We start from the raw sequence: 72,089 nt of genomic DNA, 5'->3' as shown, positions 1-72,089 counted from the left end.
GAAAATAACACTTTATAATTTTATGCGTCTGAAACTTTTTTCTTGTTTATCTTCAACAGGAACGCTCAAACAACATTTTTGTAAACAAGGAATATTACGTTAAAAAAACGTTAGGAGCTAAATTACGAAAAGAGATATATATTAATTACATGGCATCTTTAACTGAGGAGGTTGACTCTCTAGATTCATCAAAATCTAGTTTCATAAAAATTATCAACGGGACACAGAAGCATTGACTACTAATGTGATGGAGTCCATTTAATGTTTACCACATGTACACTGAGACACACTGTATGTTTCATCTATCAAGAAAAAAATGTTCTGTTAACCACAACTAATCCTATAGATTCATCTTTTTTCTAAAAGGAGTTACCATGCGTTATTTATTAAAACAAAACAGTACGAAATCATATAATATTTTTATGTCTACCATATGTGTTGTTAATTGCAGATGGATGGGTAGCAACTATCTTACAGTGCTTGATGGGCAGACGTTTGAGGGATTGACGTCATTATATCACTTGTGAGTAATTCGCAGTAACGAAAATAATTAAACCGTTTCAATTTAGGAGTCAAAAGGTGGAAGCAACCTAGATAGTATCTAAACAAATATTGCCTTCCGATTGATGACAGTTTAAAAATATTTCTAAATAATTATAAATTTGCCTTGTTTTATTATTTATCATCTGTTTATATGGTAAATCGTTTTACGTCAGTTTATTAACCAAAAACCAGTAAACGAGTAAGGCGGCAGTAATTTACCGATGTTCAAATCGTTCATGTTTAACTCCATATTGCCAAATAGTTTGATTAAAATATGTTAAATTTAGGTTATAAGTAATAATTCGCATAATGGGTTCCTATTGAAGATGAAATACTAAATAATACAAAAGATTATAGAGAGAAATATATTGCCTTTAGGTGTAAAACCACTAATTCAGAGAGCACATACCAGAAAGTAGTACATATTTTACAAAAAATAGTTCCTACGCATGAGTGTAACTCCAAGTTCTGTTTTTTGCATCATTTTTGATTGAAATCAATAAACCATGTATATTATGACTTGTGTATGGTAGAAAATAGCTCTTGGTCAAATAATCTGATAAATTTTCAAGTTTTATTGTTTTTGTTATGGTAGCCTTTCCCTCGGTTTTAGTTTTGTTACTCTGATTTTGTTTTTTGTCCATGGATTTATGAATTTTGAACAGCGGTATACTACTGTTGCCTTTATTAACAATCCAGGCAAATGGTATATACTCATATAAGAATTCCAAAATTTCACTGTACATGCAATTTTGAACCATCTTAGCAAGATATCTAGCTGAGGGATATATAAATTGCTCTTAATAATGTATGATTTACCACAGAAGTATGGTTTATACAAAATAAAGGCTCTTTACCAATCTGAAGAAACAAGGGGGGACAATATTTTCAATTATGTCTTAAGTTTGGACTAATATATTTTTATTTAATGAAGAACCTCTGATAAAAACATGACTATTGGTAAGCACATAGCTTTCCTAATAGAAATTAATAAATAAAACAATGATATAGAGAATACAAAAAAAGTATATTTGCCTTTGGTAATATCCATATGCAGTTTTCTTTGAATAACCCATATGTTACTACCAGTCCAATATGAGCTTAACATTAGTAAAATAGCATTTGGACTAAAGCTTTATATGTTTTTATTTATTGCTTGAAATAGATCATAGAATGAAAATAAGTAATGCTGAAGTCAATATAGCAAGTTTGGTTCTGTTATAGGTGTAACACCACTAATTCGGGCCCGGCCAGAAAGCACATTCCAGAAAGTAGTACATATTTAACACAAAATATATCTACGCATGAGTGTAACTTTCAAAATATGTAGAATATTTGGGTATTTTTGGTATCAAATAAAAGCTGAAGGACTGTTGATCATCGTAGAACACTTTTTGACTTATAATTTGGAATATTAAAATAACTGCACTAAATTTTAAAAAGAGGGTATATTTTGTCTGTTTGTCAGATCTGAAGTACTTGTTTTGGTACATCCGAAGTTCCGGTGACCAGTTCTTTCTTATATGTCATAAAGGTATGCTGATTTTTTTCAGTACAAGACACCATAAAGTGTTGCTTTGACCTGCAATGATTGCCACTTTATTTGAACTTAAAACAAAAGAGGTGTGCCTGCTTTAAATGGAGGAATTTAACATAGAAAACAATGGGGCCATGAATTAGTGGTGTACTTCCTTTACAGATATTTTCCTTGATAAATGCACAGCAAACATAAAATACGATCAACTCTACTCCTTCACATGTCGCATTTGAATAGCAATATTGTATTTCATTGTTCAGATTATTTGTAAATGCCATGTTGGCTTATATGATTTTACAGTCAGCGAAGTGGCCATATGTCTTTTAATAATGAGGAAAATCAATACCGTGTGGTCAGTTTAAAGCGGCTCAGTACGACAAAAATTTCAACAAATCACTTATAAAAATATGCTTAAAAGGCAATATCGATTTAAACCTTATCTGAAAAGTCTAAAACTAAAAGCGGACCGGAAGTCTTGTTAAAAGTTAGCGTTATTTTTCAGATATGTTTATGTAATAAATTCAGTTTGTACTGTTTAGACATTTGGCTAGAATTCAATCCAGGCCAGTGCAATTGTTTTCCATACTATTAAGTTTTTTTAACAGTCTTAACAGAGACCAAACTGATCTAAATTGACTTCAAAAGAACTGTGTGAACAGTGTTGAATTTACCACAGTAGATTAGCTTGATAATTGAAAGACTGAAGCTGACTTAATAACCCACTATGTTACCTTAAGAGCTTGCGACTGCTACTCAGGCTTTGTAAAACGCCAATGGTTTCTGAGCTAAAATATGATGAGCCAGGTTTTTGTCAAAGACTGACTCGTCTTTTAAAAAAAAAGAACAGTTGGAGGTAGTAAGAAACAATAGATAGCTATTCAGGGTAAAAATATAGATTTTAAGTGCTAAAGATATGTGTTACCGTTTTCCCTTTATTTGTCAATGTATTGTTATGACTCTTGAAGTGGCACGGTATTTGTGCATCTAGCTCTCAGATTTTGGTTTTTGCTGTTCTTGATGCGGATCCAGCGGCGCGATTCGGACGAATGCAATTTTTACAGTGTTGTTTTTATTTTGTATACCATCGTATCTATATTCTACATAATTTGTACTTTATCGGAAAGTGTGCAGCGTCATTTTGTTTTACTTTACTGTACTATCAAGTGCAAAACCTTTTATGTTGGCATCTTTGTTAGATTCAATTGAATTTTTTTTGCATTATTTGATTTAGGTGTGTAGTATATCTTTAATGTATGTTTTAAAATATTAGCTGCTGGATCCCAATTTATTCACGTAAACCAATTATGTCTTTTTGGGCTGTTCACACAATTTTGTCAATATAAAGGAAATATAAACAACTAGCATACACTTGTGTGAGGTTTTACTAACTTTAACATCAGGTTTCATTCATCATTTTCGTCGAAAACTGTCTGTACCAATTCAGAAATATGACAGTTTTATTTCTTTTTAAGTCGTTCCGTTGATTAATGTAGTCGAGCGATTGTTTTTTTTTTCCAGATTTTATGGATTTCTCTTAATACAAATTTCCCTGGTAGTTCGGTGTTCTTTGTTAATGATTTTTTTAACAATGTATTGCATAGTCTTTGTAATAGCTGTTTAGGTCAAAATGGTTTTTCACAAAATTAGTTTACTACTTTTTTTTAACTAAAACAATGAAAGGAAAACAAATATGATAGACAACAACTAACGACAGCCACTTAAATACAATTCCTGAATTAGGACAGGCATAAAAACAATGTAGCGGAGTTTCACATGTTTGTTTGTGGTCAATTCTCCATTTTTTCGACTTATTAGTTTGAATGTCCCTTTGGTATTTTTCGCCTCTCTTTTACATGGGACAGCGGTGTAGCAACACAACATGAGAACAAACTATCACTATCAGTAGGAAGAATTACAAAAAAGAAGACCATTTTATAGAAAAAACGTTCGAACAGTTCGAGGCCGCAATCTTGTTTCCTTTCGGGTGTCCCATACTACCATTGTCTTTATTTAGGATGCAATTATACCCGACACCTTTTTTCATACTGTATAACATGTTTACGATTTATTTTTATTAGTTTGTTTTATGTAAAAATAATAGCATATTGATTATGATATTAATCAAAGAGAATAAAAACTGCCTTGCTATTGTTTGTTTTCACAGAAAATTAGACAACAATTCACTGACCTGCTCAAATTGCCGCATGAAAGGTTTTAGAGATTTTCTACGAAACCATACATATTTGGGAAATCAACCTACAAAGTGTGGTGACATTAAGATACTAAATCATAATTTTACCGATTGCACAGGTAGGGACAATATTTTAAAAAAGAGAATGATGCCATTGTAGTATATTATGTTAATATATGCGGCATACTGAAGTTTATGCTAGGAAAATTTGCAATGATACATGGCATATACTACTACTATATTTGAATGTTCATGGGCTAGATACTAACTCTGTTAACCAACAGCAAAATGCAGGTAAAAATTAAGCTCACTATAAAAACGATTTAATGTGGTATGATTTACTATTTGTTTATTACTTTTATTGCAACATTGAAAGTTAAAATAAGATTTGAAAATTGATCAGTCCATTGAGCGCTCTTAGTTGGCAGCCTCACACTATCATTAATTCATATTTGAGCGAAACAAACAGTTAAACTTACTATAAATTCTTCCGTCAAAACATCTAGAATATCTTATGTATCTTTTCATTCACCTACACCCCTTTAGCCCCGTGATTCACACTTGAACACACAATTATAATTAGATTATAACTATGAATTGAAAATATTAAGATACAAAACAATACTTTTTATTCACGGCATAAGTGTTTTCTGTGATAGGTGATTAAATTTATAAAATGACTCGTCCTGCTGGTGAATTTTTTTTTACTAAGCGATTATCAAGCATGAAATTTGAAACCTGAAACAAGACACTTCTAACAGATTTGCAAACAATCATTTCGGTTTTTATATAAACATCATACAGATCACAATATTTGGATGACGTTCTATTTTCAATATATTATCATGATTTTTATACGCCCGTCAAAATTCTGACTGGACGTATTATGGTTTACAAATGTCCGGTGTCCGTCCGTCCGTCCGTCTGTCCGTCCGTCTGTCCGTCCGTCTGTCTGTCCGGCGTAAACATGTCGCACCGTAACTTAAGAACGACTTATCCAAATTTCATGAAACTCAACATAGTTGTTTCTTATGATGGTCAAATGATCTGTATACTTTTTGGTGAAAATAAGATTAAAACTTTTTGAGTTACGGCACTTTGTAATTAAAACTGGGGTGTGTTTTTTTCACATGTCGCACCGTATCTCAAAAACGATTCTTGCTTATGGCTTAAAACTTTAAACACTTCTTAGTTATATTAATCTTAATATCTGTATACTTTTTGGTGATGATTCAAAATTTTATTTTTGAGTTATTGAATATTTTGTAAAAAAGGGGGAGGGTTTTTTTACATGTCGCACCATATCTTAAAAACGATTTATGATTATTGCTTAAAACTTTACACATGTCTTTGTTATATTAATCTAAAGATCTGTATACTTTTTGGTGATGATTCAAAATTTCATTTTTGAATTATTGAGTATTTTGTAAAAAAAGGGGGAGGGTTTTTTTACATGTTGTGCCGTATCTCAAAAACAATTTATGATTATTGCTTAAAACTTTACACTCTTCTTTGTTATATTAATCTAAAGATCATTATACTTTTTGGTTTTGATTCAAAATTTTATTTTAGTGATATTTAGTTTTTTGTAAAAAAAAAACGGTTGGGGGTTTCACATGTCCCGCCGTGTCTCAAAAACAATATATGGTTATTGCTTAAAACTTTCTCAGAAACTATTTATGATTATTGCATAAAACTTCCACACAAGACGTCGGGCGTATCATGCGCTCATGGCGCAGCTGTTTATTTATATATAATGTTAAACTGGTTTTTGTAATTTTGGGCATCGAGGAAATCACGGCTATCCCGAAATTGTTTGAAAAATATTATTTTTTCAAGACTTCAAATATGAATATATTTCAGATTCAAAGTCGACGACAAATTCGCCCTCAGTCATGCTGTTAGTGGTGTCGCTTTATCTGTCATTGTCATCATTAATAGTTTTCAATTGTCCAGTTATCAAAATAGGTAAGAGGTCATTTGAGCTTTTATTATACCACTTGAAATATTAAACGTAGATAATTAACACTCATCATATGTGATTTTACAGTTACACAATAAGTATAAACCCCCAAAACAGAATGGTATGAGTACTATGCCCTGTATTTTGTTAAACTTACTATGTTACTAGTTCAGTTTTATTTTATGGTGAATTCTATTTTTTGAACGTATTGATAAAAGCGTACACTTAATAATCAGTGTATCGATACCAATAATTGAAATAAGTTAAATCATTTAAAAATTTTAAAAATGCATGCTTTGCACAATGGTCAGTATGGTAAATCAGAAAACTTGTTCATGTAAAAAATAACAATTGAAAGTGAATAAAATCTATAATGTCCTAAGTAGTCACAAGGGTATTTTACGTGTAAAAGAGATGAATAATTTCACTATAAACACAATATAGATTATGAGATACTAATGGCATTTAAACGTATAATAATAATAAAAAAAAGGACTTTACAGTAGTCAACACTTTCAAAGCTTCGCAACACAATTTTAAACACCTACTGAAACAATTTTTGAGAATACAGTTATCAGCATTCATCACATAGCCGTTGCGCAGTACAAAACTATAAAACAGTCTTTAGAAAATACTTAATGTGTTCGTTATTAATTAAAAGCGTATTTTACTGACTATAACTATTTATATAATATATTCCAGTTGAGGTGAAATTTTCTATTCGAAAATAATAATATTTTTTTTTATTTAACAGAATAGATATCGTCAGTAATCATGTCAATGCCAATGTCGCATAAAACAGACTCATGGAATAGTTTCATAGAAATATGTTCGCTAACATAAAGATTGGCAAAGCTTCCAAAGAAATAAAGACATCAAATATTAGCAACTTATACTCGTTATCCTTTAAATTTACTGTTTAAATATGTCTTTTAATTATAAACGTATATGTTATGTATATATATATATCAGCATATTACCAAGTACATAAACTAACATTTACTTCATCAATTGAACAATGTTCTATTTCTGAACAACCATTTTTTTCGAATTCTAACATGTTGTGGTACGGTCTATTTAACCAAAAATTGATTTTAGTATTATAACGTTCACTTATATAAGTCATTATAGGAATTAACATCATTAATTGCCTCATATCTTATTTTTCATAATTGTAAACACAAATTTCTTGGTGTTATTGTGCATTTCTACGTTATGGAGGAGTTCTGTTCGTGTGTCCAATGGGCCTACACTTACTCCTACATTTGACAATTACTAAATTTATAGTTTTAAGATAACTAGAGGCTCTAAAGGCCCGGTGTCGCTCACCTGTATTTACTGATGCTTTTGAAATCATGTAAAATAAGGTTAAAATCATAATTTATAGTATAAGATATCATTAGATTCTTTAATAATACAAATGTATCTAAGATAATAGCGAAAAACTGCAAAATTTCCATAAAATTACTTTCTGAGGGGCAGCAACCCTACAACTGGTTGTCGGATTTGTCTGAAAATTCAGGGCAGATATATCTAAATTTGATGAGCATTTTTGCCACCAGTCAGATTTGCTCTAAATGTTTAAGTTTCAGATATATAAACCAAAAACTGCATTTTACCCTATAAACTATTTTAAGCCATGTCTACCATCTCAACTTGGTTCCCGGGCAGAGTCATCGGACACATTTCTTAAACAAGATACTCTTGTGATGATTGTGGACAAGTTTGGTTACATTTTGTCATATTAGTTTCAGAGGAGAAGAATTTTGTAAAAGATAAAAAAAAATGAAGAAAAGATGGTAAAAATTTACTATAAAGGGCAATAACTCCTGAAGGGGTCAACTGATCATTTTGGTCATTTAACTTATTTGTAAATCTTACTTTGCTGAACATTATTGATGTTTACAATTTATCTCTATCTATAATAATATATCAAGATGTGACCAAAAACGGCAAAATTTCCTTTAAATTATCAATTAAAGTGTAGCAACCCAACAATCGGTTGTCCGATTCATCTGAAAATTTCAGGGCAGATAAATTTTGACTTGATCAACAATTTCAACCCTTTCAGATTTGCTCTAAATCTGTTGGTTTCCGAGTTATAAGCCAAAATCTATATTTTACCCATATATTCTATTTTTAGCCATGGCGGTCATCTTGATTGGCTAGTCGGGTCAACGGACACGTTTTTTAAACTACATACCCTAATGATGATTGTGGACAAATTTGGTTAAATTTGTAATAGTAGTTTCAGAGGAGAAGAATTTTTTTAAAAGATTACAAAAATTTACAAAAATTTGTTAAAAAATGACTATAAAGGGCAATAACTCCTAAAGAGGTCAATTGACCATTTTGATCATCTTTGACTTAATTGTAGATCCTAGTTTGCTGAACATTATTGCTGTTCACAGTTTACCTCTATCTATAATAATATTCAAAATAATAACCAACAACGGCAAAATTTCCTTAAAATTACCAATTTAGGTGCAGCAACCCAACGACGGGTTCTCCGATTCATCTGAACAATTTTAGAGCAGATAGTGCTTGACCTGATAAACAAGTTTACCTCACGTCAGATTTGCGCTAAATGCTTTGGTTTCAGAGATATAAGTCAAAATCTACATTTTACCTCTGTGTTCTATTTTTAGCCATGGCGGCCATCTTGGTTAGTTGGCCGGGTCACTGGACACATTTTTTAAACAAGATACCCCAATGATGATTGTGGCTAAGTTTGGTTTAATTTGCTCCCTTGGTTTCAGAGGAGAAGATTTTTCAACGACGGACGCAAAGTGATGAAAAAAGCTTACTTGGCCCTTCGGTCCAGTTGAGCTAAAAATTATAGTTTCAGAATTCGAAAAGTTTAAATTACTGTTCGAATGATAGTTATCCACAGAATTTTAAAAAAAACTGTTTTAGGTTGCATTTCTGTAAATATTGACAATGCAATTTCCCATAGGAACTCCTTTTATGGCAAAAACTGTACCACTTTTACTACATGTACTATGAAGTTTTGAAAACAAATCTTATCCTAGAATTAAAAGCTCATATGCACCCCAATTTTTTTCAAAGGTAAAAAAATAGGTCTGTGCGGCATATTTTCAATGTGTTTATGCCCTGCACTTCTCAGAGTTTAAACTATCACTAATTTTCTAAGGTTACCACAGCTTTCAATGTAAACAATATGCACATGTATATTTACTGGTAACATTCCCAAGTTATGTCTCTGTGAGATGGAACACAGAGAGCATAACTGGGAACCAGTATGTAAACAAAATTTTTTTTTATGAATATTTAAGATCTCCCCAAAAGAGGCGTGTTATGAGAAACAGCTGTATTTACAAAGTGCAACCTTTAGAACTTTTTTAACATCAACAAACTGTAACTTTATAAGAACAACACAACAAATTTTAGCTGCATGATTATTCGATACGATTGAACAAACCCTTAGCACTTACTTATTCTTTGCTTCTGTACTCCCTTTTTTAGGATTTTTTTTTCAGTGCACATAAGAGCAACCCTAACTTTTGATTGGGTGTCTGTTTCACGGTCTTAATTAATATTGTATTGAGGTTTTTTTTTGTATACTTGTGTGGGTGTTTTGTGGGTCTATATTTTTCGTTAGACGGTTTTCACCGTGGCGTTGTCATTCATATGGTATCTTTTTCTGTGTGCAAAAACTATTGCAGAAACATTTGGACAATTTAATATTAACACAATACTTCCTATTGTCATTTATTCTTTAATAAATCATTTTTTTTTATTTGTTGCTGTTTGTGTTTTTTTGTTTTTATTCATGTTTATATATTTATGTATTTATTCCATATAAAAAATAAGTCCAACATGTATATTACCGAAAGCTTACAAAAAGAACATTTGGAATAAAATCAATTTGAAAATGATTTCATGACTTAAACACATGTATTGCTCGTTTATACAATAAACCTATTCGCTATTGCCGGTCTCAAATTTTCTCTTCGCATTATGCAATCAATTGAGACTTGATCATCAGTGATACATGGTATTTTTTATATGAATATAGTTTTTACTTGATACAATACTACGATTTAAGTTGAAGCTGTTCGGGTGATTTATATGAAAACTCGTCTTTTCTTTCTTTTTGTAAAGTACTCTTGGTACAGTTTTAAAACATAACATATCATGTATTCGTTTATTTCTGTACTTCCCTAAAAAAATCAAGACGTCTTCTAACACCGGTTTGGACCTAATATTTTCTTTGATGTCATGTTGTATATCAGATATTTAAGAGCACGACTGCAGGATGAAATCATCAAGGTATAAACTACAACGAGCAGTATTCAGACATAATCTATCAAATGCTGTCATACATTATTCGACAATCACACAGCAAAGGAAAGAAATAGTGCAAAATTTCAACAGACAATTTACACATAATTATTTTTTATTTCAATTTGTTAAAAAAAAATACAGTTGACTAAGAAAAGGATTAACAATTATAGTCCAGTCATGTCAGTATTGCAGTAATAATCTTTTTTTAGAAACATAAATGGTTTGATTTTGGTTTAATTACAGACAAAGGGCTGGTAAAAAAAAATGGTCCCCCATAAAATATGAAATATTAATACATGTCTGACCATAGAGTATGGAACTTACTTGTGGTCTATATTAATCAAATACATCTATAAAAGCTTTCATAATTGAGTATTTTTGTGTTGTGATCAGCTAAGTCACTTTATTTCTTTATAAACTACTAGAACACACCCGTGATATTGCGGGTCCGTGACTGAATTAAAGTACATAACTATGCGTAAGCCTTATTTTAGTATTGTATTGGTATTGTCATCTGATAAAGTCATGCCGATTATAAGATACACAGTTTTCTCTGATTTCAAAATCTTTCTGTTTGAACCCGTCGACCTGGAACTTATCAATTATTGGTAATATTAATTATTTGGAAAACAAAGGGCCTAGAATGGAGTATTTTTTAATCAACAGCATTGTAAATAAAGTTGAATTCTTTTATTCTTTTATATCTCAGAAAGTCTTACTGATTAAAATACTACAATATGGAACAATTTGACAATGATTGAATTTAGTAGTGTCAACCCTGTGATTATGACCCGTGTATATAGCAAAATCCTAAATACACCGTTTGGTGGTGCGCCTGTCAGATACGTAACAGATGGATATACTATTGGTATCGGTATCGGATTCAACCCGGAACTTGTTAATTATTGGCAATATTAATTATGGGAAAAACAAAAGGGTCTGGAGTGGTGTAATTTTTAATCTACACCATTGTCCTATATTAGTTATATATAAAGTCGAATTCTTTGATTTGTCGTTTTTACCCGATGACGGCTGACAAATTGGACCTCGTTATTTTAGTATTATAGATAGGCTGCATTTCAATTTTAGTGAATTGTGCTGTTTAACAGCATACTGAACATGCTGAGTGAAAAACATAAAACAGAAACCACAGCCCTTCAGATTAGTGTTTCACAGGACAGCATTCGCTAACCGTTGTTTGTTTATTGAAATTATGTTTGTTTTTATCCCTTCATAAATGTAAGAGGGCATATTTTACTTTAATTATTTTTCTTCACAAATACAAAAAATAATAATTGATTGTAAGAAATTCATTATTTATTCTAACTTACACACTTTTTTCGACAGAATTATTATTTAATATTCTTAGAACTCTTCATTTAAATGTTTTTATAAAATCGTATCATCAATACAAATTATGTAATGCCTTTCTATAGACAAATGAGAGATGATATGAATATGTCAATATAAAACCATCAGGTTATTCGTATGTTTCAAGTGATGACAATAGGAATGTTATCCTTTAATATGTCACATTTGGAAGTTTTATTTATTGTACACAAACAGAAATATCGATTGATGAATACAAATCTTAATGAATGTATTGTGTTAAACATTAGATAACTTAAATGTGTTGACCATAGTCATCCATGTGAAATCGTAATATTGATTTTGAGAATATACTTTAGACCATAATGAATAATACTACTGAAAAAAACATGTATTGCATGTGTTTTGTATACGTGTAAAGAACTGCTCACAGCTAGTCGACAAAATCTATCAATGTGTGAGCAAGAGTTATTGTTTGTGAATACCTATAAGTATATACTATAATATTTACTGATTTGACCTTTCTGATACATAAGACAAAACGACTGTATTGCAATGTAGTTCAACTGAGCGCAAAATTTCATAATTCCGGAAACGTATATGTTGATGTCGGCAAGAAAAAAAGGCAACAGTAGTATACCGTTGTTCGAAAGTCGTAATTTGATTGAGAGAAAACAAATCCGGGTCACAAACTAAAATTGAGGGAAACGCATCGAATTTAAGAGGAAAACAACGAAGCAACAGAAACAAAAAACCCAACGACAATGCAACACACACAGAAACGAGCTATAAGATGACAAATGTCATCTTCCTAACTTGGTACAGGACATTTAAAAAAACATGTTCGGTTGAATCTGGTTTTGTGGTTAGCCAAATCTCCCGCTTTTATGGCATCGTTAATTATAAAACTAAAGTGACAAAATTACACGACAGGACTACAATTCAAATAATTGGAAGAACATTCAGGACAGAGAAATATACAAATAAACATAACAATAGAACATTACAGTATGCATATAGCTATTAAAGTTACCAGGCTTATAATTTAATACTCTAGACGCACGTTTCGTTTACATAATACTCATTGAGTGACGCTCAGCATAATCCGATTGACAGAAAACAAATCTAGGCTACAAACATTAATAATTTCAAGTCATATAACTATTTGCATATCAAAATAGTACTTATCAATATTGGCTGTTTGTCAAATTTTCAATGTATGTCAATGCAATACCTAGTATCGATTACGCCTAAAACATAATAATGATAACAGCAAATTTTCAGAATTTGATTTATATCTAATCTTAAAGAATTATTGAAAAAGAAGTATTTTTTTTTATTCATTGATGATATAGCGACCCAATGAAGAATATCGATATTGGACTTCGTCCTAAGTCAATATTTTTTCATTAAATGTATTTATTTTGCTATTATTATTTTTATATAGTATGGCTTTCATTTCAGGTTTTAGAGTTTGTGTCTTGTCATTCCTTTATCATGTATATGTCTACATGCTTTAATTGAACAGAATGTTGTCTTGCAGTAGACTTTTTTCTATATTAATAAAAAAAAAAAACAGATTTTTACTTGATTTACATGTATATCAAAAATATAAATATATCTAATCATATTAGCTACATTTTTTAGCATTGGGAATATTTAATTGTTTCCGTGAGATCATATTTGTGATCAAGATCTATACGAGAAAATATTACCATGAACAATCAGTTGTATACACAGAATAATAAGGAATAGACTAAAGCAAATTGAATCTATAAATTTCAAACAGTATTGATGGATGTCCGTTGTAAATTTACTTTCATTCTTATTATCTTCATGTCGCTGCTGCTCCTTTTGCAACTGAGCGCTTTTGTCTAAACATGTGTCATTGCCATGTTCTTCTGTGAACCCTCGAGAAGGCAGGATGCGTTTGTTGTCGACTTTACATTGTTTATTCAGAACATAGATAACGGTACGCATAACTCATTTGCAGTACGAATCTAGGAAATATTTCTTGTGTATCATTTTCCAGAAATTTATGGTGCAAAGAGATGATCCATACTGCACAAAATGTTATTTAAACGCTGCAAAAGAGTTGAACTTCAAGAAAGATATTGAAATATGAAATTGGTTTGCATGCTGGAAGTATGTCCGTAACTAGAGTTATGAAAACAACGAAGGTGAGTAGAATAGTAAACGCCAATGAACCACGTTCACCAGACGCAGCAGGAATACAAAACACAAGCAAAACTCAGGAGAACAATAGGGACAACTAAGTTCAAGAATAGAAAACTCGGATTTCTTGATAGTGTAATGTTAAAGCTTACTTTAGATGAATGGACATACACATTGCTTTGTACAACATTTTCTGTTATGCTCCATTTCGGATTCGGCACACCGTTTGTCAAGTCAATGGTTTTTATTGCTGATGTAATAACAACGTTGTCTAATACGTGCGTTGTAACGAGTTCAATAGAGCATGCGTGTGAATCAAACGGAAAATACTTCACATCAGAAGAACATGAAAGTTCTTGCGCACCACCTAATAAAAAAACTGCGGAGCCGTCTGATTTGTAGTTGACATATGCTTTTCTTATTTCCATATCATTATGATATATTAATATTGTTTTTTGACTGATCATGTTTCTCACGCTTATTTCTGGAATCCAAGTGCTTGTTATCGGTAAATTTATTGAACTAACATTCCCATATGCAGAGCTATTCCATCTTCTCATTTCCTCTGTCCAGGTCAAAAAGTAAGTCACGACTGCTTGCAGTGTTCCGGAGACTTCGTTATAGTCCAATATTGAAGCAATAAACGCCGTTGTTGAAACATTAACGAATTCGTTTTGGTTTAATCTCGGTAGAACGTCAGAAGGAATCTCTTTCAGTTGTCTCGCAAGATGTGAAGTGTCATTAAATGTTTTACAATAGATCAGGGATATCAATGTTGCGCAGTAGAATAAAATGACAGCAATTTTAATGATATCCATTCTAAAACCATCTACAGTTGAGTTTTTTTGTGTTTTGATCTGATAAACTGGCATCACTTATTTAAAATAGTCGTCGTTAAGCTGATTGGTTTGTTTTTCAATATATTTTTATTACATCACAAACAAAGCCAAAACATCATTCTATACAAAAATCAAATATGTTTTAAAATTTGCATTGCTTTTAAGTACATATACTGAATAACAAACTAAACGCGACACATGTAATATGCAATGTAAATTGTTATGAGGGGTTTTTGTGTCGAAAAATAGACTATCATTCTTTCATTCCATCATTGAATATAAAGTTTGTAGACCCTCTGTATGAAAAAAAAATATTACTTCCGGTATTTGTGTCATTGTTTTTTATTTATTATTTTAATATTTGAATTTCAAGAGTTTAATATATGTAGGGTAAAGCAGTTGATGAGTTAAATTGACATATCACGAAAGATAAATGTGAAAAGGGTGATAACTTTTTTCGGTTAAAATTTGTGTAAACATGTGATTTACGTTTTACAGTTATAAATGAATAACTGCAAGAAAAAGGTGTACGGGGATATAACTCATATTGTCGCTGGGCTTCCAAAAATGTCGTATCTGACTTTTTTTTTATACAATTACTTTTTCACACAAATTATCTTGGCGGAAGGCAATCATTGATACTCCACAAGAGCATACAGTTGGAGCAGTTAAAACATAAGAAAAGGGTCAGAATATCAATTGCTTGTAAAGTGAACGTTAGCTCCCAAAATGTTATATGTAAATTTAAAAGGTGTTTTGTATTAGATTCGGGAATCAAGTAATGTTTATTTTTTTTTTTCTGTTAAAATAAGTTTAGTTTTTTACGTACTTCACAGACATCATAATTTTTATTTCACTGCTACTTACAAATATATTACGGTTCACTTACTACATTTTGGAAGCATGAATTTCAACAAAAAAAATAAATCCTGGGGTTTTTTTTTAAGATAAAATTGGCAATTTACAACATTTTGGTAGCCCATCGACGATATGATATAGAATTAACAGTTTGATTACACAGGATAAATTGTAGTACCGTAACTTTTTGTGCTAAAAATCTAATCGCTGTAACGCAAAACAAACTTTAATTTGAAAAAAAAAATCAAGTTAGACAGAGACTTTCAATCGAAAACTGAAAAGATCTATATGTAAGTACATGAAGTATGTTTTGCCTTTATCTGGATGGTATGCATATGTCAATAAATTGCCATTAAGTACTCCATATGGTTTTAATGTTGACAGTGGTAATACTGTCCTTAAGTAAATATCCTTTAACAGGCTTTTGTTCACCGTAGGATTAAAAACAGAAAAGAAATTGATGCATATGAAGCTTTTAAATGTGTCAGATCAACATGAAAATACTAATAGGAATGAGCGAATAATTGTAATATTGAGAGTGAGGATTTAATTGGAATTACACCACTTGAAAACATCTGATGAATTTTTGTCATTTGTAAGCGACAGTGTACAAGTACATAAAATAGGCATAAATTGAATAATACACTGCATTCGTTTTTCGGTCTTGGGGGTAAAAGAGATATAAAAAGAATAATGTGGTGTGACTGCCAATGAGAGAACTCTCCATCAAAGTCACAATTTGTACAAACAGTTAGACAAGTGGGTCTTGTCGGAAATCGTTTTGTTATATTTTTAACTTTTTAATGTTTTAATGTTTCGATACCAATTCAAAAAATGGTAAGCTTATCTTAATAGTCCTAACTACAAAGCTTTACTCTAATTACCACATACACTGAACTTGCTCCACAAAAATAAGGTCAATGTCAGATAGACCAAACAAGAAATGCATGTACACCTGAAAATCATTCAATAAACTGAAAACAGTAGACCTATTGTTGATAGTATCTAAGAAACAGACAAGATTGTGAAAACTAAAGATTCGCCAATAAACCCTGAAAACGAGGTTAAAGACAAATGATACCTTCGAGACAGAAAAATATGTATATACAAAACAGTCCTTTTTTTTTGGATTTAGCAAAAACAAATCCAAGTAACAAACTAAAACCCAGGAAAGAAAATATCAACCATAAAATGTATAAAAGAGGAACATTGGACTAACAGAAGAAACACTGAAATGTCACAATGGTAAACGCCAACATACATATAAACAGACTGTCTTATAACAACTGCAATATTCCTGACTTGGGTTCGAAATTTTTAAGAAAAGATGGTGGGTTGAAGCTGATTTTATGGCTAGTTAAACCTATTATTTTATCATGTGTATATGTCAACGTTTAAAATTACAACACTTCGTGACAGGAGTACAGTACTAACAAACGCAAGAACAAGCCAAATTGTTATATTTTGATGTAAATCGGGATCTTCAATCCATCCATGTCTGTAAAGAGTTGCATAACTTTCCCTTTACATTTCATATTTAACATTTTCACTATATAACATGTATAATGTTCATGTTATATTCTTTCTTTTCCGTGTTGTTCTTGTTTGTGAAAAAAATGCAAACCAAGTATAAATAACTTTCTTATACATACATAACAAGAAGATAGTATCAAAAGGCAATGAACAAAGAGTGAAATAGACAACAGACGTCTTTTTATTTTCTTGATTATAGTACTCCTTGTATTCGCTAAAAACATGTATAAGTGAAATTACCAGCATGACATTTTCTGGTGTAAAATTACTGATTGAATTCAGCAACTATTATTAATATGCATGGAGTAGTACGACCTAGCTCTTCCATAAAAGAGTAACGAACGATACCAGAGGGACAGTCAAATTCATTAATTGAAAATAAACTGACAACACCATGGCTAAAAATGAAAAAGACAAACAGACAAACAATAGTACACATGACACAATATAGAAAACTAAAGAATAAGCAACACGAACCCCATAAAAGTGGAATTACATGATTTTGAATTTACCCTTAGAATGAATATAAGAACTTTAAATTCATAGTTTTCGATATAAAATTTAATTTTGTTTTTCTAATTTCAAAAGACTGTCTGTTTGACATTTAAAAGAATTTTAAAGATCAAATTCTTCAATCTTCAGAGGTATGAAAACATTCAACAATAATTGAGATGTTTTCACTAAACGTATTTTAATCTCCTTTGATACTAATCATAATTTGATATTGAGCGGTAGAGAATCGGGCGCATTGCATTTACGCTAACGTTTCAAAGTCCAAATACTACGTTTCCACAAAAAATACACTTTTCCGCAATATGTAAGGAGGAACAAATCCTAATTTGTAAAAGATCACTCTAATTTAAACAAAAAATTCTCTAAAACAGGCATTATCAAGATGCTTGATTTCTTGATTGACAACCTATTTGTTACGTTCGGATGACGTGTTTTTCAACAGACAGTCGACATTCAAAGGGAAACCAATTGTGCCCCTCTTCTTGTCGACTTGTTTCTTTATTATCATGAGGCTGAACTTATATAGGAACTTCTTAGGAAGAAAGATAAGAAGTTAGCAATATCCTTGAACTCTACTTTACGTTATATATATGATGTTTTATCACTTAATAATTCAAAAGCATCTATCCCATCGAACTAGTTATATTACCTAATAATAATAATAATAAACCTAAGAACGTTTAAACGACCCAATTTGATTGGACAACATGAGTTTTCAGATTAAGAGGTCATAACAGGTCAGTGCAATAGACTGCACACAGGTGCAATAGAACGATAACTTCCAGTGCAATAGATCATGGAATAAAAAATGGCAGAAAAATAGCAAATAATATAGAAATATTAATAAAACAGTAAAATACTCTTTATTAGGTAATAATGACCATTATTGTTTCTCGTACTTTAATATTGATGAAATATTTCCCATTGTTTTTGGTCTAATAATATTTATGAAAGAGTTGTCACTGTTCCTAAATCCTTCATATGGATAAAATATTTGCCACTGTTTCTCGTCCTTTAATATTGATGAAACAGTTTCCACTTCTTCTCGTCCTTAAATTATGATGCAATAGTTCCCATTTTTTTCGATTTTCAATATATGAATGTTATAACTTGCAGAATAACTATACAGTAGCGAGTATGTATCAGGATAACTCCAACTGTGTTAAATACTGCTGTCATGAATATGTATAGTATACTTTATAAGTTGTTCTCGGTCTAGAACAGTCTTAACTTGGACACCATAATGGGGGGGTTAAAAGATCACTCTGGGATATCATGTAAATATAGAAATGATCCTTTATAAATACAAAGTGGGATGTGTCTGTCAATGTGAAAATTAGATAACGGAGAAGGAACGAATATATGTTTTTAATTTAGTTTAGAGTTAATAAATTTTTTATGTTCATTGAAGACTTTGAAACAGAAGGATAACATAATGGTGCGTTCTAGACGCTTTTCCGTGATGACATTTACTTTCATCAGGAACAGCCAAACTGAAATACAATTTAGCATATGAATATACATGGTAGATGTACTGATTGTTCACGACAGTAATGCGCAATGTTAAAATACGCGTCCTTTTGTCATTCTTGAAAAATATGTTACAAACGATTAATTTACCACGATAACAGAAAAAAACGCCAGATAATTTTAAATCATAAGTACTTGAAAACTCACTTTAGCTACAAATATATGCTAATTGTGTTTTTTTTCAAGACTGACATTGATGTGAATATAACTGAGCGCTTATCATTCGAATGAAATAGAGACAAAAACGATGTTATTTTCAAGTTAGTTTTATAAAAGAAAGTATGTATAGCTGACACCACTTATGATGAGTTCCACATTTTCCCGATTTTGTAATAGCCCACCCCCTTTTTGCAGGAAATTTTACGGTGATTATTTAAGGAATCATTGGTGCTGGAGTTTTCTTATGGCAATCAGCTGATTTCAGGTTCCACCACTGACATATATATGACATCGACTGATGCTGATGTTTAACGGGTTTGATTATTTTACTAAGACCCCGCTCGGTCATATTTGAGACTTTTGTTCTTAACTGTCTATTTATAGTTTTTTTTTAAATCAATATATAAAATTATTTTTAATTATCGAAGCTCTTTTTTTAATACCACTAACAGTCTAAACTCATCATTTTCCATCTGGGACATATACTTTATTTATGAAAAGAATGCAACAGTCAATTTTGGTATATGTGCTGTGTTTCTTTTGGTGAAAAGTATACATGCATTACGTATATTGTGACATTTAAACATCCGGGTTGATTTATTGACCTTGTGAGAAGACATGAAATGTTTTGATAAGAATTTTGGATGAAATAAACATTTAAGGTAAAACTACTAATATTTTTTTATATCATCTACTTATCAATTTATTAGCAAATGTCTTTAATTTTAGATTTGCAGAGTTAACCAAAAGTACTTTCAGTTCTTTGTGATGACCACAGATTAACATATAGCTTCTATAGAAACACCATGATCAATGGCGGATCCAGAAATTTTCATAAGTGGGGGACCACTGACTGCCTGAGAGGGGCCCCGCTCCAGTCATGATTCAGTGATTCCCTTTATAATCAACTAAATTTTCCCAAGACAAGGTTGAAGTTCGGGCCCCCTAAAAAACCTCTAAATCCGCCTCTGATGAAATACATTTTTGTAATGTCGAGAATAGTTTGTATATTCAAAGGTAAAAGAAAATCAAATGAAGTATATTTAGACATATCCGTTCAAGTAAATAGAGTCATCTTTCTCGATGTTAATTTTGTTTATGTTATTAACAACAATACAAACAGAATATACTGAGCCAAAAAAGTTTAGCAACATAAATATAAAATTTAATTTTATTAAAAAATCATAACAACATATAATTTTGATAATAAAAAAATGGAATTATGACATGTCAGAAGCAACATGAATGTTAAACACTCATATTCATTAGGATATTTGTTTGTATGGAGCGCGGGAGGGTCAAAAAGCTGAAATGAGTATAGTGTTATTCAAAATCAATTTCTCGGCCATGCTTTAAGGGCATCAATTAAGGATTGGCAGGCACACCAGCAGCTGCCCTTAGTCAATGCACTACTCTTGTGGCCACAAAAAAACTTGTCCCGTGTTGACGTAAAGCGAAGGTAGCGCTCCTCTCTTGACGATGGTTGTTTTTGTTCTACGACATATCGACCTATCCTGTGCTGTTGCAATTTGTTGATATCTGTTTTTTAGTCCCTAAACTGTTGACTTATGCACATTAAATCGAGCCAAGACGTCAGCAACACTCATGCCGGTATCAACCATTCCAAGAGCCATCTGACGGTCATTTTCGGAGAGGCCTGATTGACGCCCCATGCAATTTTTTCAAACGTTTATGTGTTTTTCTTACCAATGGTGTGTTTCTGAACGCTAGTGCAAAAAAAAATTGAAATTCGTTTTAAAAGTACAGGTACAGAAGGTAAAACATCAATTACACGCGCAAAGCTGAAATGGCGCGAAATCAATCACCTGGAAAAAAGTACGACTGTTTAAAAATCCAGGTAAAACTAAGGATTATATCAATGATGTTTGATAAAAAAAAAATCCAGAAACAACCTAAAAAACTTTAAAAAAAAAAGTGTTGCTAAACTTTTTAGGCTCAGTATATTATCATTATATACAATGTAGTATCAAAACATTTTGGGAATTAAATTTTTTTTTATCCCTGCAATTTTTTGTGGACATGCACACCTATAACATGTATAATTCTGACTTTCGTTTTTTATTTTTCTATTATCTTGCCTGCATGTTAGCTGTTGTCATTACTTGGCGTAGGTAGTCCTTCTTCTTCTGTCGTCATTCGTCTTCCTTTCCATTGACGTCATCATCGTCCTCTTAGTTAGGTCTTCTTCTGTCGTATTCATCCTTGTAAGATTTTAAAAATGCTCCTTTTCTGAAACCGTTTAAACTGCGCCAAACGCACCAGGGAAATCGGTACTATTTATTCTGCCATAGGCGACAATACTAAAATTTTCTAAATTTACCACTTTTTATAATAAAAACATGGATAGAACATTTATATGTGGTATTAGTACTTTATAATTTTTTTTCAAAATTGAAGCCAAAAAGTACCATGACCAAGTTCAAACGAAGCTCCTTTGGGTTAATATCCTTGCCTCCCATCATTTAACACTAAATTTTTGAAACTTTTGAAGTCTTTTCGAATAATTCTCTAGAAAATATTTCAATGGGTTTCAAAATTTATATTGTAGTTATTTATAGAGGAATGAAACATTAAATTGTACTCTTACATCCAATCACAGCACTCCTAAGTTGACTTCCTTCACCTGCCATGGGTTTACAAAAGGCCAACCTAATGCTGGGAAAATGTAATAGCGCCGTCTTGTTACTAGATAAAAAATGTGAAAAGGAATTTGATCTATGAAAAGACCTTGGTTGCTGGAATTTCTTTTAACAATTGTTATCATCTTTCATGCATACAAACCTTTGAATGTTAAAATGGTGTAAATGTCAAAATGGTTGGATTTATAGCATATACTACTAGTATCAGTGGAAATACTACATTGGAATAATAGAGTGTACTTGGTTTTCCAATTAGTTGATGCATTTACGACATCGGTTTAACCACATCAAAAATTAATACAAAAATAAATACTGACATCTGATTACTTTCAGATACTTATTCAGATTTAATCAAGCCCCGAGTATTGCCCCGAGGGGTGATGTTGCAAAAAATTGAACAGTAAGGTTAAATACCATTTATGATTTAAACACCTCAAAACCTAATCGAAGAATTAGTGAAATGGTTCAAATTATCAAAGGTCAAGGTTTGTCTATTATGGAATATTCAGAAAGATTGGACAACAATTCTTTTTAACCTTATGTGCGATTTAGCAGAAACCCTAATAGAGGGAAACTGTGTTTAGCAACAATACTAGTATTCAAAATCAGATCAACTAATTAAGTCAACATGAATGATCACTTACAAGAGTTACCGCCATTGTAAGGGTTCTTTTTACTAATTTTTGAAGAAAAACATTATAAATGGAAACTGTAATTAGAAATGAAATGATAAGCAAAAACATAAGTCAAAATGGCTGCAATTGGCAATGACATCTGATATGAGTTATTGCCCCTGAAAGATAGTCTGAACTATGTTTTGCATTTTCCCAGAACCAATAATAATACAGTAAAACCTGTATAAACCGGCCAGCTACGGGACTATGAAAAAGGGCCGGTTTGGACAGTGAGCCGGTTTATTCAGGTTTCCGTATCGACCGGAAGTTAATGACTTATGACGTCCGATAGTTTGCATATAAAAGTTCTCTTTAATGTTAAAGAATATCTGATCAATTAAAATACCTTTACTTCGTTTTCCATTGTTTACATTTACATCCTAATGCTCGCGTTGTTTGCAATGTGAGACGAGAGTTTCGATTTACTTCCATGATCATTTATTTGAAATGTTGGAATGGCCAATCAAAAAGCCAGAATATTATCAAACGTAATTTCATCACTATTGAAACGTTGTCGTACAGTGTACTTTACCCATTGATTGTTGTCATCCGGGTGTTTTTCATTATCAAGGTCATTTGTTTAGGGGTTCACAGCAGGGAACCCAGGGTTTCGACATCACGTTGTAAATTTCTTATGCTGCAATTTAAATTTGTTTATCCAAGTTACAAAACGTAAGTTGAATATGAGATATATTCGGTGTGTCTTGTCGTTTAATTGACACGTTTATAATGTTTCAATAAATAATACAGCTCACTACTGTACGATTGTAAGTTCACTTCACAGTTTAACACCTGACTAATTGATTATCCTGAAAAGTCATATTGTATAAACAATTATGTTTTGATTGCATATCGATCAGTGAAATTAATTAGACAAACCGGTTTTGACAGGTAATAATTAATGTAATTAAGAGTATTGGAACTTCATAATTAGACCGGAATTCGGAATACACAGGGTCCGGTTTACTAAGGGTATTTTAACAAAGACTTTGAAGGGGAAAAATGAGACTTTCATTTTCAGCCGGAATGTACAGGAAGCCGGTTTATTCAGGGTCCGGTTTAATCAGGTTTGACTGTATAGAGATATTGTAAAATAGGAAAGGTGTTACTCTTAAGGTTTAGTACTACCAAATCATAGCACTTAGTTATTACCCACGGTTGTATACGAATAAACAAAAAAATATTCCCTTGAATTTGACAGTTGTAGGAAATTAAACCTACATTTCGTTGCAGTATAACAATGCTGGGTCATAAAGATATATATTAGGTGTTTCAAAACACCATTAGTTCTTTTTATTTAGTGTTGCAGTAGAATATTTGTAAACTTGAGGTTATATGGTTACTAACGCTTGTACACAGTTAAAATAGAGGTAAACAAATGATTGCTTTACTTCCAGTGATATGATACTGAACAGAATAAAGCTTTACTCATGCAAAGTATTTCTGTATTTGAAACGTAGATAGATTCTGCACAATTTTTTGGAAAGTGTAAATTTAACAAAGACTAATGGCCTAAAACCTATCGTGACATTTCACATTCACAAAAACGTCAAGTGAGTCAACATTGCTGACATTGTCAAGTGACCACTATCGGCGGTATTGTCCCTGAAAAAAAATGTTTAGCTATCAAATACTATTTTGGAAGAAAAAGTTATGAGAGAGCAATTCACAGCGGGATTTTTTCGCTATGTTGAAGACCCTTTGGTGTTCGGTTGTTATCTGCTCATTAGTCAGGTTGTTGTCGCTTTGACACATTCCTCATTTCCATTCTCAATGTAACTATGGATAATTATGATCTGCAAACAAGCCAACTTTGAAATCGTCAATTGACCCATAAGAGGAGTAATTGCAAGATGATATTTGTTTTCAAACTTGGGCGGTTTTTACAGAAATTATAACAGAAAAAAAAGTCAACACGGTTGAACAGTCAACCGAATCCTTATAACTGATTGATTATAGTTTTTCTTTTAAATTTTAGAGTTTTTTGGGGAGCTGCAGAAACTAACATATAGAAAGAAACATTAAGTATCAGCAAATCAGCAAAACAAGTTCTACAATAACGTTTACACGGTTGAAACTGTCAATTGATACCTTATGTGTTCCTTTGGAATTTCAACCAAAGATAAAGAATTGGATCTTCTATCACTGTATTGGATACCTTAACTACATACATTTCCTTACAAACAACGGTATATTGCAATTGCTGGGTCGTCCAAGTGCTCCACGAAACCTCTTTCTAAATTATTAATATCTCTATTATCAGAAATCAACGACGGGCTTCAAAGTTTTTGTGAAACTGCCTATTCTAGAGGTGGCGTAAATCAGATGTGGATACTTAAATTCCACTAAAATACAAATTGAAAGAGTTGGTATTGCTTTCTTTCATAAAAAAGAATGGCCAACGTCGATACAAGTATCTTGTCGTAGGGAGGGATAAATCCTACTTTGTAAAGGATCACTCTGATTCAAACAAACAGTTCTCTGAAACTGACATTATCAAGATGCTTGATTTCTTGATTGACAACATATTTGTAACGTTCGGAGGACGTGTTTTTCAACAGATTGTCTGTATTCCAGTCTTTCATTTGATCAATCCTGACACCCCTCGGGGTGTTCTACGACAAGAAAAACCTTAAAATATGCATTATCTATAACTGAATGTGACCTACCGAATTATACTATTTACCGGATTTGTTATCACTTAAGTAACACGACGGGTGCCAGATGTGGAGCACAATCTGCTTACCCTTCCGAAGCACCTGAGATCACCCCTTGTTTTTGGTTGGGTTCGTGTTGCTTATTCTTTAGTTTTCTATGTTTTGTCATGTGTACTATTGTTTTTCTGTTTGTCTTTTTTCATTTTTTCAAATTATGAGTTTGACTGTCCCTCTGGTATCTTTCGTCCCTCTTTTATAAGTGCTTATTCCACTAAATGAGTCTATAAGTTTTATTAGGAAGGGAATCGGGGACAAATAAAAAAAAAAGAAAAAGAAAAAGAAAAAAAAGTAGATTGAGGGATATTTACAAGTTTAATTTTGTCAAATATCAGTCTCCTGATATGAATATTTGATCTTAAATTAAGATTTTTTACTTAAAAATATGATTAAATAAGATTCACTTATAAGCAAATATATCTGATTGCAATTAAAATTAAAATGAATACAAAACGTCATAGTGAGTGATTCAGGTTCTTGAGGGCCTCTTGTTTCGATATTGTCTGTCCCAAATTGAGGAATACAAATAAAATGAAACGGATGTTTAGTACTTTCAAGCTCGTTTTAAAGTCAGTAGCTATATAATTTTCATTTTTTTTTTAAAGATTAGAATGGCTTCAGCTAGTGGATCATATTGTGGCGTGTGTGAAGCTCAGGACGTGGTTAAAGCAGCTGCTTTTTGGTGTCCGGAATGCAACGAAGGGATATGCACATCGTGTGAAAAACACCATCGAGCTTCAAAAGGTACAAGAAAACATGACGTAACTTCAATAGATGATTATAAACAAATACCGCCCATAATAGCAAGTATAAACCAATACTGCCCAGAACATGACAAAAAATATCAGCTCTACTGTTCTCAACATGAACAACTTTGTTGTCCACTTTGCATCACAACAAATCACAAGAAATGTGATTTGTTAGCAATTGATGAAATTGTCAAAACCTCGAGGAATTCAGCATTATTTGAAATTATGGAACAAAATTTAAAAGAAATGAAAAACAACATAGACAGAATAATGGAAGATCGAAGGCAGAATCTAGAGATAATCAAACAGCAGCGGCAAGGATTTCAGAAAGATATAAAAGAAATGCGTGCTAAAATAAACATACATTTAGATAAACTTGAACAAGAAATACAACAGGATTTACAAGCTGTGGAACAAAAGGTCATGTCACAAATAAACAGATTTGTGCAAAAAGTTTCTGACCATGAGAAAACAATAGATGAGCTACAGAACAATATAGCTGCGACTAAACGTTTTGCAACTGACCTTCAGACATTTTTTGGCGGTAAAATATTTGAGGCCAAGATCCAAGAGGAAGAGAAGTTCATGACGTCTTTAATAGAAGATAGTGGCTTACAACAAATACACTTACAATATAAACTAGACAACAAGATGTCAGACGTACTGTCCATGACAAAGATCGGAGAGATATCCGTTACAACAAAACCGTCAAGGATCTCCATGACGACGGATAGAGAAAAACAAGCTCAGAAAAGGATACCAACGATATCAAAAACAATCAATGACATTAATCTTACTTTACTAAAACAATTTGAGATATCGAAAGGAGGAAACGGAATTGGAATCACGGGTTGTACTATCATGCCGTCTGGTAAAATTATCTTCGTAGATCAATCCAATGATCGGCTTGTAATCCACAACGACAATGGTATATTTGTTTGTGCAATACCTGTATCACATTACCCTATAGATGTTACATGTATTGATGAAAACACGGTCGCTGTCACCCATTATACAGAGCCTTATTACATAGAAATAATCAACATCGTCAATAGAAAAACTGTAAGACAGATTAAAACGTCCAATCAGTGCTACGGCATTACAAATGAAAAAGGAAGATTACTATATTATGAAGTAGGAAGGGGTATTCAAACAGCAGACGTCAATAGCGGAAGTAATGTTACTACAGTAGTTAAAGTCGATGGTGCGCATTACTGGAACTATGTTACAACATCAAATGACAGAATATACCATACAATAAATCAATCAAATACCGTAACATGCTACACAATTACGGGACAGAAGGTTTAGGAATACAAAGACGAATCTATTTTGAAATCTGTTCAAGGAGTAGCAGTTGATAACGATTCCAATGTGTATCTGGCAATAAGGGGTGATAACAGTATCGTCGTACTTTCACCAGATGGAAAGCACGCGCGTCGATTGTTAACAGGCGAGAATGGGATACAACACCTTTATAGTATCTATTTTGACAAAGGAAGAAATATTTTAATGGTAACGTATTTGTATGGACCTGCCAGTTTGTATGAAGTTAAATGATCGGCTAAAAAGTCAGAAATCCAACAGTTTGAAACATTCTGCAGACTAACAAACAAATTTTCAATGTAAACAGTGCAAACATATCATTGACATTACTAACGTACGATATTTACTCTAAGAGTGTAGATTGTCAGTTTTAAATTTAGTATTTTTATTAGTTTTGTTCAGTCAATTTTCTCTGAATTAATTTCACATTAGGGTCTATACAAAATGTCTAAATGTCAACTTCTATTTCACGTTTTCGAAGCTTAACACAATGTACTGTCAAATTGATATTCGTCATTGTGTTCAATTTGACTTATTTTCCGTAAGAGATGACCAAGTTGATTATTAACGCCTGAAAATAGCTAAAACCGCATTTTTTATACCGATTTTGGAAATTATTCAGAATTTATAAACAAAAAATTGAATAACCCAAAACAAAAGTTTGTTGTTATTAACTATATATTATCTTTTTGGATAACGATAAGAAACGGACACTACTTTGTAATACTTTAAAAAAAAATTAAAATATTTTTCAAAGTGATATGTCTATATGATATTTAAAATTTTGAAATTAAGGAAATTTAATGTTGTAAAGATATATTTATATATATACTAGGCTAAATTACAAGTTTGTAAGATCATTTATATGTATAATAACAAAATAGGTTAATGGAATAGTTAGCTAACATCATTTTGAAGAAAATAATTACGAGTTTTCTCTATTCGAAACAATATTGCACATTTTCGGACAACTTTAACAGGACGAATTCGAAATTCACGTTAACGTGACAAAACTGTGTATGCGAACCTCTTGCATTTATTGCCGCCTGATACCTCCGTCGCATTGAATCAATTAGACGTCGAATGAAGTCTTGAGGGATGTTGTCCTATTCCCTTGAAAGTGCTATTCGGAGCTGTGCGAGCGTTTTCGGTAGATTTGGGCTATTTCTGAGACGTTGTCCAAGTTAATCCCACAGATGTTCGATTGGCGATAAAGTTGAATTCATTTGCTGGCCATGGCAACTCACGAATGTGATTGTTCTCAAAAAAGTGTAACGAAATGTGTGCCACTTGATAACGGGCGTTGTCCTACTGAAAAATAGGGACGAAAGATACCAAAGGGACAGTCACACTCATAGATCTAAAAAAAAAAACTGACAACACCATGGCTAAAAATTAAAAGACAAACAGACAAATAATAGTACATATTCAAGGCATAACATAGAAAACTAAAGACAAAGCAAGACGAACCCCACCAAAAACAGGGGGTAATATCAGGTGCTCCGGAATGGTAAGCACCCGTCGTGTTGCTCATGGTATTACACACCCATTAAATAATCTAATTCCGTAGGTCACATTCGTGGTAAAAAGGGAGTGGATTGTATATACGACATAAGGAACATATCCGATATCATCTGTGAAGCATTATACCATAACGATCTACCAACTCGATATGGCGTCCGTAAAATTTAAGAAGGGACGATTTCAACTTCACCATTTGGAACTCTTGGTTTAATAGCTTCGAATTCCTTGTAAGAAGTAACCCTCTATCAAATATATTACTTTACCTCAACCAAATGCTATGAATCTTATCAATAATGCTTGCTACAACAAAACACACAGATTAAGTTTTGGAATTTTGGTGGCGTCACGTTTACGTTCTAGAAGTATGTCTCTTTACAAATACAAAATTTGTTAAATAATTCGATTCCATTCCAAACAAATGCCCCAACCAAATTTTATGAAACGTTTACACATTGCTTATTGCCACAACATTCAAATCAAGTTCGAATTTGGGTAGCAGCAATTCCTTTGCTGTTCTTTAGTTATGTCCCTGTATAACGTTACATGCAAGCGGGGCATTTGTGTCCAATGGACACATTCCCCATTTATTTTTATTTGTTGCCCCACGATAAATACGTTCTCCCTTATTTTTAATTTTTACTGGTAATTAAGAAATAACAGAAACTTGTAGTGCCGATTGAAAAAATAAACAAAAAGCATGTTTATCAACTGTAAAATAGACTTAAACTACTAGTAAATGAGATAATCATATGATCCATGCAATAGGCGGATCTGGGGGCCCATTTCTAGGGGGAAATTTGGTTGATTATATAAAGAATGACTGAAGCATGACTGGAGCGGCCCCTCCTCCTTAATCTAGGTCAGTCAGCGGTCACAACAGATCGTACGATTTTTTGTCGCGGAAGATATATAAAATATAAAAAAACTGTCGTGCAAAATGTCAAAGAAACATTTTAAGTGGTCACATGTCCATGATGGGTACACGACAGAGAAAAAAGAATTGTAATTGTACTGTCGTAGGTAACTTGCAAGTTGGTCGTGTGACAGTCGTACGACAGTCGTGAGTTTTTTTTGGGCTATTTTTCAGGTTTTCATGTCAGATGATGCGCGTGCTACTGTCGTGTCACTGTCGTGCCACTATCGTGCCACTGTCGTACGACTGTCGTGCCACTGTCTTGAAACATGCCAGGCTCCATCCTCATGAATTCATCGAAATCACCGGCAGATTCCCGCTCCAACTCTTGCATCAGTGTTTACTTTTCTGCCCAAACATCATGCGCCGTTCAATATATAGGCTAATCCACCAAAGTCGGGCGTTTCGCTGGTTCCTATACTATTCACGCGCTCAAATTAACGCTAACAAGACCATATTTTGCTCTTGTTGGAGTCCCGCGATCCGCCTATTTAGCAGGACCAAGTGTAATCCTGCTGATTTTTTCCAAACATTCATTCCTGCCGAATTGTATCCTTCTGAATAAAAGAAAAATATGTTGCACGACAAACAAACCAAAGTCGTTCTACAGATAATCAATGTTGTGCGAGCATCGTACGAAATTTGGTATTCGTGAGACAATCGTGCGACTGTATCACGAGTGCCTTATGACAGTCGTTGGATTGTCGTACGACAGTCGTGCAACAGTTGTAGGATTTTTCTTTATTAAAATTGTTTATATTGGAACCCACGACAATGTGTTTATCGCACGACAGTCACGTGACAGTGGTAAGACACTATCACGACAACCACAAGACAGTGACACGACAAAAAATCGTAGAGCAAAAAAGGTGCATGTCCAATTTATCGTGCGACTGTCGTATGATGATCACAAATGACCCACGATTTGACCAATTTTCATTTCGTGGCGCTGCAAAGATGTGTCGTGGGTTAGTTGTGAGAAGGGCTTTAGATTCACGTTTTTTCTACATATTTCAGGCATTATATAGCCGCCTGTCAATTATTTACCTTAGGATGTCAGTTTTCTATTGTGGGCCTGCTGTCTCATTAAATTATACCTCTGTTTATTCAAAGATGGTGAATCTCTAATTCAATAACACAAAGTGAACAACTTCTATGTTATTCTAATTATTACCAAGTTGAACTTTAAATAAACGATACAACAAATACAGAAATGTCCACGTCAAGGTTTGATCAACAAACACTTAAAATCAAGAGTGAGGGTTCAGATGTTATTTGTATCATGTAAATGGTCAAGATGCCAAGGCGATATTCAAAACTTTTAATTAAGAATTGAATGCTTCTTTTTGTAAATTTATTGGGTGGTAAAAGCGTTGACCGAGGTACATTTTGTATGAAGCGCGGAAGCGCTTCATTCTAAAAATGTACGCACGGTCAACGCTTTTACAACCCTATAAAGTTTGAAAAAGAAGTATTCAATACTTATAATTACATTTTTTTAGCTAAAATCATGAAAACACGATTTTTATTCAGTTTTATTTAATTCACCTGTGCACTTTTTGTGGGACCTCGTGTCATCATGCATGATAAATGTTATTGTCTGATGCAACTGTTTACAGAATAACATGTTAGCCAATCAGAATAACGTATTATAATGAAACTTACATCTAATGTAATTATTTCGAATAGAAAGATAACGAAAGGAAAGATACATGTACATGTAAGTCTTACAAAACTATATACAACACGGACCCATTTAAAATAGTAAGCCTTTTAAAAGGGAAAGGGTTAATTGCACATTCTTTTTTTTAAATCCTCTCATTGTACTTGTTTTATTTTAATCAAATTATGGTGCTAAACTAAAAATGCTTTCAAAACGGAAAACCTTACAACACAGCCTGTTGTTAAAATTGTACCCAATAAGTAAGTTTGTGACATCCAAAAAAAGAAGTAAAAATAATGAAAATTAATAATTTAGTTAAGCAAGTTCTTCTAGTCAAAAAGGACGGTCATTCTAACTGTAAATGAAATTATTTACAATTTTTTTTGAAAATAGCTTTTCTTCAAAATCACATTTTTTTAGTGTTTAAAATTTATTAAAGATTTGTTTTTAAAAGTTGAAATTCTGAAAAGTTAGTACCATTGAGACATTTTTTCCAAGTCAAAAACGTAGTTTCTAACAAATATAAACAATGTGCATACATATTCAAATCGGGTGTCCTACATTATCTAATTTTATCTAGTGTGTTTTCATTTTAATTCAGTAGATTCATTGAAACGAACGAACGGTTTTGTACAGGTATATTATTATTTAGCCTTGACAATTTTATCTTAAATTTAGTGTGTCAGGTTTATTTATCTCGTGAGGTCTGTAAGTAAATTATAGAAAGAATATTATGGAGGGGAGACAGTATTTTGAGTACATTGTTGCCGGTTGTGGTGGAGTTGGTAGTGGGACATTATACTGGCTCTCGAAAAAAGCTGGTATAGGTACGTTTACATACGCTTGGTTTTTTTATATATATTTTTAGCTCACCTGGCCCAAAGGGCCAAGTGAGCTTGTATCATCACTTGGCGTCCGTCGTCCGTCGTCCGTCGTCGTCGTCGTCCTGCGTCCGGCGTTAACTTTTACAAAAATCTTCTCCTCTGAAACTACTGGGCCAAATTTAACCAAACTTGGCCACAATCATCATTGGGGTATCTAGTTCAAAAATTGTGTCCGGTGACCCCGCCAACCAACCAAGATAACCGCCATGGCTAAAAATAGAACATAGGGGTAAAATGCAGTTTTTGGCTTATAACTCAAAAACCAAAGCATTTAGAGCAATCTAACATGGGAAACAATTGTTTATCAGGTTAAGATCTATCTGCCCTGAAATTTTAAGATGAATCTGACTTTCCGTTGTTAGGTTGCTGCCCCTGAATTGGTAATTTTAAGGAAATTTTGTTGTTTTTGGTTATTATCTTGAATATTATTTTAGATAGAGATAAACTGTAAACAGCAATAATGTTCAGCAAAGTAAGATCTACAAATAAGTCAACATGACCAAAATGGTCTGTTTACCACTTTAGGAGTTATTGCCCTTTATAGCCAATTTTTAACCATTTTTCGTAAATCTTAATCTTTTAGAAAAATCTTCTCCTCTGAAACTACTGGGCCAAATTGATTGAAACTTGGCCACAATCATCATTGGGGTATCTTGTTTGAAAATTGTGTCCGATGACCCGGCCAACCAACCAAGATGGCCACCACGTCTAAAAATAGAACATAGGGGTAAAATGCAGTTTTTGGCTTATAACTCAAAAACCAAAGCATTAAGAGGAAATCTGACATGAAGTAAAATTGTTGATCAGGTCAAGATCTATCTGCCCTGGAATTTTCAGATGAATTGGATTATTGGTTGTTAGGTTGCTGCCCATGAATTGGTAATTTTGAGGAAATTTTGCTGTTTTTTTTGTTATTATCTTGAATATTATTATAGATAGTGATAAACTGTAAACAGCAATAATGTACAGCAAAGTGAGAACTAAAAATAAGTCAACATGACCAAAATTGTCAATTGACCCCCTAAAGAGTTATTGCCCTTCATAGTAAATTTTTAATAATTTTCACAAAATTTGTAGATTTTCACTAACATTTTCCACAGAAACTACTGTTATAGATAGAGATAATTGTAAGCAGCAAAAATGTTTAGTAAAGTAAGATCTACAAACACATCACCATCACCAAAACACAATTTTGTCATGAATCCATCTGTGTACAATGTTTAATATTAACATAGACCAAGGTGAGCGACACAGGCTCTTTAGAGCCTCTAGTTTCAATTCCAGTGATAGACATAAGACATAAGACATAAAGCTTTATTTAAAGTCGGTATAATACAAGTACACACATAAGCTCTGAAGAGCTTTTAAAACCGACAGACTGAGCAACAATAAAACAAAACATACATATCAAGGCATGCACACATACATTGTAGATTAAAACATATAAAGGAAGAGTTCATATAGGTATGTAAACATGCAGCACACAAGTTCTTTAAGCATCTCACATACACACTTATAAACATTCATTAAATATATACATGCAATCTTTTTTTTTGTACACCAGTTCCGGATTTCGACAATAAATGTCTCTTCAGTGATGTTAGGGATCGAAACGGTATTTGGAAGGCCATATACAATGTACCCTCATTTTAAGTACTCTTGAATTTTAAGAGTCAATATAGGATGAACGAATCATATAAACCGTAGGGAAAATATGATACAAGCCAAAAAGAAAAAATATAAAAAAAGTCTAAATTGAAAACTACGTTCAAACCTATGATCGCGTTGGATAAAAACCGCAATTTTTATACGTGTGCATGTAAAACAAATTTGGAGTAGGGGCTTTAATGGCCTAAAATGGCCCCAGATTTACAAGATAATAAAAATTCTATCAGAGCAGATTTTTCTCCATAAATGATTAGAATATGAGTAAATGATTTAAAAAAAATGTTTTTATTTAACTAAAAAAGGTTCAATGACGTCGCAATGGTAGGTGCAAATGACGTCATAATTGGGAAAATAAGCAAAAATACCGAAAATTTGATGGTTTTTCTAAATTTTGACCACCGCACCATGCTTGCACCAATTAGAAATTTTAACATTTTGACAAGTTCATACATATCAAACTTCGGATAAAAAATCTTTTTGGTGCAAGGTTGGTGCGATAGTTTATTTTATATTTTTCATAGCCAAGCGGAGCAATAAAAAGCTGAAATTTGCCGTCCAAATTGGACCTTTTCATCTGACAAAGTTTAGTTTATACATTCTTATACCTATAGAAACTTATTTTATTTGTTTATGAATGTAAAGTGTATTCCTAATTATATTTCCGTAAGTTTATCTAGTTAAATTTCTTTACAAAATCCGAAAGCAATAGACTACATGTCGTAAGGGAGTCAATAACAACTTTGAGGACAATTTTTTTAATTATGAAATTTTAGATAGACCTTCATTATAACAAAATCTGTACATTTCTGATGTTTTTGCTAATTATAAATTCAAAATTTGTTGTTTGAATGGGGCAATCTTCTCTCTCTGGTATAAGGGTCAGATCCATGATTTATATAACGAAAAGTGTGTGTGTGGGGGGGGGGGGGGGGGGGGGGGGGGGTATTTTACTTAAATTTCCATAATTGGCAAGAATCACGAGATTTATTTCGAAAATGAAACTACCTATATTCCAATTGAATGTGTCTTTGTGGGTAATGTGCATAGAGAACAAGTTCTATAAAATTTGATGGTAAAAAAACGGAAACGGCATAAGGTAGACTATCCATATATCCGTATAAACATGTATATATAAGTATATAAGTACGCCTGAGCCTGTGACAACTCTACAACAGATTTATTCATTGGATCACCAGCAGTGATGGTGTTACATGGCTGTGTACATTATATATATACAACTCGTCTGAACATCAACCCGACAATGTAAGATCTGTAAATTTGCAAATGTATTTATATATATGGATAATTGACCTTTCCTTGCATAGAAACAAGAGCCTGAAGTCTGTGAGCAAACTACATGTCTGTTGCCTTTTTAAAGGTTATGTTTTTGTATAGATTAGACTGTTGGTTTTCCCGTTTGAATGGTTTTACACTAGTAATTTTGGGGCCCTTTATAGCTTGTTGTTCGGTGTGAGCCAAGGCTCCGTGTTGAAGGTCGTACTTTAACCTATAATTATTTACTTTTTAAACTGTTATTTGGATGGAGAGTTGTCTCATTGGCACTCACGCCACATCTTCCTATCTATAATACTAAAATTACGAGGTCCAATTTGTCAGCCGTCATCACGTAAAAACGACGAATCAAAGAATTCAACTTTATATATAACTAATATAGAACAAAGGTGTAGATTAGAAATTACACCACTCCAGGCCCTTTTGTTTTCCACGTAATTAATATTGCCAATGATTAAGAAGTTCCGCATCGAGTCCTATACCGATACCAATAGTATATTCACCTGTTACCTATTACCTTATCTGTACGTTCCGCATCTGACAGGCGCACCACCAAACGGTGTATTCAGGATTAAAACACGGGTCATAATCACAGGGTTGACACTACTAAATTGTCAAATTGTTACTTATTGTAGTATTTTAATCAGTAAGACTTTCTAGGATAACAATACGAATACTAAAAATCTGGACTAAAAATAAGGCGTATAGGTACAGTTTTCAATTTGTTAACGGGCATGACGTAAAACAGCAAATCAAAGGATTCAACTTTATTTATTACTCATAAAGGACAATGCTGTCTATTAAAAAATACTCAATCCCAGGACCTTTTGTTTTCCAGATAATTTTAATATTACCAATAATTGTTAAGTTTCAGTTTGACGGGTTCAAAGAGGAAGATTTGAAAGCAGAGAAAACTGCGTATCTTATAATCAGCATACTAAACTGACTAAAATAAGGCTTGCGCATAGTTATCATACGTTAAAATGAAGTGTAAATTTTAAAATTTGACCCGGCTTGTTGTTAAGCCCCATTTGTGGGCATTATGTTTTCTGGTCTATGCGTTTGTTAGTCCGTGCGTATGTCAGTCTGTTCGTCCAATTGTCCTTGTGTCTAGCTTCAGGTTTAAGTGTTTGGTCAAGGTAGTTGAATCTGACATCAGACTCAGACTTTTTTTGAAGTAAATTTTACTGTGTGTATTGTGTGTTTGATTTTTTTCTACTTTGCCTAGAGGTAAAGGGAGAGGGAGTTTGAGGTCGCAAAAATAACATGTTTAAATCTGCCGATTTTTTTAGCCTGTCCTAACCTAGGATTTCCTGGCCATTTTTAGTCTTGCGATTGGGGCATCCATGTACTGAAGACACATTCTTGTTTTCGATAATTTTGACGAATATATAATGAATATTGTCATGATGATCAAAGACCAAGTCATACGACGCTAAGATTAGTGAAGGCGAAACTGAGTAAACTAGTCACATTGACAAAAACTACAATAAAACAAATAATATATATATATATAATGAATATAGAAAAAATCTAAGAATACAGATTTATTTGATAAAGTAGTTCCAGTTTTGTAATTCTATAGAATGATACGGTTATAAGTCTGGCGACTGAAATAGATAATAAAGATAAGATGAATTTGGAAAAGTCAACCCTAACGATCCTTTACATAAGTCTAGAGGGGGTGGGGTTGGGAGGGGGTGTACTTCAATACTTAATTGATAGGGGTGCCGCTGTTTTGTCACCTTACCCAGTTTTACATTTTAAAAATATATACCTTTGCATAAATTGCGTAGGAAAAAAAGTTATATCATATATATCTGATAGTTTTCTCAACTTTTCACTTATTCAAGCTTAAAAAGGTGTAAATAGAAGTGCACCCCTTCAACCCCATTACCCCTTCCGGAAACATAACTACTGTCATGGAAATACACTGACTTAAATGCATGTGTCTGTATCTATTTATTTAAAATAATCAATATTAAGATTTCTTAGCGCTAAATGTGTCTTGCCTTTATATCATTCTTTTTTTCGCTGATAAGTGAGACCCAACCCAGCATCAGATGCACAATCTGTATATATCAGCAATACCCGGTGTTTTGTTTTGTTTGTTTGTGTTTCAATATTGCTTTCCCCCTTAATATTTACCTTGGAGTTTGTTTCTTTTTACAATGTACATCTTAACTTGCCTTTCTGTTTCAATATATTTAAAATTAAATCTTGTAAATAGAAAACAAATCGCGGTTGCCATGGGCACAGATATGTTGCTAGGGAGAAACAACAGTGAATTGGCAAAAATGTGCAATTAATTATGAAATATTTAAATAGTGTACAAGTGTAAAGTTCACTACATGCTAAACAGGTTCAATTTCAAATATAGATATATTTAAGCTGTATAATAATCATATTTGATGAGTTTAACTCAGCCATTTTAGTGGTTGCTAGGCAACAGAATAAACAAGCTAGACCAAAAATTCGATTATTTTCAGAAGGTCTATGGTATAGACTTACATCATGACAAATTAAATGGAATTTGGGGGTGGGGCCAAAAATGACCCTTGTAGCCCCTAGTCCTTTCGTTGTAAAAGGGTCTCTATATATATATATATACAACTGGTCCCTCTATAAACGACTACAAGAACTTCGCGGTCACCTAAAACATCGGGGCTACAAAAGGAAAGACATTGATAAAGGTTTTTCTCGTGCTAGCAACATCAGCCGAGATGAACTTTTACAATATAAAGTCAAAAAGGTCAACAGGAGGGTGCCTTTTGTGTTGAATTACCATCCAAAATTTGACAACTTGTCTCACCTTATCCGCGAAAGTTGGAAAGATATCGAAAAACATCCTAAACTATCCAAGATCTTTCCCGAGCCACCTGTACTGGCTTTCCGCAGGCCCAAAAGCCTTAAAGACTTGCTGGTGAGAGCTGAGTTATGCTCTCAAGCAGGCTCTTCGTCAGTGGGCTCTTGCAAGGGTTGTGGAAACAAACGATGTCTGACTTGCAAACAAATACTGGATACCCAGACTTTTAACAGTCACTCCACTGGTACAGAATACACCATATTTTGCAATGTTAATTGCAAGACTACAAATGTTGTGTATCTCCTACAGTGTAAATGTGGTAAACAGTATGTTGGCGAGTCAGAACAGCCTTTTCACAAACGAATGAACGGTCATCGTAGCGACTACCAATGCAAGCCAGACCTCCCTCTTAGTCGTCATTTGAGATCCCCTGGCCACACTAAGGCAGATCTCAATCGACTGACCATTACTATCATTGACCACAACTCTGCTTGGTCTAGGGAGGATAGACTTACTCGGGAAAGATTTTGGATAAGAAAATTAACAACTTTGGCACCAAATGGGATAAATGAAAAGATGTAATTCGACACCATGCAGTGCTTCACATCTGGGTTATATTACTTATTATTACAGTCCCCGTTTTTATTTCTATCCTTACTCATTTCTAAAATATATCTGTTGAATATAACAATCTAAATTGCTTAATTTTTTGAGGGATGCATAAGTACCAAGCCACGTCCAACTATTTTACTTTAGTCAAAATTTGTTATTTTTTTAAACGGCCGTTTGTTTTAAACATCGCAGACTCTAATGTTACTACACTACAGTTGTTAAATCTGAAATATTTAGAAATTTAGACCGTTCAGTGCTGTTTATTTAGAAATAAGACCGTTCAATGCTGTTTATTTGGAATTCTTATTGACGCAATCTTTCTTGTAACATCATAATTATCGACACTGTTAAAGCTTTAGAATTGTGCTAGTTCATATCGCACATTATTATTTTTATTTAAAACATTTATTTGAACTCTCTGATGTAATTAGTCATATAACCTATTTCATATTCAACATATTTTTGCAATGATGCAAGCGTCTTAACTGATGTTCGGTTTGCCTTTTTTATTTTATAAATTTCAAGATTTAGTAAAAGTTTATAATCTAAGAAGACTTAAAGATGATTCATTTAACATCAGAATCTGACTGACGAAGGATATCTGTTATCCGAAATATTTATAAATAATTACATTTATAGTTCCTTTTTGTGTTATTGGTGTTGCTATGTACACTTTTTAGGCGTTTGTATAATTTATTGTATTGTGTACATGTATCGTTACTTGTAACGATCCAGCGCCCTCGTGGGAAAAATCGTTGACTATTATTCAGACGTTTTATATATATATATATATATATATAATTACGTCTGAGTCAGTGACAACTCTACAACAGATGTATCCATCGGATCGCCATCAATGATGGTGATACATGGCTGTGTACATAATGTATATACAACTCGTCTAAACATCAACCCAACAATGTTAGATCTGTAAATTTGCTTTCGCAAATTTTTGGTTTCTTCCCTCGCCGGGATTCGGACCCATGCTACTGCGATATCGTGACACCAAATCGCCTGCACTGTAGCCGTCCCGCTAGACCACACGACCACTTGGGCTTTATAAAAATGAAGCTTTCGCTGGCCATTTGTTACCTTTCCACGGCAGTTTTAATGCTAAAAAAATCCGTTAATCGTTGTTTTGTTGGGTTTTTTTTGCTATGCTATACATTCTCTACAACCTCTCGAATCCGTCGCTTGCATAGGTTACATATACATGTACCAATAAATGTATACAGAAGCGAAGAAATGGACCAGCGTTGTACAAACTGCAAACTATTCCTCTCATTTATATCTGTTGTTTAATTTTAATAGATGTTCTCGGTCTTGAACAATTTGAACTTGGACATCATAATGGAGGTTCACAGGATCACTCAAGGATCATGTAAATATTTTTTTGTGTACATGGGTTACTTTTTTGTTTGTGCCATTGGAAGTGTTGTAAGCACATAGTCATAGTCATTGTTTGTGTTTAAACTAAAAACCAACGACGAATTGTTTTAATTGGGCGGTTCAGTTGAATGGAGTTAAAAGAAGAAGAAAAAGAAACATACATGTATCTTATTATATTAGAACTCTGATATTGTTCAAGAAATCAATGTGAACTAGGATTGCACAGTGTATAAATGTCATATTGTTTGATTTGTGAGTGTCTAAGAACTTGAGAACAGTACTTTTGAAAAGTAGAACAAATCCCTATATACATGTGATGCGTAAACATACGTACGATGCGCTTTCCGTAATTACATGTACCTTCAACAGGAAATCTCAAATCAAAATGCTATTTGTCTTCAATTTGTAAAGTTTGCAACAGTGATGTGCAATGTAAAAATACGTGTCCCAGCTTTTTATTGTCATGTTTTTACAGACGATTAGCTTACCACGATAACAGATATACTAAACTTACACCAGATACCTACAAAGCGTAAGTACTTTATAACACATAATGATTATGCCAAATTGTTTTTCACAAAATAGACGTGCATGTTAATATGAGTAAGGGAGCAACCATTTAACAGCAAAAAGGAGGGTATGTTTTTTTTCTTAGTCACAAATTTATTTAGTTTTTCGACGCGATCAATCAGACTATTTGTATTTCAATACTTAACAGTATAATGTTAAGGGGAATTTGCATTCAGAATATTTTCCGCCATCAAATCAGAGGATCAGAGGGCACCACGTTTTTGTGTGTTTGTTTGGTTTTTTTTTCATTTCTCATTTCATCAACCTTATTATTTAATTTACAAAGATGGGAAGCAGTAGAGAAGGAAGCTGGTCTACAGTTAGTCTACAATACAGGAGGAGTGCAATTTACCAGGAAAGACGAAATGTCTCATGTCATCGACGCTTATGCTAAAGCAATGGCCGAAAAAAATATCAGGTATTTTTTAAGGTTACAAAGGTTAGCAATTGTTTAACATTGGCTTTGTTTTTTATTTAGATATGCGAATAATTCAAGTGTGCGTATATGGAGAGAGTATCGAACCTTTTACTTTATTTTTGATACCTTAGTTATATAAACGTTTTCGTTGTTATCGTCATATAAAAGAAGACAAAGAACCTTGCCGCAGAGACACTACCAAATACACGTTTTTATTTTCCCGGAAGCTTGATGGCCGAATCTAAGAAATGAATTACTGTATCTCTAGACTGTGCGCATTGATTTAGTGAGTTCGAATCCTGCCGGTCGCAGTTTTGCTCGATTCTAATATCAATAGGTTCGGACAAGCTTCCTCTACCTAAATAAACTGACGACCACCGCAAAGAAATAACACAACAGTGCTGAAAGTGGTGTTAAACTCCAAGTAAAAAATGCAATCAAGTAACCAAGTGTCTGCTATATGATGAGATTTTTTTAAGCATATCTATTTTATCTTTATTTTGTCAGTTTTGAAAGACTAACAGGAAGCCAGCTGAGAGCTAAATTTCCGCAGTTTGAAATTGATGACACATATGATACAATTTATCAACCAATAGCTGGACTCGTGGATGCTGCTCTTGCAAACTCTGTTCATGTTCAACTTGCTAGAGCCAATGGAGTTTCTGTTTTAGAAAATTGTGCTGTCCAGAAAATTGAAAAATTGCCTAATGGAAGAGTACTGGTATGTTCATGATGATTACATTTGCAGTGAGCGAGTAGTCTTAATAACAATTATAATTTAATGATTTTGCTTTTCGGGAGGAGGGTGCTAATTTTGTATCCTTCTGTTTAAGTAATTGTAGTGTTGGATCTTTGCGTTAATGCAGCATGAATGGGATAACGTTAATCTACTGAATCATACTATCTGGTAGGAGAACCAACTAATTCTTTTTTTATTCAAAATTTAATTGGTCCAATAATTCCCAGCGTCTTGATTATAAGAGGAGTATCTTTATACCATCTTAGGTGCTACTCACTTCGTTTACAACATAAGAAGCGGAATTGAAAAAAAGAAAATGTTTCAATGTATCAAAACACATAATTATTTGTAGAAATGACTTTTAATAATCAGTATTAATTTATATTTTATTAATAGATATATTTTGCTTTAACTGGGAGTATGCGTAGTTAAAATCGTCACAAATTTGATGAGAGCGAAGGACTTTTCTGGACTGTAGAACCATCGATTGTTCTATTTAAAGTAAACAAAATCATATTTATGATATGACATATGTTTGACAATTTAAACATATAAATATAAGGTACAATGTGACGATATAACTTTAAGTTTTGGGGTTGCGACTAGCTCAGAATAAAAACACCTCTTACGTTACGACACTTAATAAAAGAGAGAGAGTGTAAAACAAAAAGTAATTTCCGGAAATCACTTGTACAATCCACAAATTAACATATGAAACTGAATTATACATATATCTAAATATATAACAAAATATGTAATGATGTATGTAAGTTTCTACTTTACATGGTCATAATGGTAGTGTAGTCAATAAGAAAGTAAGTTTGAATTATTTCAACAGTGTACATTTCTATCTTATACTATTTGATTATAGAAAAACAAATAGAAATAAAGCAAGTCGTCTTGTGTTGTGTTATTCGCATTGGTTTAGATCATTTGTCAAAATATATCACTTATCCTTTCCAGGTACATACACCAAAAGGAGTATTTCAGTGTCGTCGTCTAATAGTCACTGCTGGTGCTTGGATAAACCATGTTCTTGGATCTATTGGTGTCCATATACCCGTTTATGTTACACAAGAACAAGTCACATATTTTGCTACACCAAATGTAAAGGATTTCACAAAGGCAAAGTAGGTTAAAATAATAATTCAATTGAAATATAAGACAACATTTTACAGCCAGAAACCGCATTGAAGTTTATTGGCCTGTTTGCGAACTCGTTAGCTCTGCTTGACGTTCGAGTGGAGCAGACGATGCAGAAAACGAGGTTACATTTTCAAAATGTATAAACGTAAACTCTGTTCTTGTTGTAGATCGAATTGAACAAAATCTGATGAGTAATCGACTTACAAAAACATGTTTTATACATATTTGTGAATGTACTCCACTGTTGAATATCAATTGCACCGAGTCACAATTCTTGCTATAAATAATAGTTTAAATTGGACAGTAGAATTATGCCATTATCCTTTTATACTTTATTTTTCATTTATCTAAAGGTATCCGATATGGATTTATCACTCACCTAAGTACGATTTTTACGGGATGCCAATGCATGGTAATTCAGGCAGCAAAATTGGGATAGACGCAGGAGGTCCAGTTGTTTCCGTTGACACAAGGAATTACGAACCAGACAAGACAAGAGAACAAGCTTGTATAAAACATCTGGAGAGAACAATACCAAGGGTAATATTTATATATGAGTGTACCTGATGGGACAATTTTATTGGCCTGACATAACAAAAAATAAGAATTTAATGTAGAAAACGAACGTCCTAATTTAATACAAACCAATTATGATAAACAAATGTGACAGACATGAACCAACGAAAAACACTGAACTACAGGCAATTGGCTTGGGACAGGAACATAAAGAATGTGGCGGTGTTACAGATGTTTTTATGCGCTTAACCCTCCCCTTAAATGATACGCTAATTACATGAGCTACATTAAGCCCCAGTCCCACTAGACCACGATCGCACCACGCTCACCGCGATCTATATTAAATTCAGATCGTGGTGAGATCGCGGTATGAGCGGCATGAAAATGTAAATTTTCGTTGCTTTCACGATGCTTCTACGTCCTCATTACGCGCTTATTCTGCGACCTTACTACGCTTATCAAGATCTATCTACGCTCATCACGTTCTCACTACGACCATAACACGAGTTATCCGATTGCAACACGATCTTACCACGCTTCTACTGCGATTATAGCACGTTTTTACCACGATTACACTACGTTCAAACCGCGATCTTACTACGTTCTCAGCAATAACGTCAACATCGTGTTCCATATATATATCAACACAGTATCATTCCTTCAGTTCTATTTCTGATTAATACGTAGATTTCTCGAAAAAAAATACAGTCATGCCATCAAAATCTACTAGAACACGTGGGCGTGGTGTTAGGGTTGATGTAGAGGCAGATGGAGTTCTGATATCATAGTAATGAATCTTGATCAAGTAGAGATGTCGGACCGACCAATCCGACCTAAATTACAACCTATTGCTGGTCCATAAAGCTGAAATGATGATATTTTAGTGATATCAGATATGAAACAGATGTGTCAATAGATATAAGAAGATGTGGTATGAGTTCCAATGAGACAACTCTCAATCCAAGTAACAATTTTTAAAAGTAACAATTATAGGCCAAGATACGGCCTTCAACACGGAGCCTTGGTCTATAATATAATTATAGGCCTATAATACGGCCTTCAACACGGAGCCTTGGTCAAGATATAAAAGGCCCCAAATATTACTAATGTAAAACCATTCAAACGGGAAAACCAACGGTCTAATCTATATGAAAACAAGAACCATGGTTGAGCCGTTAGAAAAAATGGACAAGAAGTCCCAATTACATTCATACAAACAAAACCTGGAGAGATTTAATATATTTTATGGGAAAATGACAATGAAAATAATGGTCGTAGTATGAACGTAGTCAGGTCGTAAGGAGAGCGTGATGAGGACGACAAGGGCGTGCTAGAATCGTACTATGGTCGTGAACAGCGTGGTATAGTCGTAGTAGAAGCGTAGTTTGGTCGCGGTGAGAACGTGATGGTCGTAGTGAGGTCGTAATAAAGTCGCAATGACATCGTAGCGCAGTTTCTCCGAATAGAATCACGCTTTCGCTACGCTCTCACTACGATGGTACAGCGACCTTTGCGATCTTACTACGATCTTAGTGCGCTCTTACTACGCTTCTACTACGACCTGATTTCGCCACGACCGCAACACGATTTTTTTTAACATGTTCAAAGTTTGCCACGCTCATCACGATCTTGAAGACCTCACCACGACCGTGATACGACCTTACTGCGATCTACACGATCGTACTACGATCATCAAAATTTGCAGTTTTTTCAAAGATCGTAGTGCGATCGTGGCCTAGTGGAACTGGGGTATTATATAGTGGCGTTACAATACAGAACCAATTATAATAATGATGTATGATATCTAAGACTAATATATCAATCGGTATACATCTAAAGTATTTAGTGTACAGACGTCATAAACAGCAATAGAAAAGAAAATGATCATGTGCAATGCGAAACTAAAGATATCGACAAATTTTAGTACTTTGAAAGATAAAATATTCATATGAATTCATGAACTAGAAATCAATAATGTCTAAATATAAAGAAAAGACAATCACAAGTATCGAATCAAAAACTTCAACTTTGGAATAAGCTTTTGGGCAGTATCGTGTTCCTAATTATATATTACGAACGGTGCATTATGTATATTTACGACTCAAAAAGAAGATTTTTTGTAATTGTCATATATATCAATGGTTTCCTCTTTTTTAAATGAATAAATAATTTTAGTCCCTAGGACCTATAATGTACACTAAGACATGTCTCTACACAATGACACCGGACCGCCATTTTGTTGTGGATGATTGTTCTAGGAATGGATGGGAAAATGTGATCGTCTGCTGTGGAGCCGGTCATGCGTTTAAGTACGTGGAAAATTATGTGTTAATGTAGAACTATTAGAATAAGAAGGAAAATATGGACATTTATGAGGCACAAAAATCAATCATTATTTTCCTAAGCCATAATAACAGCACATAGCGTTAATTATGAATAAAAAATATACTGCAAAGTAATATTGATATCAAGAATATGACGAGAGATAAATTAAACAAGCCCCACAAATTTACAGGGTGGTACCCATATTGATTGAAATTTAAGCCGTCAGCATACAATAATCAACTAATAAATTGAAGAAAGACTTCAGAAAAATTTGTAGAAATTTATTCCAAAGTACAAATACCACAGGACTGTAGAAAAGGACAGCAGTAAACACCATAATAATGATAACTAAACATATCCTCATTGTATATATGTATACATGAACTGTAATTTTGTTTTTTAGAATTTTGATTTTACTATTACCACATATCGTCATATAGGGTTAGGTTTCTGCACATGAAAATAAACAAAAAACTTACTAGTATATATAACATGTTGCACTAGTGCCAGTTTATCTGAATCATCCGTGCTTTTCGTTATTGTATGTTTAAGAAATAATTCATGGAAGCCATAGATTTGTTGGAAATTTACACATGGCCTGGACTGTGATATTCGAATTTTATCCTGAGCGTTAGCGAGGGATAAAATTAACGAATATCACGTCCCAGGCCATGTGTAAATTAACCAACAAATCTATGGCTTCCATGAATTATTTCGATTCTAATAGGACAAATAAGTTCATTTAAATACTGAAGCGAGGGTTGGTATGCCGCGTGTGAAGCTGTTCTTTTTTACTCCTTGTTAGATAAAGCTCAAATATTCTCATACATCTTTAACTTGCATTAATTATTTCGTTAGTAACCGACAGAAAAAATATGTTTAATTCTCAAACCCAATATTTCCGATTTTTAATTTACATGATTTGTTGTAAGCTTCCGTCAAATCCAAAATTGACATTTCGTTAAGTAGGAGCTGCCATGTTGACTCGCTGAAATCAAATGCAATAGAATGGAAATTAAAACAAAACAAAACCTACCTCAGAATTCCATTTTAATACAATATTATACGAACTTTCTTGGTTGCAAAAAAGTTTTTATTTTTGTGATATTGACTAAATATTGTTTTTACACTGCAACTTAAATTAGTATATTGATAGTTTTTAAAATCGTAACATAAATATCAAGCTTATTTGCATCCCTTAATGAACCCCTGAATGTAGAGAAAGTGTTCCATGATGAAATTGACATTGCACAAAATATACAGTGTTACTATATTTAGGAAATGAACAAAACTAGTTGCAATATATTAGTTCTTTTTATCATGCATCCGAATAAGAATAAAAGTTCAATTGTCTTTTGTAATTTGTAATACAATAAAATTGGCAAAGCGTTTGCAATGTAGGTTCAGATACATGTTGATTTACGTGGGAGGTATATTGTAACATCCATTATTATGTATATCTCTGAGTCTGCGTTAAGTATAGATATATCGAGATTTTTCACACAGTGTTGTTTACAAAGCGAAAGAAGCACGTCATATTAGAATTATAGTTTGTTCATGTTGTTTTGAAAGAGTCAATTGTTGATGATTGATGTTGTTACTGTACTGTCCAATATGTTTTTGTAATTTGTGTGCAATTCGTTTTTTGTTTATTTAATTATCTATGTGAACGAAACCTATGGAAAGTGTACACTTCATATTATTTGATATATTTTTTACAGATTTGCCAGTCTTTTAGGAAAAATACTAAGTGAAATGGCAATAGATGGCAAAACCAAATATGATATTTCGAAGTTTAATATAGACAGAGAAGCGATCACAAACCCTGACTGGACACCAACATTATATATGGGCACTGGAGGAAAAGTACCGACGAAGCAGAGCTCAACTTCGAAACTTTAGTTCGATAAATAATGAAATATGATTGAACTTTATTTAATTTTTTTCTAGACATTTGTTACAAACAATAAAATAAAGGATACTAGAAAGAAGCTTCAATAACGTTTTGGCGTTAGGGAATATTGCATTCTACATTTGTTAATCCATTATAAGTGGCATAACCAATAACAAACAACACGCTTTTAACATTTGTTTAACAAACCATTACTTTTGATAAATGAATTGAAAACCTTAAATAGAAGTTTACTTTAAAGAAAATGTTTCAATGTATCAAAACACTTGTTTGTAAAAATAATTTTTAATAATGGTAGTAATTTATATTTTATTACTGGGGGTATGCGTAGTTTAAATCAAAAATGTAATGAGTGCGACGAATTTTTTGGACTTACTAGAAACATTCAGACATTTTTTCTAAGAAGGAAACGAAAATCATATTCATGACATATATTTGACAACTTAAATATATTGATATATGGCGAATATGTAATGATACATGTGAGTTTCTACTATACATGGTCATAATGGTTTGGTTGTAAATACTGAAATATTTCAACAGTGTAAATTTTTATCTTATAATCTTTGATAATTAATTTAAAATTATACAATTAATTAGTTAATTTAATTAATACATTTAGACCTAGTAATAATAGAATGTGTCCATGAACACTTCGGATTTTTCAGGTAGATCCCGCATGCTCCATTTCTATGTTTCAATGATTCATTGCAATAGTTCCTTGGAAATTGAGAAAATAGTATGGCAATGTTAGTCTATTTATTATGCCGACAGTCAGAAACTGTACCTTTTTAGACAAGTTTAGTTTGGAACTTTCATGGAAAAAGAATACACCATTCCTTTATTTTGTTTTGAATATAAGATATCCTGTACCAACTCAGATGTTTATAGTAAAAACAAATACCAGGATTATGATTTTGTTCTCAAATTGGACATTTCGTCTATAGATAAGGACTCATTGATGACGCTCGAATATAGCAGTCAGAAACTAGTAAGAAGGTGAAGAGCATAGATTTCACGTAATAGAGCTAAACTATGGGTTAAATAAACCAGACTTATAGTTATTTTGCTATAAATTTGAACCCTCAATTCCTTTTTAATACCAGTTCGAATTAACAATTAAGAAGTTTATATATTATATATTTGTTTAGTGTCCATGCGCAACTCTACCACATGTTGCATCGTGCAAACGCATACGATTAAAACCGTTTCAACTTTTTCTTCATATTTCATGATATTTGTTGATGAAGTCATTTTTCATAGAGCATGTCTGAAGTCTGATAAAACGTCTAATTCATAGTTGAAAACTGAGAGAATGATCGACAAAAGTCCGTTTTTCAGAGACAAAGAAGCTGTGAAATGTCTATCATCTCATCACAATAAAGTGTTGTTCCTACCGACAAAGATCATATGATATGGTATTGGTATGTAATTCGTACTACTACGAGTGTCTGATAAAGGAATTGGAAATTGATGAGCACTCAGGTTATCTCTTGGTCTCTTGTGGGGAATTCTTTCATTGGCAGTCATGTCACATCTTCTTTTTTACTGTGGATTCATTTATTTTTGTGGGTACCAATTTTCGTGGATTGAGGAAAACTTACATGTTCGTGGATTTTTGATTTCATGGTTTTGTCGAAGTCTGCATACAAACCATGAGAAAATTTGTCATTCGTTGAACATTTAATTTCGTGGTTCATCTGTTCCCACGAAATCCACGAAAATTGGTATCCAACGAATAATAATGAATCCACAGTATATCATATACTAAAATATTTTTTAACACGTATGAGATTTTGGCGAATCATAAGTCCTTCATTGCGTCATATAACATTTACTGCATTGAACAGCAAATTAGAGTACTTAACTTGTTTGTATTAGACATCTTAGCTTCACAAAATTCCATAAAAACAACGGCTCACCTGTATGTTTAACGAATGAATTGTCCATTTGATTGACAAACAAATCTGTCCGCTGTTAAATTGGGTCTTCTAATATACTTTGAATATGTTTACTGGCGTAATAGTTTGAACCATTCATTGATGTTTAAAAAAAAACCTAAAGAAATTCTGCAAAATTTTCTAATCTTGATTCCGCTCTGAAAATAATGCCGAAAAACTAACCCACAATGCTGTTCATTATAAAAATAGTAGCATACGCTATATATATTATTTTGTGGGGATTATCGTTCGGCATATTATGTTGAACAAAATGGTAAGCATGCTTTACGGAGGATCAAGTGATCAGTATGCTAAAGTTTCTAATTGACAACATATTTGTTGAACATGAAGGTAGACTTTTCAAGAAATTGTCGACTTTCCTAATGGTACGAACTTGTGCGCCTTTCCTTGCCGGCATCTTCTTATTTTTGAATGACTCGGAGTTTCTTCCGACTCTTCCGATCAAAGAAGCCAGATTTAATTTCACATTCAGATATTTTCATGATGTTGATGATGTTCTTTCTATCAATAATCTTAACTTTTCTCATTGGGTTCCTTTATTTAATATTTACCCTCCAGAATATAAAAGAAACAACAAACACGGCTCCCGCTATCTTTTATTTTGACATACCTCTCGAATTTGACATTAGCGGTCAGTCAAGAACTAAGAATTAATAACAAACGAGACGATTGTAATTTTGAAATTATCAACTCCCCACATCTTAGTAGCAATATACCGACTAAATCTGCATATTGAATATTCATTTTCCAACTCATTCGGTATTCAATAGCTTAAAAAGTCACCGATGTCGGAGCAAAAAATTGATGAACCAGGGTAATGAAAATAACGTAATGTTGTTTTTTTCTTCGAAAAATGGTTCATCGGAAGATATAAATACCTCGTTGATAAATATTCCATATTAACTTCACAAATGATACATAATGGTCTTGATGTATAGATTCTTGGTATCGACGTTGTTTATCATCATGTTTACGTTTTATAGTTTTTTTTTAGGTGTCTGGAAATAAATATATTTACTGTTCAGTCTATTTTTGATAATATCCATTAGACGTGGCTCGGTTCTTGTACATCCGGCCATTGTGTTAGTGTGGTATGGGACATACTAACTGAAATACTTTCCTTTATGATTCAAAAGAGGGACGACAGATACCAAAGGGACAGTCAAACTCATAAATCTAAAACAAACTGACAACGCCATGGCTAAAAATGAAAAAGACAAACAGAAAAACAATAGTACACATGACACAACATAGAAAACTAAAGAAATAACAACACGAACCCCACCAAAAACTAGGGGTGATCTCAGGTGCTCCGGAAGGGTAAGCATATCCTGCTCCACATGTGGCACCCGTCGTGTTGCTTATGTGATTACAAATCCGATAAATAGTCTAATTCGTTAGGTCACATTCAAAGGTGTAATAAATCCTAGCAAAATCGAACCATGTGCTGCCTATCTTTAGATAGTATGATTATGTCAATACAAAACCATTAAGTAATTAAGATGGTTCAACTGATGATCATAGGGCTATCATTCTTCAATACATTAAATTGAGAGTTTTATTCATAAACAAGACTACATATTCAGGTATAAAACATCTTATTGATTGTATTGTGAAAATCATCAGATTCCGTAAATGTGTTGATAAAAGATTGCTAAAATATTGATTTAAAGAATATACTTTAAGCAGTACTACATTAATACTGCTTACACAAATATTATATCAATTTGTTGTAAGTGATAGAATAAAGACTTCTTACAGCTACATATTGACATAAAAACAAAAGAATTGAATGCAATATTTATAATCATTGTTATCATCGAACAATTTCATCAATTTTTATTACGAGTTATTTTATTTGGTTTGAAAAATGTTTGCGTACAAACCTATTGCAAAATGTCAATTCGTTTGAGGTTTCAATTCGTAGCTTCCCAGTACTTAATAAATACACAAATAACTCGTATACGATGAATGATAATGAAAAACTGCAAAACGATTCATATGAAAAATCGTGAGTGATCTCAATTGCAAACAATTGTATGATGAGTTTTTCATTTCAATGACCGACGTAAAGAGATACAAATTTAAAAAAAAAACGATATTTAAGTTGTTAATCTTCATTTTCATCTGTTAATACTGCTGAAGTTAATAATTCATTTAAATTGGTTCAATATACGTATGTGCAAACACATTTTATTTGATTTAGATCATGGGTTTATTCACAAAGCGAAAGATGCGCTTCATTTTATAATTTATGTTTAATATACAATAAATGTTCTTATAGTTGAGCACCCGAAACAATTCAAATGAAATCCTTCTCATTTTTATCTGTATTGCAGGACTGACAAAAACTATTATGTCTTGAAATTTCACAAAGTTTCTCACTTTTTTAACCAGCACTTCGAGATTAATCTATAATCTATGATTGGTGAAATTACGGATACTTTCGAATGCATTGTTAATGATAGTATTTCCAAATTTGTTCCAATCCTTTTTTTTTCTAAAAAAAAATTTACTTTCATTATACACTTTCCGATAGTTATTTCTTAATATTTTTTCATGATGACAGAAATGTGAATTTCATGTCAGGCGAAAACGAGTTCAATGCTATATCAATAACAATCTTGCTATCATAAAGAGTTGAATATCTGAATATTTGAAACATTTTATCGTTTTGTAGAATTGTATTTTTATAAAGATTTATATGAAAAAATAATACAATAAACAAACAATTGTATACACAGAATAAAAAGGAAAACTCTGAAACAAATCAAATCGATAAATTGTAAACAGTATTCAATTTGATGGATGTCCTTCGTATATTTATTGTCACGCTCGATATCTACATGTAGGTCCCGGTCCTTTTGCAAATGAACGTTTTTGTCTACAAATGTGTTGTTGCAATTTTCTGCTACATGTATGATCTCTCTTGGAGACACAACTTGGTTTTTCTTGTCTTTTCGACGATGTTTAGAACATGATTTACGATACGCACAACTCATTTGCAGTAACAAATTTGGAAATTTTTCTTGTGCATGATTTTCAGCAAACTTGTGACATGTGTGATGCAACGTGATGCTCCAAACTGCACAAGAAGTAATTATAACACTGCAAAACAGTTGTACTTCAAGAAAAATATTGAAATATGAAATTGGTTTACATGCTGGAAGTATGTCCGTTACAAGAGTTATGAAAACAACGAAGGTGAGAAGAATAGTGAATGCCAATGAACCACGTTCGCCAGACGCAACAGGAATACAAAACACAAGTAAATTTGCAAAACTCAGGAGAACTATAGGAACAACTAAGTTCAAGAATACAAAACTTGGATTTCTGGATAATGTTATGTTAAAGCTAACCTTCGAAGTATACTCATTAACATCGCTTTCCACAAAGTTTTCTGTTATGCTCCATTTTGGGTTTGATACGCCGTATGTCAAATTTATCGTTTTCATTACCGGTTTAAGAATAGTGTAATCGAATACTTGTGCTGTACCTAACTGAATGGAACAAGCATGTGAATCAATAGGAAAATATTTAACATTAGACGAACAGGAAAGCTCTTGTACACCAGTTACTTGGAAAACTGCTAGACCGCCTGATGTGTAGCTCACATAAGATTTCCTTATTTCCATTTCATTATGATACATAAATATACTACTTTGACGAACCGTATTAGCAACGATAATTTTTGGAATCCAAGTGCTCGTAATCGGTAAATTTACCGACGTGAAATTCCCATATTCAGAGCTATTCCATTGTCTTAGTTCGTCTATCCACATCAGCATGAAAGATGTTACAACTTGTAGTGTCCCAGAAACTTCATCATAGTCCAGTATTGAAGAAAGAAACGCAAACATTGAAACATCAACAATTTCGTTTTGATTTAATCTTGGGTGAAGATCAGGTTCAACCTTTTGCAGTTTTCTCTTCAGATCGGAAATCTTATCAAAGTTTTGACAATAGATCATATATCTAAATTGTGCAATGTAAAATATAATGAAAACAATTTTTACACAATCCATTTTCAAAACCTTCCAAAGCTTTGCTTCTTTGTGTTGTGATTTTATAATGTTCAAGTTCTACCATAGTCATTATAAAGTTTGTTGATTAAACTTTGAAAATAGTTTGTTGATTAAACTTTGAAAATAGTTTGTTGATTAAACTTTGAAAATAGTTTGATTATTAACCATAAAAATCGTCAATTCTAAATCAAACATATTAAGTTAACAAAATATCCTCACTCTAAGTGTGTATACTGAATGAGAAATGAAACGCAACACATGCGGTCTGCAATATAATGATACACGTTGTTACAATATATGAATTAATAAGTTTTCCATAGATTACAGGATAAAAAGTTTAATACGCCAGATTCGTTTTCCGTCTACAAAAGACTTGGAATAAAATGAAATAAACGTCAGTAACGTTAGAAATAAGTAACGAAGTTTAAAAACATTGAAAAAGAATAAAATGAAATGTCGAAAAAAGAAAAAGAATGTGCTGCCTTTCTCTGAATAGTATATGTCAATAAAACTCCATTAGGTATTTCAAATGGTTTGAGTGATGAGAGATGCAAAAGCATTCTTTAGTAAATATCTTTTATCGATAATTGTAATTTCAGGAGGTTTAACAAATAGGTAAAACAATGCATGCCTATAGGTATAAACGCATTAACTTGTCGGGTCAATATACAGAAAAGTAAAAGGGATGACCACATAATCGTGGTATTAACACTCAAATATTATTATACTAATAACGAATCAATTGATTTTTGATATAAGAATTTGAATGAAAAGAACATCATAGATTGATCTTTTGTCATTTAAAACGCATAAAATAATGCAATCGTCTGCCGGTCATTAAAGGAAACGTACAAACAGTTAGACAATCTTATTGTGTTTGTTGAAAGGTCCATGACAATTGTTCATGATTTACTCTTTCACATTTTAAACGTTTCCATACCATTACCACATTATTTATTTTTTGTAAATACATTGAAATAGTCGCAAATCAATATATTTCAATCTAACATTTGAACTTGCAAAATGTTATTGATTTCCTTACTATTCTATATTAACCCTTTTTAACATGTTAACAACTGCATGGCTATATATGTTAGTATGCCTGATGGCTGTATCAGCATCAAGGACAGTCGATCTTTCTTTTTATTAGCTTACCTGGCCCGAAGAGCCAAGTGAGCTTTTCTCATCACTTGGCGTCCGTCGTCGTCCGTCGTCGTCCTGCGTTAACTTTTACAAAAATCTTCTCCTCTGAAACTACTGGGCCAAATTTAACCAAACTTAACCACAATCATCAAATAGAACATAGGGGTAAAATGCAGTTTTTTGCTTATAACTCAAAAACCAAAGCATTCAGAGCAAATCTGAAATTGGATAAAATTGTTTATCAGGCCAAGATCTATCTGCCCTGAAATTTTCAGATATATCCGACATTCCGTTGTTAGGTTGCTGCCCCTGAATTGTTCATTTTAGGGAAATTTTGCTGTTTTTGGTTATTATCTTGAATATTATTATAGATAGCTAAACTGTTAACAGCACTAATGTTCAGCAAAGTAAGATCTACAAATAAGTCAACATGACCAAAATGGTCAGTTGATCACTTTAGGAGTTATTTCCCTTTATAGTAAATTTTTAACCATTTTTCGTAAATCTTAGTAATCTTTTAGAAAAATATTCTCCTCTAAAACTACGGGCCCAAATTAAATCAAACTTGGCCATAATCATTATTGGGGTATCTAGTTTAAACAAATGTGTCCGGTAACTCGGCCAACAAACCAAGATGGCCGCCATGGCAAAAAATAGAACATGGGGGTAAAATGCAGTTTTTGGCTTATAGCCCAAAAACCAAAACATTAAGAGCAAATCTGACAGAAGTAATATTGTTGATCAGGTCAAGATCTACCTGCCCTGAAATTTTCAGATGAATCAAATAATCGGTTGTTAGGTGGCTGCCCCTGAATTGGTTATTTTTCGAAATTTTGCTGTTTTTGGTTATTATCTTGAACATTATTATAGATAAAAATAATCTGTAAACAGCAATAATGTTTAGCAAAGTAAGATTAACAAATAAGTCTGCATGACCGAAATGGTCAGTTGACCCCTTTCGGAGTTATTGCCCTTTATAGTCAATTTTTAACCATTTTTCGTAAATCTTAGAAATCTTTCACAAAAATCTTCTCTGAAACTACTGGGCCAAATTAATCCAGACTTAAGCACAATCATCATTGGGGTATGTAGTTTAAAAACTGTGTCCGGTGATCCGGTCAACTAACCAAGATGGCCGCCATGGCTAAAAATAGAACAAAGGGGTAAAATGCAGTTTTTGGCTTATAACTGAAAAAACAAAGCATTTAGTGCAAATCTGACATGTGGTAAAAAAAATTATCGGGTCAAGATCTATCTGCCCTGAAATTTCCAGATGCATCAGACATCCTGTTGTTGGGTTGCTGCCCTTGAATTGGTAATTTTAAGGAAATTTTGCTGTTTTTGGTTATTATCTTATATATTGTTATAGATAGAGACAGTAATAATGTACAGTAAAGTAAGACCTAAAAAGAAGTCAACATGACCGAAATGGTCAATTGGCCAATAAGGAGTTATTACCCTTTATATAGTCATTTTTTTAACAATTTTCACAAAATTTGTTAAATTTTTATTGTAAGCAGCAAGAATGTTCAGTAAAGTGAGATTTACAAACACATCACCATCAACAAACCACAATTTTGTCTTGAATCCTTCTATGTCCTTTGTTAAGTATTCACATAGACCAAGGTGAGCGACACAGGCTCTTTAGAGCCTCTAGTTTTGATGACTCTGGATTTTTTTTTGTTTACTATAAAACAAATAGAAGTTAAAACCCAGCATTAAATGTCGCTGTGTATGAATACATTTCTGTTGACCTTTACCGCTTTTAAAATGATATAGTTCCTAGCAGTTAATGTATGTCTCGTTTGTTTTATAGATGAGATCGTTGGTTTTCTCGTTTGAATGGTTTTACACTAGTTATTTGTGGTGAAATGGTGAAAAGTCTTTATGTTGTTCAAAAATTCACACAATCAGAAATTTAAATATTAACCTTAATTAATTATAAACATGTTAAATTATAAAGGCTTAAACTCTTATTTACAAGACATTATTTTCAAAAAAATCAAATTTATATGAAAATTGGACACATCTATTTTTATTTCAATACAATTTAATTAATATTTAGACGTCTTTCAGTATAGGTATTTAAATAAGACTGCTACCTCGAGTTATTGCACTTAAACCACATTTATGATATATGTTCAAACTTCACGATTTCAAAGCAGTGCATGTATATGTATAAATACAGAATCAATCAAATTAAAATCACATGTTTTGGGGATGTAAAGAATGTTCAGCTTACACGTTGTGGAGTAAGTATCAAGTTATTGTTTTACTTTTCTAGCTTTTGAAGAGAACAAATAATGTAATAGCCAACAATTAACAACATACGAATAGTGTTGTTTATTTTTGAACTGGGTATGGCTTAGCCGTTTACTGTTGATTCATCAATATACGAGGAAGAACAATTTTCGTTGATTTCATAGGTATAGAAATCGACGAATTTTTCATAGACTTCATTACAAACTAGTTAACAAAAAACATATCATTCCATAAAATTGAAAAAGAAATCAGATTTCATTTTATAACAGGTATATTTTCTGCTGGCCTTTTTCTACAACTCAAGCAGACATAGAATAAAACATTCCTCATTGCCGTTCTCAATTTCATCAAAATGTCCTTGCCCAGTATATATCATATAACACCTAACATTGCCTTACTTTCCCTTAGAATTTAAGTACAGAAAATTTGATAACGTCAATTCTTTTGTTACCAGAAGATATAAACATTGCTGTCAGTAATTGCACATTTTCTCATATCTATACTTTTATAGTCGAATGGATTTTGTTCATTGTTGGAGGTTTGCGTTGACCTACAGTTGTAAAATTGAAAATCGAAATGGAGAATGTGTCAAAGAGACAACAACCCGAAAAAAACCAGCAGAAGGTCACTAACAGGTCGCAAGAATTCCCGCAACCGGAGGCGTCCTTCAGCTGACCCCTAAACAAACATATACTAGTTCAGTGATAATAAACGCCATACTAATTTCCAAATTGTACACAATAAACCAAAATTGAAATAAAATCAGACAAACCAAGGCCAAAGGCGGCGTGGTTAAACATGTTTATGAGATATCAACCCTCCCCCTATACCTCTAGCCACTGTCGAAAAGTAAATGCATAACATCACGCACATTTCAATTCAAGGGAAGTCCGAGTCTGATGTCAGAAGATGCAACCAAAGAAAATAAACAAAATGACAATAATACATAAATAACAACAGACTACTAGCAGTTAACTGACATGCCAGCTCCAGACTTCAATTTAACTGATTGAAACATTATGATTTCATCATATGAACATCAGGCACAATCCTTCCCGTTAGGGGTTTGGTATCATACCATCATAACATATTTGAGAAGAACATAACCCATGTCATGCCAACGACTGTTTTTTTATTAAATGTGTTTAGTTCCGATGCAAAGAGTGAATCAATATTAACGCCAAAATATGCAATCTTTAATGACCTGACAACAATATCGTAACTATATCCCTTCTTAATAAGTCTATTTAAAGGTTTTGTTAGTTTCTGAGGTGAATATTGACATTTTTGTGCTTTATAAAGAATATTTCCATAAAAAAATGGATGTGAAATATCTGAACGTATAAGAAGTCTGCATGTTGAGCTATATTTACGAATGATGTCCCTATACCGATGATAAAATTTAGTAAATGTTTTGACTAGTTTGTGATATCGAAAACCCTGGTGTAATAATTTTTCAGTAATACATGAATTTCTCTCGTTAAAATCTAAAACATTGTTACATACACGAGCGAATCGTACAAGTTGAGATATACAAACACCGTAAGATGGAGACAAGGGAACGTCACCATTTAAAAATGGATAATTAACGATAGGGAATGAAAAATCATCTCTTTTATCATAAATTTTAGTATTAAGCTTTCCGTGAGTGATAAATATATCAAGATCGAGGAAAAGGCAGTGGTCCTTGTTAGTATTAGCTTTATTTCACGTAAGTTTAACAGGATAATTTCTTTAGTATACATACTGAAGTCGTCATTATTGAGAGCCAAAATATCATCCAAATATCTAAAAGTATTATTCAATTTGTTTATGAAATGTTGTTTCGATGGGTCTTTGCTGATTTTTGTCATAAATTAAAACTTCTATACCGTGAGATCTCTGTTGGCAATCATACAAAATGTCCTATGTTTATATTTTAAGTTTAAACGCATCATGTCGGAGTTTAATTAGCCAATTAATTATCAAGTGCTTGGTCAAAATCAGTTTTTAAGCTATTTTTCCAAATTATAAATTTGCTGAATTCGAAATGCTTATACGTCTTAATCAACTGATTTTATTTCAGACAAAATAAACTTAACATTGTATGACACGCATGTTTAATTGACTAACAAAAAGCATACAATGACTGTAAGTCAACTTATCATTAACAATACACTAATACACTATAAACAGAACACACAGGCAACATCTGTGACTTAATTAAAGTACCTCTGCTTTTTTTACGCCCGAATATTGAGTACTCGTAATGTCGTCTAACTAAGGCATTTTGTATGTAAGAAATAATTTTTTGAACGCTCAAAATCTTTCTTGTTAAACAAGAGCACACCTTTCAAACTTCATGGGTTTATTAATAGAATAGCCTTACCATGAACAAAACGTTTTGAACTAATTAACAAAAATGAGAATTGATATTGAGGTCGAAGGAAATAACTTGTTAAAAAATGTACTTCATGTTTAGTGTAATAATGATATAAACAACTGGAAGGATTCCATTTTCTCAGTATAGAGGAGGAATTTACAGAAAGTAAAACAACAAACAAAACTACATGAGACATATACTATTGGTATCAGTATCGAACACATCGCAACGTTGTTAATCACTTGTAATATTAATTATGTTGATATCAAAAGGCCCTGGAATACTGTATTTGTAAACAACATCATTGTCCTATTTTGTTATATATAAAGTTGAATCTGATTCGTGACTTTTAGATCATGCCGGCTTACAAATAGTAGTACCAATATCGTGTATAACCCAGCTTATAACATTCCTTGATTGGAACTTTTCGAAACTGTTTGAGTGATATATGAATTCTTTTTTATGAATCCAAATGATTGCAATCAGTGTATAACTAGACCTCTATGTTCATATTCGAGTTATTCCATCTTCGGGTCCCTTAATCTGCATAAATATGAAGTTTATAACTGCTTGCAGTATCATGGAAACTGCATTGTAGTCCAGTATTGCAGTAATAAACTTCTTCAAGGAATCATTAACGAGTTCCCCACACCTTGACTTGTATTCATTTGGCTCGTTTTATTTTCATAAAATTTTGACAAAACGTTTACTTTGACCCTTTGACAAAAATAAAATTTAACTAACCACTTTATGAGAAAATTGTAACTGGTTATATAGCAGTTTGACAAACACTAATTTTGATCATTGAGAAGCTTATTATTTCCCTAACAATACATCGTATTTAAACGTTTAGCTGATTTTAACAGAGTTATTCTCTGTAGTGTAAGGTACCACCTTAACGGGTTTGGTTGTTTTTGTTCAATTTCGATCGGATATATTTCATTACTTGTCCTTCAAAATAATTCATAACTACAAACGTCTGACTATAGATGAAGGACTTACATTGTACAAGGTTAAAGAAAAAGAGAACTATTTAATAAAATATATATTGATTATTTGTTGACATTTTGTTTGTTTTGCCTTCACAATTTGAAAATGTTCAATAGGGTACATTTTATTGTCATTCCTTTTTTTCACAAATACAAAAATGTGATTAAGTGTGAGAAATTCTTTATTTTTTTAAACTTACACACTTTAATATCCTTTAAAACTATGATATGATGATCTTCAGAATCTGTTTATTCAGGTTTTATAAATTCGTATCATCAATTCCAAATTATGTATTCCTTTTCTATAAACACATTATCACTGTGTCTAAACCACACCGGCAGAATTTGATCGGACTCGATGGTATCTAACGTCCGGCACAATGACGGAACATTAATAGACAGAAGAAAGATAGGTTTCTCCTTATTTTCTTATTTTTTAAATGCTATCGAAGAAAATATATACATATACAACTATTTTCTATTGTGAGATGCAATATGTTCTACAACCGTTCTATATTAACGGAGAAATAAGTCAAAATGCATGTCAAAATGACGAATTGAGTGAACCTTGCCTCGAAATTGTTTAATTTCTCTTTAAATTGTTCACATTGTACGGGAAGAAAGGTACGGGAAGATAGATATTGACACGGAGATTGCAAATTTAGTTATTTTGAGCATCTCAATAATTGTAACTCTGTGTATGGAACGAAAGAAATGGGTCATCTCAAAATGGAACTGGCCGGTTTCGTCAATGTATACAACCCGGTTTCGTCATAGATTTCAAAATGCATAACCCGGTTTGGTCAAATAAAAAAAATCATAATCGCATTACATTATAATTGATTATTTAATTTCAGAGTTCAAAAGGGGTTTTGTGGGTCGTTCGAAAACAAGTTCGTTCACCGGACAGCGGCTTATTATTTATATGAGTCTCAGATTCAAATAAATAATAAGCAAATTCCTACTCTTATAGAACTCAAATATTTTAATTTTACTTTGCATTCCGAACTTTTTTAACAGCATATTGAGATTAAAGCTCTTTAAATATGCGTTTTCTATATGAGTTATGGGAAAATATGTTGAACATGTTTAAACTTGAAACTAAAGTTTACGGTCTTAAAAATCGAAACACACAATTGATATGTGATTTTCTCGCACAAAAGAATGGACACTTTTATAAGTAATCTAATCATTCCATGTATGTAATCTTTTCTACCATCGTTAAAAATAAATCTTCTTAAGGATAAACGTTGATGATAAGACAAATGTATATGCATGCATAATCGACATAGAATGTAGGATTACAACTAACACGCCTCCGGGTGCGGGAATTTCTCGCTACATTGAAGACCTGTAGGTGACCTTCTGCTGTTATTTTTTTATTTGGTCGGGTTGTTGTCTCTTTGACACATTCCCCATTTCCATTCTCAATTTTATTAAAATAAAATGTATTTATCACTAATTGTAACTATACTGCTATGTACAAATTAGTATAATAGTCTCAGGTCATCGATAAAATTCAATAATAATTATTTTGTTAACATTATTAAAAAAAACGAGTCTGTACTGTCGCCATTGTCTTATGATGATCGTACACTGACGTTTGTCAATATATTTTGACAATATATACGGACAGACGGATTCAATTTATTTCAAAGTGGGCGTATTTCGAACAACTTGTACATACCGCCGAGCGTAGCGAGTCGAACACTATTTTGATTATTTTTTGCTTTACAAAATCGTTAAATAGAGGAATCAATATAGTTTTGGCAACCGAAGGTTGGTTCGGGCGTGAAACCTATACGTCATCTAGATTCGCCACTTATCTTATAAAGTGTATAACGAATTAAAATAGTGTAAGAAATGAGAAAACAGGGACACCCGGGAAATCGGATTATGTGAGTTGGATTATGTTTATTATAACAAATGCCGAATATCAAGTTCTTTTTATCGATTTCTATACATTTTTCTGAAATATATATAAAGTTATATAGGAAAATGATAAGGCAGACAAATATACAAATAAATCGACTTGGCCGATATCCTAATAAAACTTATTGATCTTTAATTACGATTTTTTTTTCATTTCTTTGCGTTTTTACACGCCCATCCCAATTTTGACAGTACGTATTATTGTATACACCCGTCTGTCCATCCGTCCTTCCATCCGTCCGTTCCTTCATCTATCAGTCATTCGGTCCGTCCGTCCGTCCGTCTAGCTACCCGTCTATCTTTCTGTCCAGCGTAAACATGTCGCACCGTAACTTGAGAACAGCTTATCTAGTTTTCATGAAACTTAACAAAGTTATTTCTTGAAATGGTCAAACGATTTGTAAACCTTTTAGTGAAAACATGAGTTACAGAACTTTGTAAGTAAAACAGGAGTGTGTTTTTTTTTAACATGTCGCGCCATATCTCAAAATGGTTAATCATTATTGCATCAAACTTTACACACTTCTTAGTAATATAAATCTTAACTTCTGCATACTTTAAGGTGATGTTTTAAATTTTGTTTTTTAAGCGTTAATTAGGTTTTCTTTGTAAAAAAAAAGGGGGGGGGGGTCACATACTGCGATGTATCTCAAAAAAAAATATCATAATGTTAATGTTAAAAAAATAATTAGATATCAGTGTTTGCTATTGAGTATTTATATTCCATTTAAAATTAGTTTGAAGATCAGTGAAATAACGGATATGACTTTCATTAGGAAAATGTGTAGTACTATAATTACCTATGTAAATAAATGTAAACACGCCAAGTTTACTTTATAATACATATATATTTAAATTCTTTCGAAAGAAAATGTTCAGATCTGTGTTAACGTTGCTTTTCATATAATTGTTGGTTTTAAAAAAATATAAAAAAACGGGTGATATATATAGACGAAACCGGGTGTTGTGTAGTAAACAACAATGACGAAACCGGTGTATTTTTATTTGACATGACCCATTTATTTCGTTCCATACACAGAAATACAAGAACTGAGATGCTCATAATGACTAGTTTTGCAATCTCTGTGTCAGTATAAATCTTCCCGTTACTTTCTTTCCGTACAATGTGAACAATTTATCGAGAAATTCAACAATTTCGAGGCAAGGTTCACTCAATTCGTCATTTTGACATGCATTTTGACTTATTTCTCTGTTAATATAGAACGGTTGTAGAAAATATTGCATCTCACAATAGAAAATAGTTGTATATGTATATATATTCTTCGATATCATTAAAAAAATAAGAAAATAAGGAGAAACTTATCTTTCTTCTGTCTATTGATGTTCCGTCATTGTGCCGGACGTTAGATACCATCGAGTCCGATCAAATTCTGCCGGTGTGGTTTAGACACAGTGATTATAGATGCTATAAATATGTCAATATAAACCATTAAGTTTTTAGACTGGTTCAATTGTTGACTATAGGGATGTCATCCTTTAATATATCACATTGGAAGTTTTATTTGTTGAAAACAAACAGATATATCGATTTTATATAAATAAATAAATGAATATATTGTGTAAAACATTAGATTACTTAAATGTGTTGACAAAGTAATCCATGTGTAACATAGATTTTGAGAATACTCTTTAGATCAAAATGAATTAATACTACTTGATATCTTGATATTTATATCACTAACGTTAACGGATTGCTGAATATGAAAATTTATGACAAAAGAGATGAATTTTTCATTTCCTATCGTTAATTATCAATTTTAAGATGGTGACGTTCCCTTCACTATCTTACGGTGTTTATATCTCCAACTTGTACGATTCGCTCGTGTTTGTAACAATGTTTTAGATTTTAACGAGAGAAATTAATGTATTACTGAAAAATTATTACACCAGGGTTTCCGATATCACAAACTAGTCAAATCATTTACTAAGTTGTATCATCGGTATAAGAACATCATTCGTAAATATAGCTCAACATGAAGATTTCTTATACGTTCAGGTATTTCACATCCAATTTTTTATGGAAATATTCTTTATAAAGCACAAAGGTGTCAGTATTAACATCAGAAACTAACAAAACCTTTGAATAGACTTATTAAGAAGGGATATAGTTACGATACTGTTGTCAGGTCATTAAAGATTGCATATTTTGGCGTTAATACTGATTCACTTATAGGGTCTTTGCATCGGAACTTAACACATTTATTAAAAAAAAAACAGTTGTTGGCATGACACGGGTTATGTTCTTCTCATATATGTTATGATGGTATGATACTAAACCCCTAACGGGAAGGATTGTGCCTGATGTTCATATGATGAAATCATAATCTTTCAGTCAGTTTTATTGAAGTCTGGAGCTGGCATGTCAGTTAACTGCTAGTAGTCTGTTGTTATATATGTATTATTGTCATTTTGTTTATTTTCTTTGGTTACATCTTCTGACATCAGACTCACCCTTCTAAAGAACTGAATTTTAATGTGCGTATTGTTATACGTTTACTTATATACATTTGCTAGAGGTCAAGGAGGAGGGTCGAGATCTCATAAACATGTTTAACCCCGCCGCATTTTTGCGCCTGTCCCAAGTCAGGAGCCTCTGGCCTTTGTTAGTCTTGTATTATTTTAATTTTGGTTTATTGTGTACAATTTTGAAATTAGTATGGCGTTCATTATCACTGAACTAGTATGTATTTGTTTAAGGGCCAGCTGAAGGACGCCTCCGGGTGCGGGAATTTCTCGCTACATTGAAGACCTGTTGTGTGACCTTCTGCTGTTTTTTTTGGTTTTTTTTCTCTTTGGTCGGGTTGTTGTCTCTTTGACACATTCCCCATTTTCATTCTCAATTTTACTTTTTCAATTTGTAAGCAAAAGTTTTATGTGTGTGAATATATATAAGTATATACTTGATACATAAGACAAAATGACTGTAATGTAATGTTGTTCAATTGCGCGCAAAATTTCAAAATATATGAAACGTATATTTTGATATCGAAATGAAGAGAGGCATCAGTTGTATACCGCTGTTCGAAAGTCGTAATTCGATTATAAAGAGAACAAATCCGTGTTAGAAACTAAAACTCAGGAAACACACCAAATATAAGAGGAAAACAACAAAGTGCCACAAAAACCCAAGCGATAATGCAACACACACAGAAATGAACTATAGTATAGGATGACAATTGCCATCTTCCTGACTTGGTACATGACATATGAATGAAACCATGGTGGGTTGAATCTGGTTTTGAGTTTAGCCAAATCTCCTGTTTTTATGGCATGGTTAATTATACAACTAAAGTGACAAAACTACATGACAGGACTAAAATAGAAATAAATGGAAGAACATTCAGGACAGAGAAAATTTACACAAATAAACATTACAAATGAACATTACGGCATGCATATATATAGTTATTTATGTATCTCCCTCGTGCAAAGCTCTGATTCCTTTCACGGATTTGGCTATACTTTTTGGACCTTTTGGATTATAGCTCTTCATCTTTTATATATGCTTTGGATTTCAAATATTTTGGCCACGAGCATCACTGAAGAGACATGTATTGTCGAAATGCGCATCTGGTGCAAGAAAATGTGTACCGTTGATTTTATTACTACCACTGGGTCGATGCCTCTGCTGGTAAACTATTAGTCCCCGAGGGTATTACCAGCCCAGTAGCCAGTACTTCGGTACTGTCATGAAAATACGGATTTTTTGTGTTATTAAAATTTGCTGTTACAAAATATTAAAAATTATAATAAATTAAGGAATGTATCTCCCTCGTGCACAGCTCTGATTCCTTTCACGGATTTGGCTATACGTTTTGGATCTTTTGGATTATAGCTCTACATCTTTTATATATGCTTTGGATTCCAAATATTTTGGCCACGAGCATCACTGAAGAGACATGTATTGTCGAAATGCGAGTCTGGTGCAAGAAAATTGGTACCGTTGATTTTATTACTACCACTGGGTCGATGCCTCTGCTGGTGGACTATTACTCCCCGAGGGTATCACCAGCCCAGTAGCCAGAACTTCGGTACTGGCATGAATATACGGATGTTTTGTGTTATTAACATTTGCTGTTACAAAATATTTAAAATTATAATAAATTAAGGAATGTATCTCCCTCGTGCAAAGCTCTGATTCCTTTCACGGATTTGGCTATACTTTTTGGACCTTTTGGATTATAGCTCTACATCTTTTATATATGCTTTGGATTTCAAATATTTTGGCCACAAGCATTACTGAAGAGACATGTATTGTCGAAATGCGCATCTGGTGCAAAAAAATTGGTACCGTTGATTTTATTACTACCACTGGGTCGATGCCTCTGCTGGTGGACTATTACTCCCCGAGGGTATCACCAGCCCAGTAGCCAGAACTTCGGTACTGGCATGAATATACGGATTTTTTGTGTTATTAAAATTTGCTGTTACAAAATATTAAAAATTATAATAAATTAAGGAATGTATCTCCCTCGTGCAAAGCTCTGATTCCTTTCACGGATTTGGCTATACTTTTTGGAACTTTTGGATTATAGCTCTACATCTTTTATATATGCTTTGGATTTCAAATATTTTGGCCACGAGCATCACTGAAGAGACATGTATTGTCGAAATGCGCATCTGGTGCAAGACAATTGGTACCGTTGATTTTATTATTTAAGTTGCCATGCTTATAATTTAATACGCTAGACGCATGTTTCGTCTACATAAGACTCATTCAGTGACGCTCAGCATAATCCGATTGCGTAAACAAATCCGGGTTACAAACATTAATAATGTCAAGTTATAAAACTATTTGCAAATTATTACAATTGTGCATATCAGCATTGGCTGTTTGTCAAATTTTCAAGGTATGTCAATGCAATACCTAGTATTGATTACGGCTAAAACACTTAATCTGAAAGGCATAATAAACGAGTGACCGGTGAAAATTAATGTCATACCACTTCTTGAACCAATGCATACAAACATCATAAACTTAGTCTTCTGTGCACGAAGCCGAAGGTTAACGATTGTCACCTGTTTGTCAACAATCAACAAAAAGCATGTATACTGAGCACGTGTTTAACATGTACAATCAGATAATAGTTTATTGTAAGGAAATCCATATGCGTATTGCGATCGCTGGATTTTTACGAGATGGGTCACACGGAGGTCACTTTGCATACGGAAAATCTGTCGGGAAGAAACAATAAAAATAAAGTAAACTTTTTAAAATATGGACAAATTAAAGAATTTTCTTCAGAAAAAAATATATGTACATAAGTTTTATAATGAAAACTATCCATTAAGGTGGCTCGGGGGTTATTCGAAGTTTCTATCAGAAGTGCCGTATTTTTTGTTTTTTTATTCTTTATAGAAAGTGAATCAAATTGGTCGAAACAAAATAGTGGGTCACGGACCATTCAAGCTCAAAATTTGACTTTTAAACAGGTGTGTAAAAGGGACCTTTTTTCAATGAAATGATAGGGAAACTAGAGGTGTTGACATATATTTATCAGAATATCAAAAAAACGTTCTATGACACTTGGTCCGAAACTTTGATATAAAAAGCTGAAATATAGCTTCAAAGAATAAGCAAATAAAAAACATAGGTCATCGATAAGGGAAAAAAAATATTTTGCCTTAAAACCCAAATTTTGGCGTGAACATGGGAAAAAATGGGGGAAATGTCATTTTGACCCTTCAACAAATACAGATAATAACGAAAATATTCTATTAGTCACATAACAACAATGATTTAACATTTTTAATCAATCATAATATTCAAAAAATTTATATCGAATTTACTATAAATACTTTTGTAATTCATGCGTGAAACTATGCGCAGTCGAATAGTCCCGAGCCACCTTAAGTTATAAAAAAACATATGCATAATTTTTTTCTAATTTGAGGTTTCTTATGACCTAAAAGAAATATTGAAAAAGAACATTGAATTAAAAGAGTTTAAGAGGGAATGTGATTATAACGATTTTTTAAGAAAAGTAATTTTGTGTTATTCATTGTTGATATATCGACCCAAAGAAGAATAACGATCTTGATATTCGTCCTCAGTCAATATTTTTTCATCAAATGTATGAGTATTTGGTTTGCTATTAAATGTTTAGACTAGACTCGTTCAAATTAAGCGTATCTACACGTCTCAATCTTCAAAATCGGTTATCTAAAAATACTACCATCGCTAACAGTTTTAACAATAATAATCGTGGTAACCCTTCTATCAATAAGTGTCATGCCAAAATAAATGACTTACATATCCCCGTCTTTCCACCAACAATACGGTAAGGTCCACGTTTTGAAACTGATATAACTTGAAAAACAAACAGTATTATTTATTTACTCACATGAAACAAACTGGGATGTGGTATTCAGTGCGTGGGTGAAACTGTACGATATTTATCTAAACGCACTCAAGAACATCTGTATCATTTAAAAGACCCCAAAAAATCAAAAATATCATTTATTAACACCTTGAGAAGCACAGTTACCCTATTAAATATTTAGCAGTTCCACTTTTAGAAGTAGTAAATAAGCAGCCTGGTGAATCTCATTCAAAGTTTGTACGATCACGGAAAATGATTGAATTAAATTGGATTTAAAAATTACTACCCTCTCAGTCTTAATGATAATATCATGGGAATTTGTAATATATCAAGAACCGATTCCGTTAACATTTTGGATATAGTTTCTAAACCTGTTCGTAAAAACCGTTCTCACGGTCGTAGAAAAAATCGCAATCAAAGACAATTTCGGACCAATCATACCAATATTTCGGACTTAAATTCTATTAAAAAAAACAACGGCAGACATTATCTGTTAACAAAGGGCTGTTCATTACCGGTTAATAGACTATCATTAAAGTGAGAGGGTAAGCGCTGTAAAACCAGGTTTAATCCACCATTTTCTACATTTGAAAATGCCTGTACCAATTCAGGAATATGACAGTTCTTGTCCATTCGTTTTTTATGCGTTTTGTTATTTGATTTTTCCATGTGATTATGGACTTTCCGAAATGATTTTCCTCTAAATTCAGTATTTTTGTGATTTTACTTTTTAATAGGTTAAATAAAATTTTGGAGGATTGCAACACAATTTCATATAGCAGTCCTAAGTATGAAATAGTTCAAATTATTATGGCATATTGTTATTCTAAACTATTTCCCAAAATTGATCGACCTGAAGATCATAAAAAACATTTTATCAAAATAAAGTATGTCATAAAGGTTTTAATTTTGTAAATATTGCCGGTATATTTAACGACCATTCTGTTAAAGAACAAATTCCTGGATATTTTGACAATACTGAGCTCCCTCTTAGACCGAGAGTTAAAATCATTCATCAGTATAGGACCTAAATATCGTCCCCCATCAATTATTAAATGGAATGAGTGTCGTAATATCATCCACGACTCACTCTGTACTTACTGTTTGAAATGGATAAAACGGGAAAAAGCTGACAAAAAAATCTTTGAACTCTTTTTTTAATTCAGTAATGAACATAGTTGATAAACGTATTGAACATTTTTAAGAACATTTTAATATTAACAATAACCACAATAAACATATTTCTCGTATCAAACATAAACTAAAAGAACTAGCCAAGGAATTTGTTTTTGTCTAGGCAGATAAAGCTGCTAATAATATTATTATTAATTGATGTACATTTTACATTGAGGTTGTGAAAATAAAATTACCAATTCACCATCATTCCAACTGACTCCATTTTGGAAAACAAAATCTGTAACAAAGATAAACTTTACCGCTTTACAATCAGAACCAAATACAATGAAAGTCCCATCCGAAGCTACACACAACACCTTACAAATATAGATTTATTTCGTCTTCAAGCCATTGTTCCACTACTAAATTGTCTATTCTTCTTACCAGTACACTTGATACAATCAAAAAACCTGATAATAAATTGTTCAACTAAAACTTCGAAAATAATGGAATTAATTACTTTTGGATTGTCAAGAACTCGTTGGAAGTACTTGATAAATTGTATGCTTATATTAGTGATTTTGAATCTGTTCAAAGTTTTGATTTTTCTTCCCTGAATACCACATTGCCTCATATTCTCATTAAGAACAAATGCACACACCGAATTAAATGGGCATTTAAAAAATCAGAATGTGAATATATATGTTCAAACTCTTTTAGGTCATTTTTTAGTAGCAATAAACCAAAAAAACTATGTCAATTGGACATGCTTTGATACTATATATGCCCTTGAATTTTTACTAGATAACATTTTTGTTCGCTTTGGAGATTCCGTATATCGTCAGGTTATCCGAATTCAAATGGGGACTAACTGTGTACCACTTATTGCAGACCTGCTTTTTGTATTGCTATGAGTTACAATTTATGACAAAAATCAGCAAAGACCCATCGAAACAACATCTGATCAACAAATTTGATAATACTTTAAGATATTTGAATGATGTTTTGGCTCTCAATAATGACGAATTCAGTATGTATACTAAAGAAATGTATCCGGTTGAACTTACTTTAATTAAACCTAATACTAACAATGTCCGCTGCCCTTTCCTCGATCTTGATTTCTATATCAAGAACGGAAAGCTCAATACTAAAATTTATGATAAAAGAGATGATTTTTCATTTCCTATCGTTAATTATTCATTTTTAGATGGTGACGTTCCCTTGTCACCATCTTACGGTGTTTATATATCTCAACTTGTACGATTCACCCGTGTATGTAACAATGTTTTAAATTTTTTTCGAGAGAAATTTATGTATTTCTGAAAAATAATTACACCAGGGTTTTCGATATCACAAATTAGTCAAAGCATTTACTAAATGTTATCATCGGTATAAGGAAATCATTCGTAAATATAGCTCAACATGCAGACTTCTTATAAATTCAGGTATTTCACGTCCAATTTTTTTATGGAAACATTCTTTATAAAGCACAAAATGTCAATATTCACCTCAGAAACAAACAAAACCTTTAAATAGACTTATTAAGAAGTGATATAGTTAAGATACTTATGTCACGTCATTAAAGATTGCATATTTTAACGTTAATACTGATTCACTGATAGGGTCTTTGCATCGGAACTAAATAAAGACAACAGTAGTATACCGCTGTTCAAACTCATAAATCCATGGACAAAAAAACAAAATCGGGGTAACAAACTAAAACCGAGGGAAACGCATTAAATATAAGAGAAGAACAACGACATAACACTAAAATGTAACACACACAGAAACGGACCGTGCATCAAACAAAATCCCACGAGAATAACAAATATAACATCAAAACCAAATACATAAATTTTGGATAGACAAGTACCGTGACACGTCTTATCGCAATGTGAATTTACACTAAAAAATAAGAGAAAACAAACGACACAATGTTAAAATGTAATACACACAGAAACAAACTTTAATATTAC

At 32.6% G+C, this 72,089-nt stretch overlaps 2 protein-coding genes across 2 annotated transcripts; both read left to right on the top strand.

The window, feature by feature from the left end:
• Positions 1 to 26,521: 26,521 nt before the first annotated feature.
• Positions 26,522 to 27,586, top strand: LOC134722746 (uncharacterized). The gene has a single exon (XM_063586370.1). It carries the CDS (start codon positions 26,522 to 26,524, stop codon positions 27,584 to 27,586), a length of 1,065 nt encoding a protein of 354 aa, XP_063442440.1.
• A 4,812-nt stretch (positions 27,587 to 32,398) lies between these two features.
• LOC134723447 (monomeric sarcosine oxidase-like) lies at positions 32,399 to 48,001 on the top strand. Its single transcript, XM_063587059.1, has 9 exons — positions 32,399 to 32,528; positions 40,276 to 40,345; positions 40,829 to 40,885; positions 41,210 to 41,341; positions 41,849 to 42,062; positions 43,044 to 43,210; positions 43,580 to 43,766; positions 45,918 to 46,051; positions 47,789 to 48,001. Exons 1-9 carry the CDS (start codon positions 32,435 to 32,437, stop codon positions 47,967 to 47,969), a joined length of 1,236 nt encoding a protein of 411 aa, XP_063443129.1. The 5' UTR covers positions 32,399 to 32,434; the 3' UTR covers positions 47,970 to 48,001.
• Positions 48,002 to 72,089: the final 24,088 nt, after the last annotated feature.

This window comes from Mytilus trossulus, chromosome 6, assembly GCF_036588685.1.
Source record: "Mytilus trossulus isolate FHL-02 chromosome 6, PNRI_Mtr1.1.1.hap1, whole genome shotgun sequence".
In the NCBI taxonomy this organism is placed as follows: Eukaryota; Metazoa; Mollusca; class Bivalvia; order Mytilida; family Mytilidae; genus Mytilus; species Mytilus trossulus.
Note: the sequence above shows the minus strand (reverse complement) of the source record. Positions and strands in the feature narration are given on the sequence as shown.

Bases quoted from the DNA above. Each gene is read 5' to 3' on its own strand.
- LOC134722746 (XM_063586370.1), top strand. From the start codon at position 26,522: ATGAAAAACAACATAGACAGAATAATGGAAGATCGAAGGCAGAATCTA.
- LOC134723447 (XM_063587059.1), top strand. From the start codon at position 32,435: ATGGAGGGGAGACAGTATTTTGAGTACATTGTTGCCGGTTGTGGTGGA. The intron at 32,529-40,275 runs GTACGTTTACAT...TAATTTTAATAG, and splicing joins CTCGAAAAAAGCTGGTATAG to ATGTTCTCGGTCTTGAACAA. The intron at 42,063-43,043 runs GTATGTTCATGA...TATCCTTTCCAG, and splicing joins TGCCTAATGGAAGAGTACTG to GTACATACACCAAAAGGAGT.